The sequence below is a fragment of the Vigna unguiculata genome, chromosome 3, assembly GCF_004118075.2.
Source record: "Vigna unguiculata cultivar IT97K-499-35 chromosome 3, ASM411807v1, whole genome shotgun sequence".
NCBI classification, from domain to species: domain Eukaryota; kingdom Viridiplantae; phylum Streptophyta; class Magnoliopsida; order Fabales; family Fabaceae; genus Vigna; species Vigna unguiculata.
Window position 1 is genome coordinate 1,395,034 of NC_040281.1, and position 71,172 is coordinate 1,466,205.

The 71,172-nt window shown below is 31.2% G+C and overlaps 7 protein-coding genes and 1 long non-coding RNA gene across 13 annotated transcripts in view; 2 read left to right on the forward strand and 6 right to left on the reverse strand.

Moving 5' to 3' along the window:
* Positions 1–6,973: 6,973 nt before the first annotated feature.
* Positions 6,974–8,529, reverse strand: LOC114179109 (protein SODIUM POTASSIUM ROOT DEFECTIVE 2-like). The gene is made up of 3 exons (XM_028065327.1): positions 7,861–8,529; positions 7,679–7,754; positions 6,974–7,284 (listed from the first exon to the last, which is right to left on the reverse strand). The coding sequence occupies exons 1-3, from the start codon at positions 8,059–8,061 to the stop codon at positions 7,160–7,162; spliced, it is 402 nt and encodes a 133-aa protein (XP_027921128.1). The 5' UTR covers positions 8,062–8,529; the 3' UTR covers positions 6,974–7,159.
* Positions 8,530–13,174: 4,645 nt separating this feature from the next.
* LOC114175319 lies at positions 13,175–17,755 on the reverse strand. 2 transcript variants are annotated; one of them, XR_003602818.1, is made up of 2 exons: positions 15,036–17,755; positions 13,175–13,515 (listed from the first exon to the last, which is right to left on the reverse strand). It is a non-coding gene; the product is annotated as an uncharacterized LOC114175319 (long non-coding RNA). The 2 variants fall into 2 exon arrangements; XR_003602817.1 differs by having other exon boundaries at positions 13,175–14,117.
* A 3,364-nt stretch (positions 17,756–21,119) lies between these two features.
* On the forward strand, positions 21,120–27,904 carry LOC114178874 (probable ADP-ribosylation factor GTPase-activating protein AGD14). 2 transcript variants are annotated; one of them, XM_028065001.1, is made up of 15 exons: positions 21,120–21,409; positions 21,853–21,959; positions 23,023–23,084; positions 23,522–23,609; positions 23,708–23,769; positions 23,840–23,933; positions 24,361–24,783; positions 25,190–25,505; positions 25,586–25,812; positions 25,901–26,065; positions 26,173–26,277; positions 26,381–26,464; positions 26,829–26,994; positions 27,083–27,128; positions 27,433–27,904. In XM_028065001.1, the coding sequence occupies exons 2-15, from the start codon at positions 21,861–21,863 to the stop codon at positions 27,512–27,514; spliced, it is 2,019 nt and encodes a 672-aa protein (XP_027920802.1). In that variant the 5' UTR covers positions 21,120–21,409; positions 21,853–21,860; the 3' UTR covers positions 27,515–27,904. The 2 variants fall into 2 exon arrangements, with proteins under 2 accessions (XP_027920802.1, XP_027920804.1); XM_028065003.1 differs by having other exon boundaries at positions 21,124–21,409; positions 25,589–25,812.
* Positions 27,905–30,688: 2,784 nt separating this feature from the next.
* On the forward strand, positions 30,689–38,076 carry LOC114178460 (probable ADP-ribosylation factor GTPase-activating protein AGD14). Its single transcript, XM_028064380.1, has 15 exons — positions 30,689–30,950; positions 31,402–31,508; positions 32,623–32,684; positions 33,081–33,168; positions 33,266–33,327; positions 33,398–33,491; positions 34,216–34,644; positions 35,062–35,377; positions 35,457–35,707; positions 35,796–35,960; positions 36,355–36,459; positions 36,566–36,649; positions 36,984–37,146; positions 37,240–37,285; positions 37,569–38,076. The coding sequence occupies exons 2-15, from the start codon at positions 31,410–31,412 to the stop codon at positions 37,705–37,707; spliced, it is 2,103 nt and encodes a 700-aa protein (XP_027920181.1). The 5' UTR covers positions 30,689–30,950; positions 31,402–31,409; the 3' UTR covers positions 37,708–38,076.
* A 1,383-nt stretch (positions 38,077–39,459) lies between these two features.
* On the reverse strand, positions 39,460–44,567 carry LOC114176694 (probable serine incorporator). 4 transcript variants are annotated; one of them, XM_028061811.1, is made up of 14 exons: positions 44,286–44,561; positions 43,832–43,965; positions 42,843–43,126; positions 42,376–42,449; positions 41,982–42,141; positions 41,848–41,872; positions 41,665–41,754; positions 41,340–41,511; positions 41,193–41,266; positions 40,684–40,753; positions 40,455–40,526; positions 40,243–40,379; positions 40,063–40,140; positions 39,460–39,928 (listed from the first exon to the last, which is right to left on the reverse strand). In XM_028061811.1, exons 3-14 carry the CDS (start codon positions 43,033–43,035, stop codon positions 39,643–39,645), a joined length of 1,431 nt encoding a protein of 476 aa, XP_027917612.1. In that variant the 5' UTR covers positions 43,036–43,126; positions 43,832–43,965; positions 44,286–44,561; the 3' UTR covers positions 39,460–39,642. The 4 variants fall into 4 exon arrangements, 3 of the variants coding, with proteins under 3 accessions (XP_027917612.1, XP_027917613.1, XP_027917614.1); XM_028061813.1 differs by having other exon boundaries at positions 39,610–39,928; positions 40,067–40,140; positions 44,286–44,558; XR_003603039.1 differs by having other exon boundaries at positions 39,719–39,928; positions 40,067–40,140; positions 40,243–40,389.
* Positions 44,568–55,646: 11,079 nt separating this feature from the next.
* Positions 55,647–58,629, reverse strand: LOC114178271 (leucine-rich repeat extensin-like protein 4). The gene has a single exon (XM_028064085.1). It carries the CDS (start codon positions 58,480–58,482, stop codon positions 56,119–56,121), a length of 2,364 nt encoding a protein of 787 aa, XP_027919886.1. The 5' UTR covers positions 58,483–58,629; the 3' UTR covers positions 55,647–56,118.
* A 6,891-nt stretch (positions 58,630–65,520) lies between these two features.
* LOC114179619 (aldehyde dehydrogenase family 2 member C4-like) lies at positions 65,521–68,436 on the reverse strand. Its single transcript, XM_028066035.1, has 9 exons — positions 68,233–68,436; positions 67,804–67,946; positions 67,196–67,579; positions 66,869–66,958; positions 66,602–66,775; positions 66,382–66,519; positions 66,162–66,299; positions 65,994–66,055; positions 65,521–65,918 (listed from the first exon to the last, which is right to left on the reverse strand). The coding sequence occupies exons 1-9, from the start codon at positions 68,342–68,344 to the stop codon at positions 65,645–65,647; spliced, it is 1,515 nt and encodes a 504-aa protein (XP_027921836.1). The 5' UTR covers positions 68,345–68,436; the 3' UTR covers positions 65,521–65,644.
* A 1,861-nt stretch (positions 68,437–70,297) lies between these two features.
* Positions 70,298–71,172, reverse strand: part of LOC114179363 (aldehyde dehydrogenase family 2 member C4-like) — a 4,721-nt gene continuing 3,846 nt past the window's right edge. Inside the window, exons 7-9 of the mRNA XM_028065686.1 lie at positions 70,965–71,102; positions 70,819–70,880; positions 70,298–70,730 (exon numbers count right to left, since the gene is read on the reverse strand). Coding sequence (XP_027921487.1) covers positions 70,457–70,730; positions 70,819–70,880; positions 70,965–71,102 — 474 coding nt within the window. The 3' untranslated portion in view covers positions 70,298–70,456. The remainder of the gene's footprint in view (positions 70,731–70,818; positions 70,881–70,964; positions 71,103–71,172) is intronic.

The following is a 71,172-nucleotide window of genomic DNA, read 5'->3' on the forward strand; positions in this document are numbered from 1 at the left end:
ATATAAGTGTAATTTTAAATTATATTTTTAATTTTCTCTAATATATTTTTGATGACATTTTTTAAAAAATAAATCATTATTTTTTAAAATTATTTCGTAACTGTTATTTTTACGTGATTGTTCCATAAATTTTCAATCTCAAATCTAAGAACCCGCTAATCTTATATCACTAACTCTCTTCAATTAATTTGTAGGGATTAAATATAGGTTAAAATAGAATGAGATACTCTCTACTAACATCTAATCTTGAAAAATATTTTGAATATATATATTTTTTTGAAATTTGACATGTAAAAGAATTGAATATATAATTAAGTTGTTCTTTAAATAGTTGAAAATATTTATTTTCGTTATAACCAGAGAGATTATCTATTTGTACACCCTCATATATAATATGCTGAAAAATCGATTTGTTTCTCTTGTATAATTATATTACGTTTCCTGTGTATGTTATATTAATCGTAATATATTTTATTACAATCCATGCATTTATATTACATCTTAATATAAATCAATGTTATTTTACTGTAGTATAATTCTATAAATTCTTAATTTTAAATCATATATACAGTAACATAATTTTAAAGTACTGTAATTAGAGAATATATAGTTTTTTAGTTGCAAATGTTGGCTAAATAAAATATTATAAAGTATCAAAATAATTACACATGACATGGCAACTATTCTTCGATCAACCACAACTCTGAAAACAAAATAATAATTCAAAAAGCATCACAAGTATCATTTTCAAGTCACAATTACACGTTACATAGTTTACTATTTCTAAAGATAATTTTCTGCTATGGCATATTTATACTTTTGGTGTGAACTGCTTTGATTTAGTCTCAGGATTAAACGAATATGTTAATAAACGTTGATCAAAAGAACCTAAATTATTAATTCATAATTTACTTATTATAGAAAAAACAAAATTAACACCCTTAATTATTGTTTAATTATAATTTACATAAGATAAATAAATATAAATAAAAAATCTAAAATTGATAACAAGACATAAATACTATATCGGCAATATATTTTATGAAATGAAAAAAAGTTTTAACTTCGATAAGGATGATGAATCAGTTAGATTATATAGAAAATTTGCCTGAATACGTTAAAGAAAGTTAATATTAAATATTAAAACACAATAATTTTTAAAAAACAATAATAAATTTTGAAGGTCTTTTTATAGATTGTGAAGGACTTTGTTAATGATAAATATTTTATTAATTTTTAAAAATTTATCTATTGGTGTTGCATTAGTTTATTTATTTTTATCTATGTAATTACTTAATTTCTTTTTTATAATAAATATTTTTTTTTTCTATATACAATATATTTTTATCATAAATTTGATGTGATCTTTCATATTTTTTATTTTTTTAATAAAATCTTTATGTTTTTACAATAATGCTCAACATAAAATTATTTATCTATCTTCATGCATCTTTTTATATAAAACAATTTTTTAAATAAGTCTCATTAATTGAAATACGAGTTTGAACTATACATAAGAGTAATACGAGTACATGTGAACTTATTAAAGACACTGTCTAAACTTACAAAATATACATAAAGAATAAATGGAAGGACTTTATATTGGTTTATTTTATGAACGGTGAAAAGAGAGACGTTATTGACTTTTAAGAATATCTGGATAATATTTATAAAACACTTATACTACAATTAGAATAATAAGGATATGCTCAACTAATATAATTATTAAATAACCATGCAGAGTTAAGGCCTATGCACATTTCCCTCCAAAATTACATAACTAAGAAAGTTCATTCCTATTAAAAATGAAAAATATATTTAGTTAAGTGTATATCTTTTTTAGTAAAACAGAAACAAGTTGTCTAATAAATACTACTTTTATTCTGATAATAAATACATAATTACTATAATTACTATTTTTAATAGTAATGCGGCGACAACATTAGAAATAGAGTAACTGCATTTATAATTTATGGTCGGATCGGATATCTTTTAATTTAAATTTTGAACCCGACCATTTGAACCCATTTAAATCCGATTCTTTTTATCCAAATAACCTGAATCCGTATCAATCGATCCACATCCATTTTTTTTTTCGAGTATTGCGATTTGGGATGGTTTGAATTTTTCTACTCAAGTTTTTTTTTTAAGTAACATTGAAATGGATAAAAATATATTAATTGTGTCAAACAGTTAAATAACTAAAAAAATGAATTCTATTTAATTTTTACGAATTAAGAGACCAAATATATATTTATCTTTATTTTTAATTTGTTTTTGAATTTTATAAAACATTTTTTGAAGCATACATAATTTCTTTTTATATTTATTCAGAAAAATATTTTATATGTAGGAATTAAATATTTTATAGTTTAGTTTAATAACAAAATATAACATAAAGATAAAAAATATTAATTTTAAAAATATTTTTAAATAGGATATGGATTTATTTGAATATTATGAAAGACGTGGAATTGATATATTTGTTCATATATATATATATATAATATAACACTATAAATAATAAATAAATAAATTTAGTTGTTTTTTGTTTGGCACTTGTTTTGTTCCCAGCATCTCCAAATGAGTTTTGAAAAGAGTGAAGAAAAGAAAAAATATAATATTGTAGTAAAGAAAAGAAAGATGAAATGCATGTGAAAAGATGAGTTATTTTAGATTTGGATCTTGATAAGTGATTCATTGCTACTTTTCCTTTTGTTTGGTTTGGATTCAATTACTTTTGGCGCAGCCCTCCCAGTAGCGTTATTGGTTTCTGTGTCTGATTTGACAATTCTCTAACTTCATGCACAACCATTTCAAATATAAATTATTTATTTATTCAATTCAATAACCAAATTTTCTATTTTTCTTCATCAAAAAATAATATATATTTTTTTCTCAGTAAACAAAATATATATCGTATAATCTGATTACAACATATAATTGTTTGGACATTATTTGAGTTATAATTATGATACATCTTAAATAATATGCATAACATACATTAACAAAATATCATTATACAAATTATTATATGAACTATAGTATACGTAGTATTACTTTATTATATCTTCAGCTTATTATATGCTAACCATCGTGAAATCATCTATAACGTACATCAAAACAATCTTCACATCACTTTTGGCACCTTCTTTCTATGCTATCCTTTTCCATAAATTATATTTTTTCTTAAATAAGTTTGTATCGCTACTACTATATAAAGAAATAATATATCACCTTATATTGACCTATTCTTAATTTGTATATAGATTATACTCTTCCCTTTTATTTATAAAAACCGTTTTTTTTAAATATAAATAAATTTTTAATAAATCTTATTTCACTTGGTAGCATTTTCTAAAAAATAATATAACTTACAATGTTTGACCTTGCAATATTAATTTTTTACAAGAAAACATACACAAAATATGTAAATAATTTTTACACTCAATCAAAAAATATTTCTAATATGGGGGTTTCTCCCTGTACTTCCAAAGACTTCTACTGCACCCCCAAATATTAATTGCACGGTCCATTTTACCCTTCTGACTCACCTCTCTCTTAATTAGGTAAAAGTAATTAAAATATTTACTGAGGTAGGTTGAGACTTGGATTTGGTTCTTATGTTGCGTCTTGCGCCCTTCTCCCCCTCGACAAGTCACTTTCATTGTTGTTTTCAGAATCTCTATTGCTTTCACTGTGAACTGTGTTTGCACTTTCGCTGCTCAGGTTTATCGAAACGTTGTTCCGTTTTTCAATTCTTTAAGTTATATCTGCTTAAGGTATGTAAGTTATTGTTGGACGTCCATCATCCATCATTTTGAAATACTATATTATGCATGTTCAACTTTCATATATCAACCATTTTATACAATAAGCTTTGTATCTACGGAATACCGAATGCATTTTTTGTATATAGTGAATGCATGTTTGTGAATGGTTATGAATGAGTGATTTGTGTTTGAAGATGTTGATAGATAACGACATCGCAAAGAGAAAAAAAACTTAGAAAGCATAAACCCGGCTTTCGACATCCGATTATGCCGAATTTATAAATCCGGTTCAAAAATTAAACGGATTTTGGTATCCAGTTTTACACAAAACCAATTTGTACACATACACCAACGGATTTAGAAATCCGGTTAAAAATTTAAACGGATTTTGGCATCTGGTTTTCCATATACACATACATCGTTTTTGAAATCCGATTACGCAAAAACGGATTTACAAATCTGTTTCACAAATTACACAGATTTCAATATCCGATTAAATTTTTAAATTGTTTATATTTTTTGTGATTCATTATATATTTTATTTAATTTATATTTCTTTTTTCAACTTTTAAAAATAAAATCTTTTGTTAAATATTTTTAATAAAAATATAAAACAAATCAGTGGTAATGATAACTACGGTAATAAAATAAAATATAATATGTAAAATAAATAAAAAAACTGAACTGCCGAAATTGGAATGCCGGTATACAAATTTCAAACGAATTTCCATATCCGGTATATAATTTTACTTAATATAATTATATATAATATACACAATCTAAAATTAAATAATTAATATATAAATATAAAAAAATTGAAATTAAATTTCATAAATAAAATCAAATAAATAAATAAAAACATCAACAACTGACAAATAATAAATAACTAAAAATAACTTTAAAATAATTAAATATAATTAATCTAGATATTACAAAGACAAATATTTTAAATAAAAATTTATCATTATTAATTAAAAATTAACAAAATAAAAATAACTATAAAATATATAACTAAAAAGTATATGAAAATTAAAATTAAAAATAAAGTAATTAAATGAATAAAAAAGTTAACAAATAAAAAAATAAAAGTAAATACATAAAAGCTGAAGTTTAAAATTAGAGAAATAATAAATATTAATAAAATATATTCTAAAAACAATTAAACAATAACTAAATAATATTAATCAAATTTAAATTAAATTTTATATGTTAAATAAATAAATAAAGTAAACTACCGGAATTTGAATGCCGGTAACTTTAAAAAGAAATTTAGTTTAACAACGGGATAATTGTCGGTATATAATTTTATTTAATATAATTATATATAATATAAACAATCTAAAATTAAATAATTAATATATAAAATAAATTCTTATAATAAAATCAAATAAATAAATAAAAACATTAAAAGTTAACAAACTAATAAATAAGTAAAATTAACTTTAAAATAATTAAATATAACTAATCTAGATATTATAAAGACAAGTATATTAAATAAATATTTATCATTATTAATTAAAAATTAATAAAAGTAAAAATAATTATAAAATATGTAAGTAAAAATATATACGAAAAATTAAATTAAAAATAAAGTAATAAAATGAATAAAAAATTAAAAAATTAAAACAAAAATAATAAGAATAAATACATAAAAACTCAAGTTCAGAATTGAAAAAATAAGAAATATTAATAAAATATATTCTAAAAACAATTAAATAGTAACTTAATAATACTAATGTAAAATTAAATTAGATTAAAATTTATATGTAAAATAAATAAAAAAAGAAAACTAACGGAATTGAAATGCCGGTATACAAATATCAATTTTAAATAAAAAAATAGTTAACGTACCACATTTCTATTGCCAGTATATAATTTTACTTAATATAGAATTAAAATTAAATAATTAATATAAAATATAAAAAATTTGAAATTAAATCTTATAAATAAAATTATATAAATAAATAAAAACACTAAGAGATAACAAATAAATAAGTCAAAATTATTCGAAAATAATTAAATTTTATTAATCTACATATTATAAAGTAAAATATTTTAAATAAAAATTTATCATTATTAATTAAAAATTAACAAAGTAAAAATAACTACAAAATTTAAAATAATAAAATTTTATTTAACGTACTTATATAAAATATAAATAATCTAAAATTAAATAATTAATACATAAATTATAAAATAATAGAAACTAAAACTTATAAACAAATGAATAAAAAAATACGAAAATTTAAATTATCAGCGGATTACCAATGCCGGTTAAAAAGAAGCTGATTTTGGATTTCTTAACCGAGTTTTAACCGAGCTTCGATTGCCGGTAAAAAATTAAACGGAGCTTCGAATGCCGGTAGAAAATTAAACGGGTTTACAATGCCGGTCCACAAATAAAACGGAGTTTGAATTCCGTTTAATCACTCACCAGATTTCAAATGCCGGTGCACCATGGGTTACGAAAGTTGAAGTTTTTACCGAGTTTAGAAAGCCGAAGAATCTTTTTTAAGAGCAGAGAATTTTTTTAACTTTTTTTACCGTTCAACAGTAAAAGGTTCAGAAGATATTGTTGGAATTTTGAAATTTTTGGGGGTGTAGTAGAAGTCTTTGGAGGTGTAGGGAGAAGCCCCCTTCTAATATTTATGTAAGGGAAAACCAACTTTCTGTTCGGCCTTTTGGGTTCACAAGTTTGGGCTGACGTAAGGCCCAACTTGAATTTGATTAGAAAGGTGCTCTCCATTCGAACTAACGAAGTAATAATGACACGTCGGTTCTCAGTGCTTATATATATAATACTACATCAAGGTAGCAAAATTTAATTTTTTTTAAAATAAAATAATATCTTTATTATATTTAACATTTATCTGATTGTATTGATTATTCATTTAAAAATCGTGTTCTTACTTTCTGATGATTAATGTGGTTAATATCCATATGAATGCATTATAGAAATTCTGAGTGTTGATTACTCTAACTTTCTATCAAATTATCAATCACATTAATTTTTTTACTAATTTCCATTTGCATAATGTGTGATATGGGAAACAAATACGAGAAAGAAAAAAAAAATTAATAAAATGAATGAGAGAATTCACTATAAATTTTTTGGGTGAAAGTTGACAAAAGTGAAATTTTAGGACATGCAATAAACCTTAATAAAAAGAAAAAAATGTGCAATTTCAGAGGGAGGGAGAGGACATTCAAGCATTTCTTATTTTTCTTATTTTTTTTTCCTGCAAGAGAATTGCTGGAACATTACACGAGGTATTATTATGAATATTAATATATAATATTATTATATCTGTATATTATTAATAAGAAGAAAAATGAGTTTTGTAGAATCTGATGAGGGTAATGGTGTTTTTGTGCAGAATTTTTGGTCAGGGAGAATTCCAAAGCTCTGCATTTTTAACCTTGGAAACACTTTGCAACACTTCCAAAGGAAGAATGTCGCCACTTACAACTACCATTTTCGTTTCCAGATCTACCTTGTATGACCTCACTCCTGTTGCGAAGCATAAAAAAAAGGCCATTATCAGAAATCGGAATCAGAGTTTTGTTCAATGCACATAGAAGTAAAACAAGATCAAAGAATGATCAAGTTGACTTTTTTCAGAGATGGGTACCATTTTTCAATAAAATAAGTGTTGGCCATCTCATAATAATATCAAATAATACTCCTAAAAAAATGAATTTTAATTCTAACTCATCGTATGATAACATTTTTATGTAATTATATATGATTAGAAAATCATCTCATGTGAAATTTCCAACAAATAGGACTTTGATTGAAACTTTAATCAAATACACCCATCACAATCCAAGATTATAAACTCTCCTATATAAAACACTCATGAAATATGAACACTAATAATATGAAAAAATTGTTACGTGCTCACCTTCAAGCTTTGAGATGTGCTTCTCAACTTTCTTTGCACAGCCATGGCAATGCATGGACACTCTCAGTATCACTATCTGAGAATTGAGCAAAAGGAAGATATCAATTAGCCTCATCTCAACTTTCAATTTTTTTTGCCAAAGTGAATTCAATGCAAAATGTAAAAGAAAAGAGAAACCTCACCTTAGGTTTCAATTGAAAAGCCAAAGTCTGTTTTCCCTCAACTACATCCTTGAGTCTTAGTTTGAGATCGCTGCCACTTTCAATCAAAGGCTTGCTCTCAAACTCATCATCATCTTCAAATTCCATGGAATTAACACAGAAGCATGTGTTTGAACAAGAAGAAAGACAGAACTTGTCCAACACCCAACCAAGTTTACCCATTTCAACTTTTCACTATTATCACTCACACTCAAATCTGGACTCAAAACCCACCCTCAAGTCTCAACCAATAAAAAAGCTTATAGCTTGTTATAGAGGAGGAGAAAAACAAATGAGGCTAAGGTCAAATTTTATGGGGGAAACCAAAGTGCACAGGACCCAACGAATTTTATCCAAAATAATAATAGAAAACAGAGACTGTGCGATTGGAACCTGTCATGTGATGAACCACCAAACACTGACCAAACTAAAATCCACTAAAGACAGAAGATACCAACCACTCAGTGTCATAAAAGGAGAAACATGGTTTCATAAGCGTCTCATTCACTGTTTAGGCCATGGAAGAAACAAATGCGTGTCAAAAGAGGAGAGACATGATTCATAAGAAAAGAAACAGTGATGAAAGGAAGGGAAGTGGAAGTGACAAACTTTATATGAGAATGTGATGTGACTTAGCAGAAGCTGGAGGAAAAGAGTATGTATATATGTTATATATACACAATTATAGATCGATGTGGATAAGTGTTACATCCAAATTAATGAAGTATAAGCTTGGTAAAGAGGTCAAACATAAAGGAACAAAGTGGAGGCATATTTGGTAATACAACTGTTACGCAAATTGAACACTAAGGACAAGAAAACGCATGGCAAGACGGCATAACAGGGAATTCTTTTAAGTTTTGAGCATTATATAGAAACACTGTGCACAATGCTTGATTGACATCATTCTACACTGTAATAGCTTATATATTATATAAAGAATTGGAATAAATATGATTGATTGGGATGAGGCATGCATGCTTAATTAACATTCTAAACTATGTGAGTAGATGAGTTTTTAATTATATCGATGAGTGCAAAGGGTAAAAAATGATATAGAATAAGTGAGAGTGATGGAGTGAGACATGAATGAAGCTGAGCATGTTGACGTGTTTGTCTATACGTTGAATATAATAGTGCAAAATGGGACAGTGTACCTTGCATTATTGGAGACTATGAGCTGAGAGGGGTTTGTGAATTATTGTGTTAAATAAAGGGTACTTTATTTCTACAGGTTGGTCCATGTGACAGTGGATCCTTTCAAAAATGGAGCAGATTGAGGAATTTGACAAGGCTAAGAGAAAACACACTCTTATGGAGCGTGTGTCAGTCACATCACATGAGCTTAATTTCCTTCTTTAACAGTAAAGTAGAGTTATACAAATGTGTGGTGCTTTTTACATCATATGAAGTTAACACTTACCACTACTACTACACCCGGAAGTGTTTCATGGTTGTTTTAATTTAAAAATTGAAGTATGTATTTAAGTTTTATATGAAATAAAAATAATAAAATTGAGTAATATATAAGAAAATAATTTACAAATTTATTATTTTAAAATTTTAAACTAAAGATGATGTGAAATTTATTTTCATTGCGAAAATATTATGAATATTAGGAGTGTCAAAATGAATTCTGACTCATTGACTAATCTTCCAACACCAGATAATAAGATGGACTCAATTAGAATTTTCAACCTGTAAATTGCTTTTGTCCAATTGCGTCTTGACAAATTTGTAGGTCAATTGGTTTTTTATTCATTGATCATTTTTTTAATTAAAAATTTAAATTTAAATAATTAAAAAGATTAATTTTTTTATTAAATTTGTTCTAAAAATATAAATATATAATATTATTATAATTTAAATCATTAATTTTACTAACAAATTAAATTTTAATTATTAGTCATAATGAAATTAAAAAACAAAAAAGTGACAGGTCAACATGACCTATGATAAGATGGTTGAATTTCTAGTTCGATTTTTTGTGTTTACGGTTTAACTTAACTTGATTTGTTTTTCCAAACAAAAATGAATGAAAATAACTCCTTATTACCTCTAATATGTCACATAAAATAATTTAAATAGAGATGGAAACACAATCTAGTTATTGTCCTAATTATATGTTTATATGTTTGATACTCAAGTATGTGAAAATAAAAATAAGCTTACAAAGACAAATTCTTATTCTCGAAGAGAATGTTTCAAAAAATAACCCTCAGTTCCTTTTTAACCCCTCAACTAAGGAAAATAAAAAAAGTGTCTTCAAATATGAACTCTCATTTTTTTTAAACCTCAATTAGGAACTCATTTAAAGTTAGAACTAAAATAAATTTAAATACATTTTTTTCTTAATTCAACCTTTCAAGATGTTCTTTAAAAGTAAAATTGTGACAAAATTTAAAAAATAAACGATATTTCAAATACAATATCCCGCATGATAATAACATGTACCTAATTGGATGATTGAATCATAGAAATCCAACGTGGACTCATCAACATGCACGGTTATTTTCTTTCTCATGATATGAAATTTGAAACTGGAAAATATTGTAGTTTGTTTTCTCTAGGTAGTTTATCTTTCTTTATTCGGTGATTCCAAACACAGTTTACGATAGATGTGAAAGCAACTCTACAAATAATTATACGAGAAACATGTATCTTTTTCAAATATATTATATAGTTTGAACTATAGTGAAAACTTTAAATGTGTGCTTCTAAACCTTACCGAAGCGACTTCACCTAGTGCTGGCTCTATGCAAAGCAAACAGCCAGAGTTTTGTACGTGAAAGGAGCAGAGCAGGTTGTAGTCGTTAATTGCTTTTGGAAACTTGTTACCATATTAAATGCAAAACTTTCATTTGTTTTGTAAATTTTATCATTATAAATGAATAGATATGTGTATATGTATAAGTATATCTATGATGAGAAGATTGTAATAATTTTGTTAAAAATTAAATAAAGTGAGGTGTCGCTTAATATTATACTTTATAAAAATTATATATTATGATTCTTATTTTTTGAACTCTCATCTCTTATTTTCTAATATGATTTAGTATAAGAAAATATAATATACATTAATCAATGATTTATAAAAAATCACGTCATAAAATAAAATAAAAGATAGTTAAAAAATGAAAATTATAGATAAAAAAGTGATGTCGATCAAAATTTTTCTAATTGTTTCTTGCTGCTCTGAGACACCGACTGAACCTGTTTGTCACTACTTACGGTTCTCTTAAATTCGCACTTCCACCATTGTAGATTGTAGTGACATTCCACAAGCAAAATCCGTTCTTCACGCTACCAATGCTAATACCCTACACCGCATTAAGTATTCAAAATTCATTATAGGCGACTATCATCGAACAGAAAAAAAAAATGAGAGTTACAAAGAAATAAAATATCAAAAGATATATCATCCGAAATTCAAAATTCAATTAATTCATCTATCTCAATAATTATGCCTTTTTGTTTATCGAGCTTGTCTGGAATGGAATATTGTCTTGTGGACACAAAATCTAATTGTTCCATTTCCCAAATAATAGACGCGCCCTGTTAGGAAAAAAAAATAGTTTGATATAATATTTGGTGATATAATAATTCTGCATTAGTTTATTTTAAAATATTTTTTATGATTAGGTAACAAGTTTACTTCATTTATAAATAATATCAATTTCTAATTTCTTCATATTTAACTAGGTAAGAAATATTTCAAAAATAAACATATTTATGCTCTTAAAATCAAACGAATTTATTCATGTTTCAAATCTTCATACATATGGAAGTACCTAAAATACAAATATTTTGAAACAAGTAAACACGTTTCCTTTTATAGTTCGAAAAACATTTATTAATTTAATATTAATAAGCTGACCGTAGTAAACTATTAAGTGTATATGTATATATGGTGGCATGTCTTCAAAAATATTTTGGGTGTGAAAATTTTATTGATAAGTGTATTAAAATTTGAAGAAGATAGAGAAATTTAACTTTGATAATGGAGAAAAAAAAATAACATATATAGATACACATTAAAATAAGAAAATTGAAACGGGTATAATAGACAAATCACATAAAATTAAAAAAGAAAAGTAAATATCTTTCTTAGTTTGAATGAAAAACCTTAAACAACTATTATAAATAACATAGTAACTACTATTTTTTTTTGGTAGCTATGAATATGATTTTAAGCCATAGAGTCTTGTATATAGATTAAGTACTTTAAAAAGTATAGTAATTTTTTTCCAGACTGTACATTTTGAGCTATATTTTTTTATTCCCGTGCATTAAAAATGAAAAAAAAAAAACACCCGACGTACCATAAACAACTAGCGTCCAAAGTATTGCAGTAAGTACAGAATTTATCGTAAGAGATTAAGGGGGTAAGCTTTTTCATTTAATTTAACGGTGTGGTGATGTTCATTAGTAAAAGTGATTTAATTTATTTTTCATGCATACTAAACATGTAACTTCACAAATGACTGAAGTGATTCGAGATATACTTTATACTTTATTCTTCAAAGTTATGTTCAATAAAACCATTAAAACAAACGGGTGATTATTCATCATTTTCCTTCAAATGAATAGCTTTTCATTAAAGATAACTACTATGGACTAAACAAAAGAAAAATCTTAAAAACATCGGTATTTCTCTATGATGTAAAAATACGATATGAGTATTAAATACAACACATTTTTAATACATCAATATATTTATTTTAAAAATAATAAAATACGATACATGATATATATTTATTTTAAAAATAATAAAATACGATACATGACATATGAATATCAAAAAGTTTATAATAATTCTAAAAAACATAATAAATATCTAATTGTTATTGTCTGAATCCAAAATAAAAAAATATATATTAAAATTGTCAACATAAAAATATAAATTATTATCATTATAAAAGTACTACTATAAAAAAAACTTATAAATAATGATCCATTTTAATAACCAGAAATATGTTAAAGATTAATTTCCTAATTCCAAACCAATTTAGAGATAAATTATTTTGTTAATCAAAATCTTGATAACTAATGTTATTAACCAATTTAGAAATTTATTATTTTGATAGTCAACACCTTGGTAACTAATGTTAGTAACTAATCTAGAACCCAATTCATAATAAAAACTATTTTAATTATATCAATTATAATTTTTTGAAACTATTTTAGTTATCAATAATTTGTAATTTATAAGTTGATACCTAAATTAGTCACTATACACTGACTAATTATTTTTTGTCATTAAAATTATTCATTAGTCAAATATTTTCTTGTAATGCACTACAAATTTATAAATTAAATACTTCATTAATAAGTATCAATACAAATACGTGACCTAAGTTAAAGTATCCTTGCATCAATGTCCCCTTTATCAAATACCAAAAAATTTGACAGAGTGAAACGGAATTATTACTGCGTGAAGTTTTACCCTGCATCTACAACGAACCACAAAAAATAACGAAGATCATTTTACCGAAAAAGGCGGAAAAGTTTCTGAAGTACCAGCAACATACGTTAAATATAGCTTGTTTGTTTCCACACAACATTTGTATCTTTCAGATTTTGTACAAATAATCATCCTTCAGAGAGTACTGCATGAAATGGGGGCCAAAAATTGTACTGCATTATAAAAACATTTCAACCACCAAACATTAATCATTAGTCCGTTTAGAAGCGAATATTAAGTATGGAAAAATTATATCTGATAACCAATAGAACTGATTGGAAGTTGTATTATAATCATATCAATGAATAACAGATGAATTAAAGAAAATTATTACTTGATTATATGTTTAAATAGAATGGTCAATCAATATACCATTCTCCGTTTATCAGAAAGAAACTTTATCTCGGGGTAAATCAGATTGGTAATAACAGGTCCTAGAAATAGGATGAAAATTACAGAAGAAAACTGTGTCAGTTCCAAGGATTAGAGAGAACCCTGGCCTCACTACTAACTTCTGACAATCTGTCTTACTATGTTCCTCCCTCTCCTTTATACAATGTTATTCTACCCCTTTCCTTCTCTCTAATAATTTCAGTTCAAGATATTCGCACTAATTATCAGTCACCAAATAGTAACAGAAACTGACTCGTTAACTTCACTGTCAGTAACAAATGGTTCAGGTCCTACCCTCTATGTTCAATCCATTTGGAGGGTTGCTATTTGCTAACGATACTCCCCCACCAAGCTCAACCATCTTACAGTTTCTGTTTAGCTCCTGTCAACAGCTACAGTAAATCACTAAACTACTGATAACCATTACAGTCTAGTCATCCAATTGTGAATGACTATTTTAACAAAAGAAAATAAAAATCTTTGTTTAAATTAGTTCTTATTCAAATTCTTAAACTAACTTAAAATAATTTTTCTATGATAACAAGTCTAAAAAATGAGAGGCCTTATTTTTTAATGTTGTCCATTATATTTTTAGTTGACTATTCTAAAATTAGAGAAATTAGTTGATGACACTAGTATTAGTAGTATTAGGAGGAGGACTTGTGAAAGTATATCAGCTCAAGTGTCTTAGTTATACAAGATGTCGGTTCAGTCATCTAATTGATAAGCAATTATCTTAGTTAAACACTTAATAAGAAGGGTCTAGCAAGTGTTGGTGTTCTCAGTCAAATGTAAAAACGTGTCCGTGACACTTCAAATAGGAGATGTGTTCATGTTTCATAGATATTGGCTTCTTTAGCTGCATTGAAACAGTGTTGAATTTTGAATGTGATTTTTAAATTTGTAATATAAATTTACATTGCTCGCTCATCTTGTATATATAGTCAAGTAAACATTTATATTATGATGCTTTTAGCTTATATTATAGCAAGTTTCTTGGTAGAATTCCCAGAAATAATATCTTTTAAACTTATTACTTCAGTTTCATGGTAAATTTTTTGAAATAATCTATCATGAAATAAAAGCTTGTTAGATAAATGGTTGATTAAGATGTTTATTCAAATACACTCTATGTTCTCAATGAAATATTTCATTAGCTTCCGAGCTTATTTTTCCCCCAAACTTCACGAATCTTTCATCTCGTAATCCCTCACGGCCTAATGCTAATGTTCTTCTAGTATACAAATTAATATAATTTCTAGAGGTTAGTTTAATTAATAAGGCATGCCCAATAGTTTACCTGCTGACACTGGTTACTTTGTCATATAATTAATCAGACTTTTTAAAACCTCTATTGCTAGACTTAATTAATACTAAGAATCACTCCAAACCTTTGCAATCCCCTAACTAATTATAACAAAACATTAAATACAACTAACCGTATTTAAGTTACCTAACAAAATCTCCCTGTAAACTTAAATGTTTCTTTTGTCTTTCATCCTTCTTCCAAGCTTTGCCACGTGCACTCCACACCGTGCTTGCTCCTTTCATTAATAGTCTGATTCTTCTCTGTAGCTGACTGTAACTCACTTTCATTGTGGTTGACTTGTTACTTATTGGATTCTTTGCTATCTCAGTAACTGACCTGTTGTTACCCGAGTTTTTATCAATAGGTCGTGCTCCCATGTATTGTTCCACTCAAACACATAAGTGTTCTTGCAATGTTTCAAGTTCCAAGCGCCTTTTATGCAAAACTTGCTTCTTTCTCTCTAAGTTTGCTTGCAAAATTGCATTGCCGCTAACCTCCATTTTGATTCCATGTTGCAAGTCTCTTTTTGCAATCTCTAACCTTTGAATAACAAGCTCTTCTTCAAACTCCAAGCTATCAACACTCCATGCTGAGCTATTTAGACATCTCACTGAACTCTCTGAAATGTTCATTTGCTCCACTGAGCTCTCCATGTCCCTTTTCGGGCTATTTGAGATCTCCACACTCTTTACCAAGCTTTATAAGTTATCTAGGCACCCCATCAAGTTGTCTGGGCTATGTGCATGTCTTATCGACCTATCTACGCTACTTGACTCTCTTGTGATACTCAACCTTCTTACCAAATTCTCCACTTGCTTGTGCTCTACCCCACGTTACATCCCACCATGAACAAAACCGCTTCTTCAACTTCTTCGATGAGATTGATTGTCTCTTCTCTGTTATTTTCAGATCGACAATCTTTTGCGAAATGCCCAACCTTACCACAACTGAAACACTTACCCAATTTGCACCTCAAGTGACCTGGCAAGTTCTTCAACATAGAGCATTGACAAGTCCTTGGACTCTTCAATAGCATACTATATTCTTAAAGTTGTCAGTTAACGACCTTAAGATTTTTTTCACTACTCGGCTAGTTGGCAATTTTTCTCCGTTTCTACAGAGCTGGTTTGTCATTGTTTTAATCTGAGAGATGTACTCGGCTACTCCTTCAGTCTCCTCCATCCTCATGCTCTCCAACTCTCCCTTGAGAGTTTGAAGTCAAACCTGCTTCAAACGATCATTCCCTTATATGCCTTTTCCAGAATGTCTCACGCTTCTCTTGAAGATTTTGCACTTGCAATCTTTTCAAAGTCGAACTCATTCATAACTTGGTACAAGATGTATAAGGCTGTCTTGTCCTTCAAACACACTTCTTTCAATGCTTTCAACTGACATTCAAGCAATTTGTGGTGTTGACCAATTCTTCGAAACCATCTTCAACAAAATTGGTGCGGAAAAGGTCAACGGAGAGGAAGTCGGTCAAGCAACTTAGGCTTTGAGTGCTTCAAGTGTGGTATTTAATGTTTTGTTATAATTAGTTGGGCGATTGCAAAGGTTAAGAGTGATTCTTAATATTAATTAAGTCTGGTAATAGAGGTCATTAATTATGTTTCGGTAGTAGTTAGTGGTTGATTTGGTAATTGTTGTGGTTAATGCATATGGTTGAAGGCCCAAGACAAAGGGTTGTACTACTCAAAGTATTTGACATAATATTAGAGTGTATTTTCAGAAAGACTTATTGTCAACACAGCCAAAGATTTAGATAAAAATTGATGATATTAGTGTTTGTTTTTTCATTAATCTCCGCTGATACCCATATTAAGTGAGTGACGGATTCATGTTGAACGGCACTGGGAAGTGGGAAATAAGAAAAACAAACACACGCCTTGATTATCAGGACGTAAGGTCAATTGTTGACTGGATAGTGGTAAAGTAGTCTGAATTGTGAATATGATTTGACTTTATTCAACAACACAATAATGCGGTGGTAGAGGAATTCTTTTGTCATCGTCAAGATATGAATAAGTTGATTTGATAGGTTGCAGAAGAAGAAAAGAACAATACAAGCTGACAAAAATAATGTAAAAAGGATTAGAAATAGAGAATCATGGGCACTTTGGAACTATAAATTCTGTGATTGCTATGGCGAAGAACAAGTGAGAAAAAAGCATGGGCAAAGAAACTAAAAGGCGCAGAAGATAGCTCCTTTGTTCAGGAAGAGCTACCAGTGTTTGAGAATGAACGCTTCACAAACCCAAAATTGTAGTAACGGGTAAACAATACACCATAAAAGATTTTTAAAATTCTAACCCAGAAAACGGGACAAGAAAGTGGAAAAAGAATTACTTGGTATAAGCGGCAAGGCAACTTCGAAAGAGACCGAGCCACGAAAACCTCGTTGCTCATCAATGATAACTCCTACTTTGCGCTCATCAAGACCGTCCAATTAATCATCACTTACGTTTCTTTGATCATCAGAACTCCACCGATGGAATCCCGTCTTCATCGTAATCGCTCGCTTCCACCCTTCGTACGGTGCACCGCAGCGCTGAAACTCCGTCCCTGTGGCAAACCGTAAAAATTAATGAAAAATGAAAAAAAAAAGAGTCTGTAAAATGGTTCAGGGTTTATTAGTCTGGGTTCTTCGATTAGTGTCGGTGTTTCTGCCATTCAAAGAATTCGAAATTTTCTGTTCTCATCGGGTACTTTGGTACATATACCCATACCGTCAAAATATTTTGATATAAATTTATTTGATGTTAATTATTTTGTTTAATATTTTAGTTTATTAGATAATGTAAAAATGTAAATTTAATAAATTATTTGTTAATTTTTTACTTATTGTTATAAATTATTTCCGTATAAAAATTAATTAAATATTTTATTATTATTTGGTAATAAGTTATTAAATAATGAAAAAAGATAAAAAAAAACTAAGTTTGAAATGCATTTTAAAACAATAAATTGTACGTTGTACGTGTGATTAACTATTTTTACTTTTAATTTGGATAAAAAGTATTATATTTATTGATTTGTTTTGATAGTTGAAGTGACATTATAGAGAAAAAAATTAAAAGAAAGAAGAAGTTTTGAAAAAAATATTACTGTTAGAGAATACACTACGGTTGAAATTAGAGAAGTTTAATGGGTTAAAAAATGACAAAAAGTTCTTCTGAAATAACTTAACTTAGAGTAAATTAGTTTTTGAATGCGTTATTATTTTATAAACAACGTTTTAATTACCAAAGTTAATTAAAATCATTAAGTTAAATTTTTGTAAGCGAAATTAGTAATTAGTATTTAAATATATGAATTTGATATTATGTGTTAATATTTTTCAGTTATTTGTTATAATTTAATTATATATAATAAAATTTATTTCAAAAAATTAATAATTCATAGTAATAAGTAATATAATAAAGAAAAGATGTGACAATCTTTTGAATTTCAATTAATTATGCGAAAGGATGCATAATTTTCTATTCCTTGGACTAAACACCCTTTCAAATTAAAGTTTTAATATAAAACTTAAAATAAAATGAAGTAAAAGATATTGCATAATTATAACTTAAATAAAGTTTGCAAGTTTTGGTTGCGTTGTTGTTTTGTACGGACAGCCATAGTGGTACTGTAGTAAACGACAGGAAAGAAGCTTATAATTGTTTTGAATATTTGTATGCGACGAAGAGGGATATGGTATTATTGATTAAAATTCCTTTAGTTTTATTGTTCATCGCTGGAGAAAAGAAAGCTGAAATGAAAGCATATTATGCATTGAACATTACACATGGTCCCGGAAACACAATGGAAGAATCCGGCGATTCTTTTTGTTTGATTTTTCGTTGAGTTTCTTTTCAATTACTTTTTTTTTCTTCTTACTTTTAAGAGATATTCCCTAAAAATGGTTATTGAAATGGGTTCATCAGGTAAGTAATAATTTCAGTGGTTGCATCAGACATGCTTATAAATTTTTATAATAAAATTTAAATGAAAATAAAATAAATATAAATTTAATTTTTAATAATAATTAATTTAATCCAATAAAATATAAATATAAATTTAATTTTAATTTTAATTAAATTTAAATTAATAAAATATAGATTAATTTTTTTGTTAACGGATACCTATGAGTACGATATCTGTATTCAATTATGAATGATTGTTAAAATATATGTTATATGTAGGTATCAATTATCCGTTTCGAATTTTTTTTCTTAAATATCCGCATGCACAAGTATTTTTGTCATCTTAGTCGAATGATGTGGTTTATTAGGAAAGTGGTTTCGTTGATAGGTCAATTAGGGTGATCAATTAATGGTTTTATGATCCATATGGTGATAAGAAGATATGTTAGATATAAAATGATATGTTTTGCTTATATGAATTGATATGTATTAATGGAGTGACCACATTGTCTATATAAATATAAATATTTAATTTTGTAAAATATTTATATTTAATTAGTTTTAATCTTATAAAAATGGATTAAAAATATATTTTAATTATTAAAAAAATTTGGGATAAAATTGAATCAGAAACATATAAGTAGGGACTAGATTGAATGAATAAGACATATATGAGGGACTAGATTGAATCAATAAGACATATATGAAGACTAAATTGAAATAACACGTGACATTGTATTGTCATGTGATACTGAAAATACCGCGTTCACACCAAATAATTGACTGTGTAAATAAATATTAAAAATTTAAAAAAATTTAAAAGGTAAAAAAACTATAGACCGACACACCATTAATAACATTAATAATTTATATTTACAAATGATCTAATTAAATCACTTTTTAAAAAATTGGGCTATACTTGTCACTTTTTTTTAAAGTGATACCAAATTTACATCCTTGTATCAAAGTCGTTATTATCCCATTAATTAAACTTTCATTATAACATTTGAAAGTAACAGTAAAATATTACTTTCCACGTCACTGTTCACTGTGTAAAATTAAGAAGTTTTTTCGTGATGAACCTAATTCTTTCAACCAGTCTTGAGCTAGCGAGGTAAAAAGATTGATATACCAGAAGTTGATATTTTTAAGATCAGATTTTACCCATGGGTTGAATTTTACCTCATGGTGCACAATTTCATGTTCCAAAGCCAGATTTCCTATTATTTTTTTTAATAAGACACACCTAACTACTTAAAAATAACATTTAATTATCTTGATCTCTAAGTTGAAAAATAAATGAAGGTAGAGGCTTCACAAGAAATAACAGACAAGAAAAATTAAGGAATTATGTTTTCAAACAGAGAATAAAATCATTAAAAGCAGAAATAAACTTATGCATTATTTATTTTTAATTTAAGTATCAGTTAGTTTTAAATATATAGTAATGTCAAATATTTAGACTCCGATACTTATGATTCAACTAATGTTTGGAGTAAAATTATCTTCGGGGAAAAATAGTCTCCATCAAAAAATATGTTGTTAGGCAGAAAAGAAAATAATCTGGGATGCAACTATAGGAGCAATTTGGGCACACCATCACTTTGTTTATTCAAAGTCAAAACAAAATATTTTTCACAAAAGAAAGTAAATCTTCTAAACACACTTTTCTTTCTAATTTTAAAAGGTTGAACTCACAATCAAGCTATTTGATTTTTTCAGAGTACGCCTTCTCTTGAATTTCAAAATCAACTACACATGGGTCTAAAACTTTCTGAAACCCTTACTGGACGAGGATTGGAAGGAAGTTTCAAAACTTTAGTTGAATTTAGACAAGGAATATCACAAGCTGTATGTATACGAATTAGACACATAATTCGTATAATTTCGAACCTTTTCAGTCACCCACAAAAATATTCACACATAATATACATATTTTCAAAATCAATTTTACCATCAAATGAAATGTTTGTTGTAGATGAGGCCAGAAAAAAAATTATACATATTTTCGTTGTGTTATATTACTTGTGTTAATTATTTTATTTTCCTTTTAGTGTTTTTTCTATTTAAAAAAAAAGGAGTAATATAATAGTCAAGAATGCTATATATAGAATTTGGAGTCCTCATGTACGACCAAAGCTGGAGACTGTTCTAATAAATTAGAATCAGACCGTAAAATAAAATCATCCTCCGTATACAGCTGGAGGCTGTACTAAAAAAATTTGCGAAATATAATATTTTTTTTTTTCCGATCAATCCTTCCTTTCCTCTCTGTCCTCTCCCTTTCTTCTCTTTTCATGCTGTTACGCTAATCTCCCCCGACTCTGTACAAACCTGTAACTGATTTCTTAATTCAGAAAGATCTCTCTCTTGCTCGCTCGCTCTCTCTTTCTCCTTTGAGCGCTGTAAGGTGCTGAAGTTGAAGACTCATAACTGATTCTTCTTCTGCTGCAAAATCAGGTTACTACTTCTCATTTCCTTTTTCTCTCGTTAGCGTTCCTCTTTCTTCAACTGTTCAGGTTTTCAAACAGTTTTCACTTCACAAGGTTGCTCACTTGAACGCTTTGCTATTCTAGCCTAGTCCTCTACTACCAGATCTACTGTTTTCTCATTGTCGTTTCTTTTTGCGTCGTCTTTGCACTCTTCGCCGTTCCGTTGCTGCGAAAATTGTTGCCTAAGGAACGGAATGTTCTTGATTATTGTTTTCGTTTTAGTTCTGGAACATTCTAGCCGCGTTATGCGGAGCTAACGCGGATGATCGTCATTTTGGATGAAAACATGAAAAGTTTTTAGTCTGTTTTGCTTTGTAGCCTTTGGAGCAAGCAGAGTTTGCTTAATTGGATTTTGTTTATTTTCGTGAGTAATTGATGTTTATGTCGTATATGCTTTGATGTGTGCAACAGAAGTGAAGATGGCTAGTCGACCGAAGGAAGATGAGAAAAATGAACGAATAATTCGAGGTCTTCTCAAACTTACGCCGAACCGAAGATGTATTAACTGTAACAGTCTGGTAGGTTTTTTTCCTCCCTCTCTTGATAATTAAACTTGTTCTGAAATTACGAATTGAGTTATTGTTAGGTGCTCTTTGTGCTAGCGAGTTTTCCTACTATGTACACCACTGAATGTATACAACATCAGTTTAAAACATTGAAATTGTAGTCAAGGTGAGGGACATTGATACGTTTTACCTTCAATGTAATGTGAGTAATGACTTACTCTTCAAACACCTAAGATGTCTGTGTGTAATTTTGGTACGTTTGAAATTGGATGAGTGGCCCAAGGTCATTAATGTTAGGTTGACATGGGCTTTGTTATCGCGGGAAAGTCATTTTAAATAGATTGCTAGTTAATGGAAACAAAATGGTCTGACAGAAGGAATGCATTGCAGTAAGGAATTGTTGGTTTGTTTAACTGTTTGCAAATCACTGCACACTTGACAATATGTTGGAGAAATCATGGGAGTAAAATATTTTTCTTTTTGCTGGACAACAGTTAGCAGATATATGCATGCCGTGCAATTTCTAGTTGTATTTGAAAAATGCTGTAGTGGATGTCCCAAATTATTCTGGTGTATGGAATGCCAATAATACGAATGAGTCTTTCTCTTAACTTTCTACCGTCAATTATTAAAAATAACAGTTGACTTAGATGTTTTAATCGTTTAAAGTCAGCTTTTATTCGGGTAATATTGCTTTCATTTTATGATTTTCAATTATTAATCTAGGAACTTTCAAATATTTGTAAGCTTGTTTTGCCGCATGCCTTCATTCTAAGATCATGGTTGTAGCCCATTAAAATTGTTGGGATGATGGCAGTATGCAGTACCTATCTATATTCTCTGGTTTCGTGCAACAAAGGAGCCTTAGATGAATAGATAAACTTGGATATAAGATAGGATGCTTTTGTTGGGCATCTGAATTGTCTTTTTAGATTTTTAATTAAGAGCCAGTAATCTCTACCAACTTTTAGAGTGTTTTTTTTCTTGCATTTTTCTGAACCTATCTCGTTGAATTTGATGTTAGTATTTGAGAAAAGTTGGTTTCATTGAACCCTTTTTCTTTCTCCGTTGTTAGGGACCACAATATGTGTGCACGAATTTCTGGACGTTTGTATGCACTAACTGTAGCGGAATACAGTAAGTACTTGCAACCTTTTTTGCTTATAGTGTTGTCAAAATGCGTTGTCTTTAAAGATTGTTAAGTAGATATTGTTTAAGGTGCTTCGCAAACCCACAGTACTGATGACTAGTATTGGTCTGCACAATGGACTTGGGTTTTGCCATGTGCCTCTTGTTTACTGACTTTCTATATATTTTCCTCTTGATATTTCTTCTACTCCAGTGACAATGAAGCTGGAAATCTCTGTATATACATAATGTTTGTTCTTATTCTTTCTGTATATTGTTGTTTTTGATGGATAGTAGTTTTGTAAACTGTACACCTACAAAAGTATGATTTTTCATTGGCAGTTTTATCCAAACTGTAATTTGTTTAAATATTCTGTCGTAGAAGAGATAGGACAATGTTAGTTCAGTTTTCTTTCCTCACAAATGCCTTTTGTTTTAATTTCCAGCCGAGAATTTACACATCGGGTGAAATCAATTTCAATGGCCAAATTTACTGCACAAGAAGTTAGTGCACTTCAAGAAGGTGGAAATCAGGTGTGAATGTGTTTTTGTGATAAAACTTGCTTTTGATATCTTGAGTCTCTCATGTTACAATTTGTTATGTGGTTTTCCATTATATCTAATTTTTGCAGCGTGCAAAAGAAATTTATTTTAAAGAATGGGACCCACGACGTCATTCTTTTCCTGATAGCAGGTAAACATTTGCTTGTTAGCTCTTGTGGTAATTGCAGACTGCATTATTCTAATTTGCATTCTGGTGCCAGCCATGTTGATAGGCTCCGGCATTTCATCAAGCATGTTTATATCAATAGAAGATTCAGTGGTGAGAAGACCAATGATAAACCTCCAAGAGTAAAGGTGCTAAAGCATTTGTTTTCTTCTTTGGATTTATCATTTTAAGTAGATACAAAATAGTTTATCACGACTTGTGAGTTCGATTTGCCATAAGAAACACACATAAATGATATAAATTCAACACCAAATTTTAAAAGTAGTAGGAAACAGTATATATGTTCACACACATACGCATGTATGTCAGTTAAATTGGGTGCTCAATATCTGACAATATCGCTGCTACTTTCTCTCTCTCTCTCTCTAAATTAGCTTACAAGGTTAAAATTGGTTCCACCCTTTTGTAATAATAATGATAAACGGTCTCGTACTGCTGTGTTGAAGCCCTGTTAGGTCTGAAAATTTCTTTGTATGAGAAACATATGGACCCATGTTGTTAGTGTTCCATGTTCTGTCTGTACTTAATTGATTTAACTAGTACATTGTTATACAGGGTGACAAGGATGATTTCTATGAAAACAAGAAGACAGACATGTATCAGGGTGGACCGAAAAGCCCTCCATATGAGGACCATTACAGTGATAGGTCTAGTCCTGGTGGAAGAAGTCCTGGATATGATCAAGAAAATAGGCAATATGGTGATTACAAGATAAGTCCTGGTCGTCCTCCTATACTAAACGACTGGCATCGAGAAGAAAGGTTTGGCGATCGACGAAAATATGATGATCAGAGAATATCTGATGGAAATCATAAGGAAAGCCATTCTCCTGATCATACCAAGGATCCAGATTCTTCCAGCCCTCCTGTGGTCCGACCTGTTAGAGAAATCTTGGGAGAAAATGTAGTACCTCTTCGAATTAGTGAACCACCCAAAACAAACGGTGTACAGGCTGCTAATGGCTCAACATTTGCACAGGTAAAGTTATTGCTAATGATGATCTTTGTATGCTCCAAGGGTTTGTGTTGGGAGTTAGGACTGTTGGCATGGTTATAATAGTTAGTTAGTAGAAGGGGATAGAGGGGTTGTGAGGTAAATAAATAGCAGGAGGATGGAAAGGAATTTGATTTAGGTCAATATCTTTCTCTTTTTTTATATAAAAAAAGATGAGCAATGCTCTTTAAGCATCAAGAGAACATGGAAGTGACAATAAGCATGAACATGAACATATTCTTTTTTTGTTCTCTTATTATATATGCATGTGATGTGGTTCAATATTTACATTTTTTTACTATGAATTTTATGGGACGATCTCCCCTTTTAAGCTTGCCAAAATTGATTTTCTACAAAAATAAATTATCATAATTGATTATTGTAATTGCAGAGAACTGCATCTTCCAGTAGCTTAGCATCCAGCGATGTAACCCGGACAGAAGTTAAGCCTGAGACTATTAAGAGCCTTATTGATTTTGATGATGATCCTGAACCAGCTGTTACTCCAGCAATTACTCAAGCCCAACAAACTACTGTTGCTGAAGTTGGGATGCTTGCATATTCCAATGATAATAATTGGGCCTCTTTTGATTTTTCTCCTGAGGCAAATGCACCTCAGGGTCCTTCAAACGTAAATCCACTTGAATCTGTGCTGACACAATTGACAGTACCAGTATCTTTACCTTCTCAGGTTTCCCGAGCCCAAGGTGATCCCCAGTTGCAACATCTATTCCCGGGAAGTAAATGACAAGATTGTTAACAGTCTACAATTCTTCTTTTTTCCTAGCAGGACCTTTGACGGGATCAACTCTTACTGCTAGCAGCTTCTCAACATTCCCACCTACTAGTGCTTCAGTAACATCTTTTGAAGTGACAGCGACATCAACTTTCAATAATGCAGGACAGTGGGCTAGTTTGCAGTATCAGCAACAACAACCTTTGTTCACTGCTGCTGCAAGTCAACCTTCTATTCTACAAGCCACTCCACCAGTTGGTGCCGCTTTGAATAATCAGGTTCGTCTTATTGTATAATTGTCTCAAATGTTATGTCTATCAATTCAGATGTTGTATTTGTTTACCCTTTCTGGGAAATTTCTTGCAGCCCTGGACCGTACCATCTGTACCGTCACTACAAGGGCATCCAAGCACATCAATACCCCATGCATCACACCTTGTCCCAAAGCCTGCCAATGAGGCTATGTCCAGTGTTGTTTTACAACCTTCTGCAGTTGAAATGAAACCAAGTGGAAGAAATGAGCTTCCAGAGGTATTCTTTTCTTCACTTCATATTTTTTCTTCATGAAACATCTACATTCTGCAGTTGATTTTGTGTATCTACTGTTTATCTTAGTGAAATAGTTGTGATTTGTGCAGGATCTCTTCACGGTAAAATATCCATCCTTCCCTGCCCCAGTCCCAGGTTGGCAAACCGGTCTACCACCTAGTATGGGTATCCCAATTCAATACAATAATGCAGTGGTATTGTTAAAATTCAATTTATTAACTGTCAATTTTAAACTTTTTCTCCTGGCTAGTACAATAGTATGACGCATATATCATAAATCTCTTCCCATCGTTACAGCCCATGCCAAGTTTTCCACAAGCATCAAAGTCAATAAATCCATTCGACGCCAGTAACGAACCTACTCCAGTTCAAGTCCCAACAGTATGTCACTTTCGTTGATACACTAGTGCTTAATGTTCACAGTGATACAGTATATTCTATTGGTCCTATTTTGTGTAAGTCACATGTGAGTATTGTATTAAACCAATTATATTTAACATTGTTCATTTGGTATATTGACTCTTCTAGAGTACTTCACGTGGTTTGGATTTGTCCTCTATTGAGTTATTAACTAATGTTTTTTTATCATTAATTACGTTACTATCTGAAGTTTGCATCTCGCTTAGAGGTGCCTCATATGAATGTCTTGTCTTTATTTTCTTTCTCTCTGGTATTGCATTGAGTCAATTCAATAATTAATTACTCATGCGGGTGATGCATTTTGGTTGGTGTTCCTCGGTTGCAGTTTCCTTCCATGTCATCTCTGCAAGGTGCTCTGCCTAGTGTAACGCCTTCAGCTAAAATCCACCCTTCAAATATGGGTAATCCATCTCTTGCCTGGAATCCGTCATCATCATATGCATTAGTGCCGCCTCCTCAAGCACAAACTATTGCACCCGTAATGGGACCAGGTAATCCGATTACTATTTCCGCAATCAGCTACTCCATGTAAGGCAATTTTGCCCTTTATCTGTATCCTTAACAATGTTAAAATCTTAGGGGCATACATGGGACAACAAATGGTCACTAACATGCCAATGCCAAGGTAACTAATTATTCTCTAGTCTTTTTAAATTTACCTTTTGCGTGTGCTGTCGTTGGTTAGTTATTTTCTCATGGAAAAATCTTTTGGTCTAATCATTCGTAAAATGTCCCGTGTTGGAATACAAAAAATAGCCACTCATACTATAGCATAGCATCATGTTTCATAGGCTCCTGTTCCTTGACTGGGCTGCTATAAGTGTTAGCAGTGATTACTGAGAATTGAGTTTCATTTGTTACTTGTGAAGTAATATGTGCAAGGGATAATTTATTGGTGTTACCCTTAAGATTTATAACTGAATATGTAGGCATCAAGGATTTGGTAGGTTGGCGACTGAGGGAACTGTTACCGCAAACACCTTTCTGGCAGGAGGAAACCCTTTCGGATGATCTTAAGTTTTTGTCTGCTGGCACTCTTTAGGCCACGCACGAACTTGTTGCACCCTGTACAAACATGGTTGAAATTTCTGTCGTTTGTCAGTCAAAAGGAAACACTCGAGCATATTGAAGTTAGTCATTTTCGCCCGTGGGTTAGATAAAAAAAATTTGCACCGGGCCTTGTACATTGTTTATTGTTATAGGAAAGATACAAGCACACCTTTGTGGAAATACAAGTGCTTGCTATATCATTTTTCAGATTTTCTTGTATTATTTGGTAGTATCATAATTTTTGTAAGGTCGTTCTATTCGTTGAGGTACGCGAGATCTCCCTGTTAAATAATTTGTTAAATGAGTTCTAAGCCTATCTGTTTATTGAAATTCTTATGTGGTTGCTGTTAATTTTTTCCTTTACATTATACTGCTTAGGTTTTACATTATCCCTACAGTTTCATACGTAAATGTGACTTTTATTTATTAGAAATAAAAGTCAAATTTTATAGATTTTTATAAAATTCGGCTATAGTTAAAAAAGGGTCCCTTTAATTAAAACAAATTGAAAATATATAGATTTTTTACAATGTTATTCTACTACAAATGATCACATCAGATAATTTTATTTGATTTTTATAATAATTATTGTGATATTTTTAATAAGGCTAGCTAACTAATACATTAAGATTAAGAAAATTAGTTATATAAGTTGTATTTCATTTATTATTGATTGAAATTAAAAACTACTGAATTAAAAGTTTTTTTTTTCTGACAAGGGAAAACGTATTAATGCAGGAGAGATTCTACATTGGTTTTTATAACAAATATCAAGTCAAACATCTAACTTTCTTCTTGTAAAAAATAGCCAGAAGGAGTGTTTTAAATTCATGAACAATGATTACTTTGTAGTTCTAATTATAAATCTTGTATTCGTTATGTATAATAATTATACGAAATGCTATCAAAACGACGTCTAGAATAAATTTTTAATCACAACTAGTTGTAGCTAAAATTTGTTCAATAAGGATAGTTATTAACTTGCTTCTTGATAATAATTTCTTTAGTCCTTTGCTTTTAACATACTCACTCGAGGATTTTAATTTTTGAATCATGTCTTCATTCGGTTCGGATTTTACTATTTGTTTTAAAATGAAGAGAAGACCGGATCAACTTCAGTCATCCACTCAAATCATGAAAATTCGAATAGTCCTAGATCAATGCACGTTTCCTTCCAACTACTGTTTTCAAGATTCAATTTAGTTCTATATCAATTTCTACTAAAATTAGCCTTGATTGAAAAGCATTTTTTATTACAAAAGCAACCCTATAGTTTAGAAAATTAAAATGGATATATAAGAAGATTAAAATATATTTTTTCCTTTCACTTTCCTAAGAATCTTTTAAAAATAAAATTGTGATTTATTTTTATAAAGATTTTTTAAGGACAAAATTATAAAATTTTTAAAGACAAAATTGTGATAAAACATATGTTTTTAACAATTCGAATATATGTTGGTTAATAATAATTCTATCACCAGATCTAAGATAGAATTATTAGTGTCTTATATTTTTTACATCGCCAATAAACATAAAATGAGTAATCCATTATGAAACACAAATTTTTGTAAAGATTTATCAAACCTATCATTAATATTTAAAGATACTTTTATTGTTTTCAGACTCATATTTGAATAAGCAAATATTTCAGATGACATAGTAAAATATTTATATCATCATTATTCTCAACAACAAAAGAATCTGTACCAATAGAATAGAAAAGAAAAAAAAATACCATAATTGACAGTCTAAATTTATTTGTGAAGGCACTATAATAAATCTTACTTTCAGAGGTACAAGAGAATGTTAATTTTATAGGACTTGGACTAGTCCTCTCAATCACAATTAGGAAGAAATATGAATGTGAAGAAGGAGATGGATAGTTACTGAGAGCGACAAATTTAACGACTTAAACATTTTATTTTTATTTTTATTTTTAGTTTAGATTGTCTATTTCAGATCTCAATATAATCTACTTCTAGATTCCTTGAGTAGACCCATTTCACTAATTGAATCTGTTTTGATAACTCTGTTTAATCCACAATCATTATCTATATACTATTTTTTTATAGGTTCTACACCATTGAAACTTACCAGTATTTCTTTTAGATTTGTTCAAGACATGCTCTAGATTATCTCCTTTACATTAACACATGTATAGTTAACAATGTTCTTTACCCATCTCAGTCTCTAAGTTATGCCATTCCTTAAACTGAGTTAAATTTTTTTAGTCCAATTGCGTGTTACTCAATTTAATGGTGTAAGTTTTGTGTCATATTTTAAAAGGTAAAATCTTACATTGTTTAATTATTATTTTTAAGAGAATTTATACACCACCATGTTTTGTATACTTTAAAAGTGAATAATAAGGATTCGCACATAAAGTCGAGTACCTACTCCCATCATCAATCACCACAATCTATCTCTTTCAAATGTAAGGACTAATTTACAATCTTGAAAATAACTATTAACTACATTCATAAAGAGATTAAGTGTGTATCTACACCTGCCTATAAAAAGCGCAAATTGTTGCATTTTCACGTGTTCACTACATACAAATATTATATGCATTGAAATTATTTTCACCTATTTTCGTTGATAAACACCAAGACAAAATAATTGTTCAATTTGTTGTTAAAATCTTTAGACTCACGTTAAAGATACTAATTAACCTACTTTTAAATAAATATTCATATATCTAGTTTCTTATTAAGAAATTGCTTCTAAATTATGAATTAAACCATTTTTACACTAAATAAAAAAATATATACTAGGTTTGACGTCTAACATAACTTTATAACTAAAATACCAAGCATAAAATAACTTAATTTTAAAATCAATTTTACTCACATTTAGCAACATTAAGGATTTCTATGTATTCAATCGAAACAACGTTTGTATCACATGACGTTGAAAGAAAATCTCCTAAATCCACGACACATTGTTTTTGTTCTTTTCTTTTTTAAAAAAATAAAATAAAAATCATATTATATGTACTTGTAAAACGAGAGGAGTGTGATGGTCAAGCATGTAAAGGAATTTAGAGTCGCCAAGTATGACCAGGCTGAAGACTGTTCTAACAAATTAAAAACAAACCGTAAAATAAATTCAACCTCCGCACACAGCTGGAGGCTGTCTTAAAAAATAAAAAATAAACTTTAAAAAATATAACAAACTTTTTTTCCGATCAATTCTTCCTTTTTCCTCTCTGTTCTCTCGGCTTCTTCTCTTTTCATGCTGTTTCGCAAATCTCTCTCAGCTCTGTACAAACCTGTAACTGATTTCTCAATTCTGAAAGATCTCTCTCTTGCTCGCTCGCTCTCTCTTTCTCCTTTGAGCGCTGTAAGGTGCTGAAGTTCAATACTCGTAACTGATTCTTCTTCTGCTGCAAAATCAGGTTACTACTTCTCATTTCATTCATTTACTTTTTCTCTCCGCATCGTTTCTCTTTCTTCAACTTTTAGGGTTTTCAAACAGTTTTCACTTCACAAGGTTGCTCACTTGAACGCTTTGCTATTCTAGCCTAGTCCTCTACTATCAGATCTACTGTTTTTGCATTATCGTTTGTTTATGCGTCCTCTGTGCACTCTTCGCCGTTCTGTTGCTGAGAAAATTGTTGCCTAAGGAATGGAATGTTCTAGATTATAGTTGTCGTTTTTTTTTTCTGGAACTTTGTAGACGTTATGCGGAGCTAACGCAGATGATCGTGATTTTGGATGAAAGCATGAAAAGTGTTTTAGTTTGTTGCTTTGTGGCTTTTGGAGCAATCTGAATTTGTTTAGTTGGATTTTGTTTATTTTCGTGAGGGATTGATGTTTATGTTGTATATGCTGTGATGTGTGCAACAGAAGTGAAGATGGCTAGTCGACTGAAGGAAGATGAGAAAAATGAACGAATAATTCGAGGTCTTCTCAAACTTACGCCGAATCGGAGATGTATTAACTGTAACAGTTTGGTAAGATTTTTTTCCCTCGCTCTCTTGATAATTATTGCCGGATTGAGTTATTGTTAGGTGATCTTTGTGCTAGAATTTTCTTACTTTGTGTCGTGGAATGTATACTACAGCAATTTAAAACATTCAAAGTATAGTTAAGGTGAGGGACATTAATATGATCTACATTCAATGGTGACGTAATGATTTGTCTTACTCTTCAAACCCCTAAGAATTTCGGAGCGAAATTGGGCGAGTGGCCCAAGGTCATTGATTTTAGATTCACCTGAACTCTGTTATCACGGGAAAGACACTTTAAATAGATTGCTAGTTAATGGAAACAAAATGGAAATGCATTTGGGCAATGAGTTGTAGGTTCATTTGACTGTCTGCGTAACATTGCACACCTTAAGTTATGGTGGAGAAAACATGATAGCAAAAAACTTTTTGCTTTTTGCTGACCAACCGTTGGCAGATACATGCATGACACAATTTCTTATTGTATTTGAAAATGCTAGAGTGGGTGGCACAAATTGTATGATGTGTATGGCATGCCAACAATATGAAGTAGTGTTTCATTTGACTGTCGTACTGCAATTATTGAAAATTGTATTAGAGTTAGATATTGTAATCTTTTGAAGTGAGGCTTTATTCAGTAATAATATTTTCATTTTTGGATTTTTATTATTAATCAAGAAACTTCCAAATTATCTACAAGCTTGTTCTGCAGTATGCCTTCATTATTTTTTACTATAGACAAGATTTTGTAAAATGAGTCTATAATTATTATAAAGATGTTGTGGGGAAACAGTAGATGCGACCAGATTTTATCTAAGGTCATGGCTGTTACCCATTAAAGTTGTCGTGGATGATAGCGTATGCGTACCTATCAATAATCTCTGGATTCTAAGCAAAAAAGGAATCTCAAATGGTGATAAATCTGATTATAAGATAGATAGAATGTTTTTGTTGGGCTATCGTTTTTAGACCTTGATATATGAGACAGTTATCTCTATCAACTTTTATATTGTTGTTCTGATTGCATTCTTCTGGACCTTTCTTGAAAATTGTTGAATTTGATGTTAATGTTTGAGAAAAGGTGGTTTCATTGATACCTTTTTTCTTTCTCCATTGTTAGGGACCACAATATGTGTGCACAAATTTCTGGACGTTTGTATGCATTAACTGTAGCGGAATACAGTAAGTACTTACAACCTTTCTGATTTCAATGATATCATAATGATTTGGCTTTGAGGATTGTTTAATAGATACTCTTTGATGGACTCAAGTTTTCCATGTGCCTTTAGTTTACAGGCTTTCTATATGTTTTCCTCGTGATCTTTTCTACACCCCACTAGCAATGAAGCTGGAATGTCTGTATATATACTTGATTAATTTTTCTTGTTCTCTTTGTGTGTTGCTGTAATGCTGTTTTTGATGGATTGTAGTTCATAAATTATACACCTACAAAAGTCTGTTTTTTGTTTGGCAGATTGATACAAATTGTAATTTGTTTAAATATTCTGCCGTAGCAGAGATAGGACAATGTTGGTTCAGTTTCCTTTCTTCTCAACTGCTTTTTGTTTTAATTTCTAGCCGAGAATTTACACATCGGGTAAAATCAATTTCAATGGCCAAATTTACTGCACTAGAAGTTAGTGCACTTCAGGAAGGTGGAAATCAGGTATGAACTTTTTGTGCGCTGAAGCTTGCTCGAGATATCTTGAGCCTGTCATGATCAGATTTCTTAGGTTGTTTTTCATTATATCTAATATTTGCAGCGTGCAAAAGAAATCTATTTTAAAGAATGGGATCCACAACGTCATTCTTTGCCTGATAGCAGGTAAGCATGTTCTTGTTAGCTCTTTTGTTAATTGCAGACTGCATTATTCTGACTTGCATTCTGGTGCCAGCAATGTTGACAGGCTCCGGGATTTCATCAAGCATGTTTATGTGGATAGAAGATTCAGTGGTGAAAGGACCAATGATAAACCTCCAAGAGCCAAGGTACCAAAGTTTTTCTTTGGATTTACCATTTTAAGCAGATACAGGATAGTCTATCCCGAATTCAATTTTAACCCATGAGACATTGATACATGACTCAAGTTCAATAAGAATTTTAGAAGTAGTAGGAAACAATATATAAACACAGAGAACTGAAAACCAGAGCACTGACAAAAACAACGAAATTCTTGATTAAAAATAAGATAAAAATTATTGAATATTCTTTTAGGGGTTCATAGATTTATGAACTTGGTTATTAAACTAATGAATTGCACAAAAAAAAATCCCTTTTTTGAATAAAGAAACAAGCAAAACACAAAAATATAGAAAAAAAACACACAATTTATTTGTAATTGGTATCTGTTTTCAAAATAAAAATTGCAAGTTGACAAAACAAAAGCGAAAGGAGATGTTTGAATAAAAATAAATCCCTTTTTTAAAGTTCTTATATTTTTAGAGGATTGGACAACGTGAATGTTTATTATAGATAAAAAAAGGCAGCTATCTTCTCTCTCTCTTTTAAAATTTGCTGCGATGTTTATGATAGGTAGCACCTGTTTTTAGTAATAATGATGACTAGTCCAGTGCTGCTTTGTAGCCATATCGGAGCTGAAAATTTCTTTTTTTGAATCTGACACATTCAGACGCATGTTGTTTGGATAGTCTAGTCTGCCATGTTGGGTATGCATCTTTGCTTAATTGATTTAACTAGTACATTGTTATACAGGGTGACAAGGATGATTCCTATGAAAACAAGAGGACAGAGACGTATCAAGGAGGACCTAAAAGCCCTCCTTACGAGGATCGTTACAGTGACAGGTCTAGTCCTGGTGGAAGAAGTCCGGGATATGATCAAGAAAATAGGCAATATGGTGGTGATTACAAGATAAGTCCTGGTCGTCCTCCTATAATCAATGATTGGCGTCGAGAAGAAAGATTTGGAGATGGACGGAAATATGAAGATAATAAAATATCCGATGGAAATCATAAGTGGGAGGGCCATTCTCCTGATCGAACCAAGGATTCAGGTTCTTCCAGCCCACCCATTGTCCGACCTGTTAGAGAGATCTTGGGAGAAAATGTAGTACCTCTTCGAATAAGTGAACCGCCCAAAACAAACAAGGGTCTGGCTGCTAACGGCTCAACACTCACGCAGGTAGGTATTATTGACGGTGTTCCATCTGCTTCAACCATAGGTGTTTAGAGTTAGGGTAGTTAATTGGGGCATTTACAATAAATAGTTAGTAGACGGTGTTCCTTAGAGGGTTTTAATGAGGTAGGTAAATATAATAAAATGATGGAATTGAATTTGATTTAGATCAATATCTTCTTGTAAAATGAACAATGTTCTGTAAGCATCAAAAGAAATGGAAGTGACAATAAGCATGAACATCAACATATTCATTTATTGTTTCTCTTATCAATTTATGTGATGTGGTTCAGTATTTACTTCTTTTACTATGAATCTTCTGGGCTGATCTCCCCCTGTCCTCTCCCCCTTTTACCTTGTAAGTGTCCCAAAATTGGTTTTCTATGGAAAAAATATTATCATAATTGACTATTGTAATTACAGAGAACTGCATCTTCCAGTAGCTTAGCATCCAGCCATGGAACCCCAGTAGAAGTTAAGCCTGAGACTCTGAAGAGCCTTATTGATTTTGATGATGATCCTGAACCATCTGCTGCTCCAGCAATTCCTCAAGCCCATCAGACTGCTGTGGCTGAACTTGGGATGCCTGCTAATTCTAATAATAACAATTGGGCATCTTTTGATTTTGCTCCTGAGGCAAAAACACCGCATGGTCCTTCAAACGTTAATCCACTTGAATCTATGCTTACTCAATTGACAGGACCAGTATCTTTACCTTCTCAAGTTTCCCAAGCCCAAGGTGATCCTCATGTTGCAATGCCTATTCCTAGGAGGTTAATGACAAAATTGTTATTCAGTGACTCCTCTTTTCTCTGCAGGACCTGTGACGGGATCAACTCTATCATCTGCTACTGCTGTTGGAGGTACATTTGCTAGCAGCTTCTCAACATTCCCACCCAGTGATGCTTCTGTAACATCTTCCGGATTGATGACAGCATCAATTCTGAATAATGCTGGACAGTGGTCTAGTTTGCAGTATCAGCAACAGCAACCTTTGTTTGCCGCAGCTGCTAGTCAGCCTTCTATTCAACAAGCTACACCACCAGTCGGTGGAGCTTTGAATAATCAGGTTTGTCTTATTGTGTAATTGTCTCAAATATTCTGTCTATTAATTCAGATGTGGTATTTGTTCATCTTGTTCGAGAAACTTCTTGCAGCCCTGGACTATACCCTCGGTACCATCAGTACAAGGGCATCCAAACACATCAATGCCCCATGCGTCGCACCTTGTCCCAAAGTCTGCCAATGAAGCTAAATCCAGTGTTGTTTTACAATCGTCTACAGTAGATATGAAGCCAAGTGGAAGAAGTGAACTTCCGGAGGTATTCTTCACTTCATATTTTACTCCATGAATCTTGCGGAAAAGTGAGTAATGAAATTGATACAAAGAGGAATAATAAATAGGAAGAGGAATTTAGTTCTGTACACTAATCTAGGCCTGAAAAATAAGGAAGGATCTGCCTAAATGTCTGAGAAAAATCTCATTGAATATCAGGAAGGATTCTTTCCTATAAAGGTATCTAATCTAAAAGCAGAATGAAATGAAATCAGATCCTAATTACACCAAATAGAATTTATATGATTTTGAATTTTTGATTGATTTCTATAGATCAAATTAATAATTGTGATTTCTTTCCTTAGTTATCTACACATCTATGCCATGCATACTATTTTGTGTGTATATTATTTACCTTAGGGGAGTCGTGATTTCTGCAGGATCTATTCACAGTTAAATATTCATCCTTCCCTGCTCCAGTCCCAGGTTGGCAAATGGGTCTACCACCTAGCATGGGTATTTCAATTCCATACAATAATGCGGTGGTACTATTACTATCCAATTTATGAGTTGCAACTTTACCTTAAACTGTTTGTACTGGCTAGTACTATGGTATGATCATATCTCATAAATTTCTTCCTTCTGTTACAGCCCATTCCAAGTTTTCCACAAGCATCAAAATCAAAAAATCCATTTGATGTCCATAACGAACCTACTCCAGTTCAAGCCCCAACAGTATGTGACTTTCATTGATATACTAGTGAAAATTCCTAGTAATACAGTATACACTATTTATCCTATTTTCTGTAGAACATACGAGAGTATTGTAAGTGAGTTGGATTTATCCATTGTTGAGCTATTAACTCAATGTATATTTTCATCTTTACATTACTTTAGTCTGCATCTATTTGAGGTGCTCATGAATTCATTTACTATATTTTTCTCTAATCACCTGGCTTTGGAAATACTGGAAAATTGAAATTTGATATGCTGACTTTCTATTACGCTAAGTCACCAATTAATTGCTCATTTGGGTTGATGCTGTAAGACTGGTGTTCCTTGGTTGCAGTTTCCATCCATGTCATCTCTGCAAGGTGCTCTGCCGATACCTTCAGCTACAATGCACTCTTCAAACATGGGTAATCCATCTCTTGCCTGGAATCCGCCCTCATCGTCATATGTATCAGTGCCGCCTCCTCAAGCACAAACCCTTGCACCCGCAATGGGACCAGGTAATTCTATTACTATTTCCTCAATCAGCTACTTTATCCCAGGGCAATTGGCTCTTTATCTGTATCCTTACCTTAACCATGTTAAAATCTCAGGGGCATACATGGGACAACAAATGGCCTCTAACATGCCAATGCAAAGGTAACTAATTGTTCTTTAGTCTTTTGAATATTTACTGTTTTGCATGGGGTGCGGTAGTCATTTCTTTTCTCTTCGAAATATTTTTTGGGTCAAATAATTCGTAAAATGTTCCATGTTGGAAAAATTAAGTTAGCTATGGTGTCTTGAGTGTGCTGCTACAAGTATTGGTGTGAATACTGAGAACTGAGTTTAATGTTATTTGTGAAGTAATCTAGTCAAGAGACAGTTTATCGGCTGTGCCATTACTTTCCTTTCCACTTAAGATTTATAACTGAATATGTAGGCATCAAGGATTTGGGAATTTTACTGCTGAGGGAACTGCTTTTGGCTTCTCAAATTCAGATCAGCAGCTGAGTGGTAGTAGGTTGTCAGCTGCTGTTACCCCAAATAACTTCCAGGCAGGAGGAAACCCTTTCGGATGATCTCAAGTTTTTGTCTTCTTGCACTCTTTTTTAGTCATGCATCAATGTGTTGCACCCTGTACAAATATAGTTGAAGTTTCTATCGTTTGTCGATCAAAACGAAACGCATGGAGAGATTTATGGTCGGTCGCCACATGCCCGTGGTTCAAATTAAAATATTTGCACTTGGCCTTGTAAATTTGTTTTTTGTTACAGGAATGATGAAGGCAAGGACTGCCTCTGGAGATAAAGGTGCTCCTAATATTATTTTTCATATTTTCTTGTATTATTTTGTAATCACATAATTTTTGTAAGGTCGTTCTATTCGTTGAGGTACGTGAAATCAATCTCCCTGTTAAATAATTTTCAAATTTTAGTTCTATTCCTCTCCGTTTATTGAATTTTTTATACGTGATTGTGGTTGATTTTTTTCTTTTACATTATGTTGCTTAAGTATTACATTATCGCTGCAGTACATAATCTTAAATTTTATACTTGATAAAGGCACTTATTTAGTGAACTGGTCTATGTATAAAAAGTGACTTAAAATGAATGGGAAATAACATTTTTCAACTCTCGTCAAGCCGAAACATGAAAATTCAATTGGGTGGGATCGACAACACACCATCTTTTGGGTCCTTTTGAGTAGGTATTTTCTTCTTCCAGTCTTATACTTTCTTCAATGCATTTACTACAATACTTTTGCATATTAAATAAAACTTTTTTTAAATATGTCGAAAATCTTCTGGTTGCGTTTTGGAATAAGTTCCATAATAGTTCATTCAGTAATACAGTGATTAGTTGTTTTTAGAAGTTTATAATTGTTGTTTTGATAGATTAGGTAGTTTGGAACAATCTTTTTAAAATTGTATCTTAGATTACGTAATTAAGAACATTTTTAAATTACGCAATTTGAATTATGTAAATAACTTAAAATATGATTCTAAGTTGGGTAATTAAGACAATAGTTATAAATTATGTAATATAAAATATGATTTTGGATTTCAGTATTTAATTTTATGTCTTGTATTTTGTAATCTAAAATTATATTATAGATGACAAAATCCAAGATTCAAACTATATTTTAAATTATGAATTCATGTTTCAGAATTTTTAGTTTAGAAATATATTTTGAATTATTAAAAATTATTTAATTTAGAATATATTTTTGAATAAATGTGATATTATGATATGAATATATCGATTATTTTTTATAGGATTTGTATAACGGGTCGAAATTATAGGAATGTGACAGGAGTTCAAAAACACCATTTCTGTTTTTATCTGTGGTTATAATGTTGTGTTTTAATGTTGTTACACGGGTCTAATCCAATCACAAATACAAACACTTTAATATAAGCTCTACTTAAAATTTTCATTGAATTTTTTTTTTTATATTTTTTTCCTTAAAAATATTAGTGCTTATTTAAATTTAAATTTTAATCTTAATATGCCCTTCCAAATTGTTTTTTTTATGAATGACAACTTTTTATTTCTTTAAAATATTATTACTTAATTTAATTTGAATCTTAATCTACCCAGTCAAATTAATAATTTTAGATAAAATGTATTTGAAGTTCCCTACATGTCAATTTTTGGCTACTGATTTTTTTTCTTTTTAATTTCTACTACCAATATTTGTTTCTTCAATTTTTAGCGAATTTTATTACATCATAATAACAAAATTGTAGGTTTTTCATATTTGTTAATGATATTGGAAAGAAGTAATAAATTGTCAGTTGATTACTGATTGTGAGGGAAATATGTTTGATTAATCGAAGAATATTACTTAAGGTAGAAGAGTAACTGCTACAGTTACAGGGTGTAAGACAAAAAATAATAAAAAATATTTAAAAATTTTAATCCACGTGTCAGGCTTTGATTGATGTGCACCAAGCGAAACAGAAAATTGGGAGTGGTGATTTCAATCCCATACCTTGGAATATATTGAAGAAATCAAAGCAGCATATGTGCATTGGTGGCAGATCCATTGCTTCTGTATAATGCCCACTCAAAAAGAATGGTTTCTGCCAGAGAATTTCCTTGGTTTTGGAATTGCGGTTCTTTTTCCAATCTGAAAGCTGGAGGACTCCACTGCATGTACATCTGAGATATGGAACTATCCGAAGATCTTAATTCTAGAAGAAAAAAAATATCAAAACTATAATGGTTTGTTTCTGACGTTTTCAAGTAGAACCAATATGTCTGATATTCCATACGATTGGGGCTATCAGCATCCACACTGTCAAAAGACACAAGTATTTTTCATTGAGGATCAATTGTTCGAGAATAATACGAAAGAGTTATTGATAACACAATGTTTATGAGTTTGAGACTTCTATTATGTTTAGATAAAATTCAGATCTTGAAGCTTACTTACAGTATACGCAGACTGCCAACCATTCATTTACTATTTTTACCCAGGTGCTGGTCCAACCCACATCAATTGTCCATCTGCACAACAATAAAGGTATTACATCTTTTGAAATTGCTATAACATGTATGATGCAAGGTGAAATAATATGGAACAACTACTGGAGAAGAGGAGACCCATACTTTCTCATAGAGTGATGACTATTCCACCCAATCAATAGCATAGCAAAATACATTGCTCCGGTGGCAAAAACAAAATGGAAGAAGCCATAGCCATAAGGTACATCATCCTCTGCTGCTGGTGTATTGTCCTTCTTGAGCTGCAGGGATCTATCAGATATGCATTGAGAACATAATGTTAAAAAATCAAGGTAAACTAAAAGTTTGTAATTAACCTGGAAGCATTTGGAGTCTATGCCTGTTGAAAATGTCGCAATAACGATTGCTAGTACTGCAACAACAAAGCTCTGTGGACAATGACATAGGTCAACCAACCCATAATAAGTAATCGGGGTTATAGATTTAAAGAGATATTCTAATTTATTTGACTCTTCAAATTTCAATGAAGCAAGAATAGTTATATATTACTCTCCAAAAAACATAATAGAAGTAGAAACATATTACAATGATGCTTAGCCAGTCTGTTTTTGTGGCAGAGTCAGACTTCCTGATGCAGCTTCCTCCTGCAGGTTCACTGCATTCAAAAATATGCTAAAGCTCAAAGCCAGTAGAAATAAAAACAGGAAGTTAGAGGGATTGCATAGGAAAATGATATTTTAACAACTAAATTTTGACAATTTTCTCTTACAACCTGAGATGATGTCCTTTTAAGTGGTTTTAAAATATAATAAAATGAAAGAATAAAAAAATAGGAAGCCACTTAGAAGATGATATCTTAAGTTGTAAGAGAAAATTGTCAAAATTTACTTGTTAAAATATCATTTTCTGGATTACATAAGCTTAAATGAATAAAAATTAAAAAAAGACTTGGATATTAGACGTTTTATTTTACGAATCGTGTTACTTGCATGCCTTCTTTGGTAGATAACACTACTAAACAATAGAGACTAAATGCTTTGGACAGCACCATCGATACTAATCCAAAATTATCAAGCAAAGATTGGTAGGCTTGCCTTCTAATGGCGCACCAACAGAGGAAGACAACATAAAGTCCCATAAGCCCTGGAGTTAAAATGCCAGCATCAACCTATTGCAGATATAGTTAGAAAATCCACATCATATCTTGCATGATGAAGAGAATTGAGCTCGGAAAATCTTACTTTTGGGTGCAGAGACACACTTGTCATAAGTTGGAGAAGTACTAAGGTCCAACTAATGAAGAAAATGTTGAGGAGGCAAGATGGCTTTGGTGCATACCAAATGTACATCAAAATGATCCCCACCAAACAGACAACATATGCAGTCGTCGCAAACAACATCACATGAATTCGGCTGCATGATAGTTCATGATTAAGCACATAAATATTAAATCGTATCCCTCATATTATCTTAAATAAAACTTAAACGGATACAATTTTCTCAAGCCTATTGTTCGTGTTCAGGATGCATGCGTTTCTGTTGGTTCTTTAACTGATAAAATCTTACCATCTTGCTGCAAATTTTTCTGACTCACAGCAATCATTCAGCCATGTAATGAAGCTGATAATGCTTATTAGTTGGATAAGAAGGAAAACCCTGAAAAAGGAATACAGCAATATTTTGAATATTCATAGATGACTTTAGGAAAAATGGCAAGACTAAATTATTTGTAAGAGGTTAAAAATGTACCCTGCACCAAAGTGAGCCACCTCCCCTGCCAAAAGAATTGTATCAGAGGAATGACAAGCTTATAATAACTACGTTTTCATATTTCAGATAATGAATTAATTGTAAGAGGCTTGATGCAAATACAACTTACTAACCGTAAATTTGTATAAATTCAGAAGGGAGTAAAAATGGGATGATAGTGATGACGACCCAGAGAGCAATCTTGACTGACCACCATCCAGAGTGCCATGTATCTCTCACATCGTTCAGTTTAGACGTGCGAGCAGTTGAAAAAAACATTATCATAAAAAATATCTGAACTCGGTTAAGGTTCATTTTAAATAGTATTGGACTATTCCATTGGCCTAAGATAAAGTTACATAGTTATGACATAACTCTTTGTCGATTCATCATTTTCTAATTTACTTTTTCCACCTACCATAAACAAACATAAATCATTGATTAATCAAATTATTACTGATTTCCTTTCTACAAACCTTACTCAAAGCCTTTACCAACAATTTTCATATGTATAATTGGGAAGGATACAAAGCAACCTAAACTCACTCGTAAAACACCTTCAGCATCCAAACAGTCTTTTCCACCGTTGCATCCTTTTAATCCTGTAGGTTCAATATATTAGATTTTAAGCATCACATCAAAATAGTATTGCTTAAACGTAAACGGCTTTAAATGCTTATTCCACTTTTTGATCATAAAAAGTTGTATATTGAATATATTCCAAAGTACATTGTGCATTACTGAATATTTTTTCATCTCATCTCATTGATCGTTATAAAATAATGTATGCATTCAGACAATATGTCAGATTTGAAGGTTAATATAGTGAATCTTCAGGGAACCAATAGGCATTAGAAAGAAGAAAACAATCAATTTATAAAAAATAAATAGAAATTTTAAGCATAGGCGCTAGATCTGAAAGAAGCATTAGAAAACTAAATGTTACGGCGGTGGGATGTAAAAATTGATCAGTTTGAGGATTTAAGAAATCTTACTCTTCATTTCTGTTAAAGCACCACGACCATAGTCCCGGGCAGCCCATGCTAGAAGATTTGACAGAAGAAAAATCAACGCATAGGCATATCTTGCCATCCATGGGTTGGATGCATTTCTGAATTGACTGAACCACGAAGAATCCTTGGATATGATACGCCTCTCGTTACCACTGTTGCTTTCCCCAGCTTCCATCTCTTCTACACAAAATTGCTAAGCAGAACATGAATGGGACACAGAAGAAATGGGACTCATTCCTTTATCATCTTCTACTCCATTCCCTGTACTGCATTATTTTTCAGAAAAAGACTCATCTTCGTCATTGTAGCTCCATTACTATTTTAACTAATCCTTAAATGAAATAATAGAAGAACTTAAATCTTGCGGGGAGGTTTGGGCAGCTTTCTGGGTCAAATTTAACTTATGGTTTTGTTTTTTTCTCTTTGGTAGTCAACAGTGATAGTCATTTCATTTCAATTGTCCTTCCTGTCATTCCATTTTTCAGCCAACAATTACCAACCGATCCTCGTAAAATAAATTCTAACTCCGAATCGTACCTCAAATGTCTTTCACTATAATTCCTCGCCTCTTTCTAGCTATCAATAATCAATAATAAAGTGAACAACCGTAGTGATAACTCTCTCCACCCTGAAAATCGTACTCATGCTCCCACACTGAATTTATGGCCCGATTTAATTTCAAGTTCTTAATTACAATAATTACAAGGAATTGCATAAATCATGAACGTGAAGAGGATGCTATTGCGTAGAAACACATCAACCGTGAATTTACAAGTCGAAACGCATAAAACGGCATTATAAGAATATTCTCTAAAAAAACAAAAATACATATTAAAACACGCCAAAAAAAGAAAGAAAAAAACACTGGAAGTTCTGAGAAAACACAGTAAGTATTTAAAATCTTTAAAAAATGTCAGGATGAAAAATAAAAAATAAATAAATAAATAAAAATAAAAGAAGAAGGAAGGAACCTCAATTATCAGCGCTAGAAATTTTTTTCTTCCAATTATTTGAAGCAGTTGAGTGCACTGCAGTGATTCTTTTTTTTCCTTTACCTCGAAGTAAGCGTCTAAACTTTGCTCAATCTCGTTCCTAATTTTCTCGACTAACAAACACCAAAACCATCGATCACGCATTAGCATTCCCCATATCCCACACGGGAAGAGACATAAGATCGAAGAAAATGGACATCATGACATAAATGTGATCTAGCAAAAACACAGCCAGAAAAAGTAGCAAAAACAGAGCGAGAAACAGTGTTTTTTATTCTTGAGAGGCAACATTCACATTAGAATACAAATACAATAAACTATCGCGCGTCCTGAAAGAAGTAACTGAAGACTTTCAAGTTACAACTCGAACTGAGAAAGCGGAATCGTTTAATGCAAAAGCGAAGAATTAAAGAAAAGAAGAAATGCGAGTTACCTGAGAGGAAAGAACGAAGAGGACGCAGATCTAGTTAAAAGCGAACACTGAAACACTCTTTGTTGTAGAATCTCGGTTTCATTCGCTATTTCTGTTTTAGTTTCTGGTTTCTCTCTTTTGAGAGAGAATTAAAGAAGAAAACGAAAAATGAGAAAGGGATTATAGAGCGCTTGCTTTGGTTTGGTTTGCTTTTCTTGTTGTTCTTCTTTTGGTTATTAAATTAAAAATTGTTTAAAGAAGAGATGAGAGAGTTTGCTTTTGGTTTGGTAGTTTTTGTTTGCTTTTCGCAGCTTTTACCTTTTTTTCCCGCCGTTAAGCCTTCTCTTTCCTTCTTCAACGGATTACAGGTTGGTGTTCCTTTCAAGGATTCATTTTATTTTTTACTATATATTTCTAACTCACTCTTCTAAACTTATAATTTAATATTACATCACCAAACGCATTTCTCGAAACCCAATCTTGAAATAGGTTCGGTATATCAGATGAACAAAATAATATTATGTGTGTTGACTATTGGTTGAGTAAATAATTTTAAAACGAGAATAATGTAAATTATAAAGTTTAGTGAATATAAAAAGTGCTTAATATTTTAAATAAACAAGAAAAATTTACACAAGGGCTTAAATACCTGTTTCCTTTCTTCAGTTAGTTTAAAGTTAAATAAATATGAGGTGAATTTTTTTTCTTTTAATAGTAGTTTTTTTTAAATAAATATTACGAAGTTTATCAATCATTCATTATTATATGAAAAAAATTTATTAAAATAAACAAATAAATGAATACAAAGTATATTGAGAACACACAAAATTTAAAATAAAAAATTACGATTTACGAAATATTGAAAAACAATATCTATTAGTTTTCATTCCATTAACATTATAAGAGTGAGAAGTTGAAGACACGTTGAATCATGATGCAGTATTTTCCTTATGGAATCGAGTAGCATTGACGATTGTGGTATTCTTACCCCTTTATAGAGAATAGATAGTTGACAAAACTGCATACTATATACTCAAATAAGGTTTTTGTTTGGTCTAGTGCCTCTAGCCTTCTATAATAAAAGTTTGTTTATTTTTCGTCAAAAATATCAATTCTTCATTCAAATTTATTTTGTAGAAAATTTATTTATTTTTAATTTAAATAGAGAGACAAATTAAATGAGACTGATGTAGATTTTTTTTTTCTTAAATAACAAAGAGAAGAAAACAAATTTTCCTGTTGTTTTCGGGTTGAGCATGCAGCCGAATTCACGCTGAACTTTTTTTTTCTTTTCAATATCATTCTTTAAATATTGATTTTTATTAATTTGTAATTATAATTAGTACATAAGTAATTTAATAAATTTATTGTATTTAAAATGGTAAGTATTACATTACTAAACTATTGTCAATAATTTAATAATAAATATTAATTATCAAATAACATTAATTGTAGTAATTGTGTTTAGTAAATATGTAATAATTAATAATAATTTGAATAATAAAATTAAAAAATCATTAAACTAATAAAGATTGTGATTTTTTTAAAATATTTAATTAATAAAAAAAAATCTAATAATAGTTGTGTACTTAACGTTATAAAAATTAAATGAGAACTTTGGATCAAACAATCTTATGTTGAGAAGAAACAAAGAGATTTTAATGGAACCACTATTATTTCAGCACCGACGTGTTTGAGCTTTAGCTTTCAACACAAAACACAAATTGAAAGATCCAAATCTGGGAACCAGTATTTAAGTTAGTTTGACACCTTCGATTTAAAATAATAATAATAATGTCGAACCATTTAAATTGTGACTATTTAAATATAATTATAGTTTATAGGTGTGCAATTATTACAAACAAAAAGCACAAACGTAGGGGACGAAATGGGGTTGGTGGTTTGAAGATCATAATTCACAATCATGTCACAAATATATATCCAGGCATTAAGTGGGTGCAGGGGGGAGATTTTTTATATTTAGAGTATGGTTTCATGCTTAGAACCATGATTTTCAGTAATCACGACCTTTAAATAATTGTTGGCACCATTCATGTTTGAACGGTAGTTGAGATTGTTTCTTTAAGTTTTTCTTTGTTTGAAGAAATAATATATATATTTAATGTAATTTAGTTCTTATATTTTTTTAATCGGATTTTAATTTAAAAAAAAAAAAGATTACATTGATTTATTATTTTTGTGGTTGTTTCTGTTAAATTCACATCAACATGATTTGAAAATGGTATTTGTCGATTCATCGATTTCTAATTTACTGTTTTCACCTGGCATAAACAAATATAAATTATTAATTAAATTATGAAAAAGATATGTTTTGATCCTGAAATTTAATTTTGTAGGTTCAATATATTAGATTTTAAGTATCAGATCAAAATAGTGTTGCTTAAACGCAAACGTCTTTAAATGCTTATTCCACTTCGATCATAAAAAGTTGTGTACTTTAGGACTCATCGGCCAATCGGTTAAGTGGACCAAGGTCAAGTGGCTGCAGGCCGTCCGCTATAGGTGGACCTCATCTTGAACACTGATGTAATAATCTCTCTGGAGTCTCAGCTCCGAACACGCTAAATTGGCTACCCGTCAGACAGGCTAAACATTCCCCCCGCCTTCATTTCCAATTGAATTTTGTCTCCATGGAAACTCTCACCCGTAAGGACACCCGTCAGGCCGCACGATCGTCGGTCGGCGGCCATGCCAAAACCTAGATCAGTAAGTTAAAATTAAATTAAGATAAGACAAGTCATTAATCAAGTTTAAAAAACAATTGGATTGTGATTAAAAAATCTTAATTATAGGCCCACAAAAAAAATTATAAATAGAGGTCTGAGGTAGGTTGGTGTGGATCTTTAATTCACATTTATTATAGTAGTTACTATTATCTACTGATCGGCCTTAACTAAGTATCAGAGCCCTTTTAGACAGGTACGCCGCCGACCACTTGAGGGACCGAATGGTGGTGGAGGAGTAATATTACATTGGACGAGGGATTTGACGAGCTAATTAATGAGCGCAGATAAAAATATTAAAGGTAACTTGAGTGTTAATAGTAGGTGTTTGGTCCCTACATCCAAAACAAGTTGTATATCAAATGTATTCCTAAGTACATTGTGCATTATTGAATATTTTTCATCTCATTTCATTGATCGTTATAAAATAATGCAGGTTAACATGGTGAATCTTCAGGGAACTAATAGGCATTAGAAAGAAGAAAACAATAAATTTATAAAAAAATAAATAGAATTCAATAAATCCGAATCGTAGACATGGTTTAAAGTTACGAAAAAGAAAAGAAATAAAGTTTATATTGATTGATGATAAGATTTGAGCAAGACCGTCGACATCAGATAAAACGACCGATAGTGATGAAAAATAAACTAATCCTAGATGGTGAATAGCTTGTAGGGATTTAGTTAGTATTGTTGTTGTCCATTTTTAACCGTTTATTGATTGAGAAACAGGATTCGGCTTCCTCTCTTCTCCTTTCCATCATGGCTGCATACTTGGACCGGGATGACACCGGCCAACCCCTACAAATAAGTTTTTTTAATAAAAATAAAATAAATTTATTTCGAAACAAATACTAAATTTTTTGAGTCATACCTATATAATATGCCAACAGGTCAGACCAATTCTGAGGAAAAAAAAAATCATATGGACAACACTCTCAAGTTAAATTCTTATACCCCCTTCAACATATTTTAAGAATTTGTTTGAATTTAACGAATGTAACAAAGCAACTCTGTTTACACAATGTAGTCAACTATTTTAATTACCCATGTAAACCCAAATGTGAAGGAAAAATTCCAATTTTGTGTGATTATAGCAAGATGTTAATTTTTATTTTTATTTTGGGTTTTGGGTGTTTTTTCCATCCCTTTCATAAAAAGATGGATATGAATTTAAAAGGGAATGCCACTTTCTAACAAAAGAAGAAAGAAGAAGATAAAAAGACAAACCACTTAACCAACAATACATTTTTTTTCTGAATGTTTTGGCTTTGCCTTTTTCGTATTTTCACGTTCCTTTATTTCGATCAAATAAGAACAAGACAAATATTGATAAAATATCTTGAATATTCTTCAATCATGTCCGAAATTAACCTAAGTAATAAAGAAAGTTATAATTTACCATTAAAATAAACATTCTAGTTAACATATTTTATAAAATATAGACTCCTCAATTATTATCTACACACGTCGTTACTGTTATGGGAAATTTTCTTTTGTGATTATGACAGGTGACTGTGGTCAAAAGGAAATCTTTTTTTGACAAAGACATCTATTTAGATTAGGATAATATTGTTTTCGTGGATTAGGGCAATATAATGTCCCGTTTAATAGAATAAAATATTCACATTTCTGACGTTTACATTATCTTGTTTTAATAAGTATATCTTTAATTCATATTTTCTTAAAAATGTTGTTAAATTTTTGTGTGTGGTTTTGTTGTTTTTAGTTGTGTAGTCTTTTGTTTGGATTTTTTTAGTCTTTTATCTGGATAGTATTTTTTTTTTTTTTGTTATTTGTGTTATTGTTGGAGTTGTGTCTTCTGTTTTATGATGTTAGAAATTAACGTATAAGTTTAAATTATATATCGAATAAAAATATATAAAAATTGTAAATTTATAAATTTATTATTTAAAGATTTTGATATAAAGATAATTTTATTATTTTATACGAGTTAAATTCATATGTTATTAATATTCTATATTTTTTAGATTTTTTTCAGAAAACCTAGATCTATCACCTATCTGGTGTTCTTAGTCTTCCTCTCCTTTAAGTGTGATACATGATTTTTACTAAATGCAATTTTTTTTCATTTTTTTTAATCTTTTCGATATTTTTTAATTTAATTTTAAACTATAACAATGATCAATATATATATATATATATATATATATATATATATTATAGATTAGAAATTCTTCAAATTTTAAAGTAGAATCTACTCAATTATGCGTTTTTTTAATATTCTTATTTTATACGATTAATTTTAATATTTAAAAATATTAAATAAATAAAATATCTTACGTATCAAATCAATTTATTATAAATTTAAGAGTAAATTACTTTTTTAATCCTTGTATTTGTTAAAGAGTGTCAAATTGGTCATCCCGTCTTTCTTGTCTCAATTTGGTCTTTGTTATTAGTGTTAGTTTGACCCAACAATATTAAAATCAATGTCATGTATCAATATGTGATTTGTTTTGATTTTTTTTTTAACTTTTTTAATTTTTTTTATACATGTCACATCACAATTGTGATACGTGTCAACATGATTTCAACATATGTATATATATATACACACGTTCTATTTTCTTAAATAGTCTTTAAAATTAAAAAAACACAAGTAAAAGTGTAAATATTTATAAGTTGAGATCAATAAAAGAAATACAATTTTTCTTTACACATAATCGGTTTTGAAATCACTTAAACATCACATATTAAGTTTGGGGGACTAATATACTACAAATGTTCAAATACATCTCGACTACCTGCATCGAGATGTACTTGACCTTAGTGCACCTAACATAGCGACACCATATCAGTCACTTATTTGACATTGACAAATTAAGGTTAAGTTAAGACAAAGACCGAAGCGGATTATTAGATTGTTATACTAGTTAATCAAGGTAGTTAAGTCACATGGATTAGGTTCATCCACATAAAGGTGCATAAATATAAACAACACATGACATAAGATAAATTAATTATGTTTTCACTATTTTGCATTTAATATTATGTGACACACTTGGCTTGACTTATGCATTAGAGTATTTTCTCTAAGCACATTTCCTTTTTTTACTTTAAGAAGATGAGTACCTTAAACAATTTGATTTGAATGTGATGATAAATTATAGTCAGAGAATATCTTTGTAAGACATATTCAATCCTGTAATTACGGTAAATAGAAAAGTAAAAATATTTTCTTTAGCTAGTGTAAGTCCTACATTTGATTTAGAGTTGTTCATGTTTTGAGGTTGAAACACAGAGTTTTGAAGTTCACCCTTAGATAGAAGGCAAGGTTGGGCATTTCATGCCAAATGCATGTGCCTTCGTTCTAGGGTACATGTCAAGACACTTTTTTCTCTTCTTCGATTAATCGCTAAGAATTTGTCGTTGCATTCAGATGTTTCTTTGCAAAACAAAAAAAGCAGGCACTGAAGTCAAAAGTTTACTGTTCTTTAACCCTTTTTTACTGGCAAAATGGCATAATCATTGGAAGTCGCCGAAAAATGTAGCTGCGCTGTAGCTAAAACTAACAAATGTAAGATATTGGTTTTAGCTAAAGTTTGTTCAATCTAATAAAATAATGGAATAAACATTAAAAAAATCGATTTAGTGAAAGAATTTATTATATTGAAGCATGATTGGTGGTGAAGCAATCATGTAACACAATTAAACTTTAGAGGATATTTGTGCGTAGAATCTAATTGTAGAGAGTTATATTTTGAAGACTTTGCATTTCGTAAAAGAGTGTATTATATTCAATAATGTTCACTTGGCAGTTACAAATAACATGGAAGTAATCATACCACTTAATTTGTTTAAGGTTTTTGCTAAGTGTGACGAAAAATCAAATAAAGCTGCATTTGCTCCTAATATTACAAAAGTTTCAAAGTTAATGAATCGAATTTTGAATAAAAGAAGTTTTATTTTAATAAAATGCACGTTATGCAGATGGTTATAATGTACTCTAAATAATGTATACCTACGGAATGTGCGATGCTCAATTTAGAAGCCCTAAATCACCTGTTGCATAAAATGAAACGGGGTTTAAACTTTTAAATAATATTACTCTATAATTTAATTAGAAATCACCATTATCTTTATTATTGTTATTATTATTACAGGTGAAAAAAACATGCACTTACAAATATATATGTCTTTATTACTTTTATTTTGTGATAATAAAAAAATAAAAATTATTATTTTTAATTTTTATTAAAATAAAAAATGTTAAATTTATGAAAGCAGTTACAATAAAGAATAAAACAATTAATAAAATAATTTATATCAATAGATAAAATAATCTGTACATAAAAAATGGTTACTAAGTAATTAAGAAAAATAATTCTCTTTATTAATAGTTATAGATTATTATTATTATTATTATTATTATTATTATTATTATTATTTACGATTTTTTAATAAAATTGTGTCTGTCGTAAGACATGGTAATATATAAATTATGTTAAAGGTTTTCATGTAGAAATATGATTAGGGAAGTGTTAAAAGGGATAAGACTTATCAGAAATATTCAGTTACTGAGTGAAATTGCCACTCCACTGTGACATAACAGGCTCACCTATTATCCATCAAGCCCATTTTGATTCAGATCCAGTATTTGTTGATTCCTGCACCGCCACAATTACTAATTGCGTCATATACTAATATAAAAAATTAAAATATTTTTCATTACTGCATTACATCACCATTGCTGCTGATACCACTGTTATTATCACTTCTATCATTGTCATCACTCTAGAGGAAGAAGAAGAAGAAGAAGAGAGGGAAAACGCTACAGAGAAAGAAAAAGAGAGAGAAACGAACAAAAATTGTTATACAAAACTCGTTCCGAAAAGTATTTTATGTATTCTAAAATGTGGGGATGCATGAAGAATTTATCGGGGTGCAGGAAGTAAAAGCTTTGTCATTTTGGATGAAAAGTAACGGGCTTGACATCAACCCAATGGAAGATCCATTAATGACATGCCTTTAAAATGCTTTTTTTTTATTGTGGACCAAGAAGAGTTGCTATTTTTTTTTTCCCACAAGCACTGTGTTTTTTTTTTCTTCTTTCAAATCCATAGAATAAGACGAGAATACGACAGGATGATGGGATAGAAATAGCAATGACGGTGTAGTGACAAGGATAATCATCAAACGCATCCATATTTTTGTGGTTAATAATCGTTAAACACTTATTAATCACTTTTCGAGAATGTGCCGTCTTTTTCTATTTTTCATCTTTCTTTTATTACTTGCGCCAATGTGGTAAGAATTAAATGAGCTTTTCTATATTTTTTTCTATCTTTCTTTAGTGCTCGAAAAGAAAGAATGGACTAAAAAATGTTAGGTAAATTTAGTATGAATCCAGCGAGGATCATATAATAAGGTATTTATGGTATACAAGTAGTCCAAATAATTATGCACACATTAAATAGTTGTACTGTATCTTAAACTATATCTCTTGATTGATTCAACTACCAATCCACTTTTAAAAACATTCTCCATCTCCATTTCTCAATATATGATTCGACACTGATTCCTTAATCAATTAATATCCGAAGTTTCATCTCCAACTTAATCATGAAATCCCAATTACAAGTACCACTTTACCTGAAAATGTGATTACTCGTGAGAGGGATGGTAACTCCTAGAAACTTAAGGATGACTTTAGACCTTAAAAAGAAATTAGAATTTATTTATAAATTTTGATATATTTTAATTTTTAAATTTATAAATAAATGGATATAATCACTTTAATTCAATTATATTGATTTTTTTTTTGTATGTCAAATGCGTTTTTTTTTATGTCACATGCGTTCTTTTGTATGTCAAACAGTATATAAACACTAATATAAAATACGTTTGATACATAAAAAATTTCAATCTAATTGGGTTAAAAGGACTATATATATATATATATATATATATATATATATATATATATTACTTTCCAAATCTTGGCACCATGCTGGTTAAACTATCGTAAATGGCAACACTATAGTCTTTTGCATGTGACAAATTAGTGTCAGCCTTTATAACGAAAAACTTACATTTTTTTGTTAGGATAATAAAGACATTTAGATAAACTTTTTGTTTAAGGACATGAAGGGGATAGACGAATCAAAGCGACAAGGACTGAATTATCAGTAGATCGTGGCAGTAAGGTCACTCTATCACTTGCGATATCCTGTCGCGTATTTAAGTCGTTTGCAAAAGATTCTATCCGTCGTTTGATAGGAATTGTGCTTCAAAACGTCTCGCAAAGATGATTATATATATATATATATATATATATATATATATATATAATATTCATTTTTAAAGTTTACATACTAAAAATGTACTATGCACGAGGAAAGTTGATATTTAAACCTAACTCGTAATTATAAAACCTTTAGTTTGGTTGTAGAGGGTTAATTGAACGGTAGTTATGTGTGATCAGCAGAAGTAATTAATAGAGAAGTAGGAGAGGTAAGGGTAATTGGAACATCAATGTTTTGACCAGCACGATTGCATGTTGCATGTCTAAAGCCCTTACAAGCCATGTGAATATTTGTCTAGGGAGGGACCCCACATAATAAAGGTCACAGTCCCTTTGATGGTGGGATATGCCCTGCTTCCCTTGTATCTTTTCCAAATTTCCTCTAATCCAAGGGTACCTAGCAAGCGTATGCGAAAGGTCCATGCCTCCATGTTTTCCCCATCCCAACACAAAGGAACAATCAAAATGTTTAAAGCCAGAAAGGTGCATGGAACTTTCATATTGCTTGCTATGCTATATTTGTTATTCAGAAAATGACCCACACTACTCATCTCTCTGCATGCACACTATTTCCAGATTATTAAATGCGTTCACGGTTTCACCTATCATATGGTACATGCATTAATTACTGAATATAATAATGCAGGGTCCTCTTAAAAGGGGCTCCGGTCAATCCAATCTCAATGATTGATCTCATATCACCTTCTAACCTAACCATAAAATCTATGATCAAATTATTGGATTAAATAATTTTTCAGTGCTTTAAGAAATATATTTGGATAAATAATCTTTCTTGTTGGAGAGGCACAGTAAAAAAAAAGCGAATGAATTTAATTTCTATATATTAATGATGACAGTAAATGTTAATTAATGCAAAATTGTAATAGGTCTGGTTTTTAATATTTGCCTGAGTGATATACATAGAGAGCGCAGATACCGACAGAGGAAGCACGTTGTTCTCTTTTATTTGCAAACAATGTTCGTAGATTCCACTTCTGCTTTTCCCTAGTTTGAAGGAAACGTTGCTTTATTCTGTTCATTTTCGTGTCTCTGTTGCAAGTAAAAACAAAGGAACAAAGATATACTGCAACGCACGATGGAAAGAGGAAAAAGGTTCCCGTAGAAACTGGGAGCTAATTTTGTTCTCTGAATGAACTTCGCTTGCAAGAAGCAAACATTGATCCCAGTTTGGGTTTTCCATTTCATACACATTCCAAGCGTTTATACGAAGCCACATGCATGACTTTAATTCTATATACTTTACTGTTATGTATATATGTTTGTGAACTTTACCATTTTTTTTTTCGTAACTTACTATTTTGACTCAGGAAATAGACACAAAGGGACTATTGATGACCGACAAGGTTTCATTGGAGACCCCAATGCCTTGGATGAGAAAAAAGAGAGTTTTTGGTGGTTGTTGAGCTTACAGTTTTTGATGTTCACGATCCAATGCTGAAGATGAGGGTGTGCAAATTTGAATTCAAATCTCGAAACATGAAGGTTTGCACATGGAAGGTGTTCCCTTAACAATACTCCTATTCACTAATCAAACAAATTTAAGAAAGGATTTCTTTCATTAAATACATTGACCCTAGTCAGTGCTCTTAAATGGTTCTTGGGATTCACTATTTATTTGTCCCACCACCGTAATCTGAATTGGGACCCGTGCTCTCCGATGGTGGCCTCCATGGGCGATTGGGGACCATTCCTTAAGAACAATATGCTCCCATTCCCTACACCCCCTAAATTAAGTTCCATTGAACTTTACATGCAAAGAGGAATATCATGCTCTAGTTATAACATGTTAGGATTTACAGAATAGAGTTTTGTTGGGAAGATAGAACACCAATCAGACCTGAAGTCAATTACATGAGACATTGACATCATTCTCAACCCAAAACCTTAAGACAATGGATTTAAGGATCTTTATCCTTATATAATGCTCTACTTTCTCATTTATAACCAATGTGAGGCTTCCACTCACACTTGCATTCCTAAGTATAACACCGATGAAGTTGAAAGTGAAAGCTCTTGAACCATGCTAACATGTTAGACTGATTATCACTCTCAGTGGTGGATAGAGAAAGAAGCACAAAAGGTCATGGAGGAAAAAGGAATTTTATATCAAGCACCTATCATTAAGATGTTTGCTTATAAGCAGCATAATTTTTCATAACTTAATGGCATCATTATCATTATTCATTAATGCAGATTGATATTGACAGCGTAACTAAAAACATTCAAATCAATGATCTCATGACCGCAACAGATTTAAGACACTGATAAGAGAAAGCGAATTTAGAAAGTCCACTCAATTCGAAATGCTAACAAATAATATCAACCAGTTAGCAAGCAAAAGAAACAAAATTTATAAAAAAAATAAATAAAAGTAGTGTGATATAATAGAGACAATAACGATACACTGGTAACCATCAGCGGCAGCACATAGTGCAACTGCTACTGCATTTGCAGCCATAACTTATGCTCTCCCATTGATCCCTATACTTACATTTGCTCTGCAACCTACAATTTCTCTGCCATTCTTATTTCTCAACTGCAACATTCATAATAATTCAAGTCAATAAGGAGAGAGAATTAATTTCTCCTCTTCTTATAAACCCCATTCTGCTGCAACCTCTTCTCTGTTTCTATTGTCGATAAATATAAAGAACAAAAAGCTGTTTCGCTAGATCTTGTGGTTGTCTCGTAAGAAGTTTCCTTCATAAGCGACGAGAGTCGCATGACATTCGAGGGTATCACCACAGAAGAAACGGCCGCAATAATAATAAAAAAAAGCGTGACTCTTGTTGCCCGAAGAGGGAAAAAGTCCTCAAAAGAATCAATAAAAGGGTGGTGGTGGAGGCGATGCGTATGGGAGTCCAACGATGGGTGGCAATGGCCCTTCATATACAGGGGCAGGTGGTGGGTTTTGGTATACAACAGGTGGCGGGGGAGAAACTGCTGGTGGAGTTTCGCAAGGAGGCGGCGGCGGAGGCGAACTGTATTGAACCGGTGGAGTTGGAGGGGGAGAAGGGGATGGTGGCGGGTGATAAGGTGTGTGAGAAGGAGATGGTGGCGGGTGATAAGGTGATGGGTGAGAAGGGGATGGTGTTGGGTGATAAGGTGGATGGGATGGGGATGGTGGTGGGAGGTAAGGTGTGGGAGAAGGTGTTGATTGGGGAGGGGGTGGAAGAAGTGCTGTACAAGGTGGTGGAGGTGGAACATGAACAGGAGAAGGAGGTGGTGGGGGCGATAAATAAGGATAAGGATGAGGTAGAGGAGGTGGCGATGAGCCATAATTATGTGAAGGTGGTGGTGTCGAGAATGTAGGAGCCGGTGGTGACGGTGAACTTGGTGGCGGCGGAGAGTGGACACCGTTGGGTGGCGTTGGAGTAGGTAAAGGTGTCCCCGGAGAAGGTGGAGTGTATGATGGAGGCGGCAATTGCGAAGGTGGAGGAGGTTGTGGAAAGTAGCCAGGTGGAGCAGGGGAAGAATGTGGTGGTGGCAAATACACGGGAGAAGGAGGAGTGTGAATGGGTGGTAGTGGAGAAGGTGCCACTGGCCGTGGTGGAGAATGTCCCACCACCGGTGGTTCCGAAGGAGGTGTAGGTAGTGGCGAAGGTGTTGTAGGTGAAGGTAATGGGGAAGGTGCGGCAGGTGAAGGAGGCGAAGGTGTTGTAGGTGAAGGTAACGGCGAAGGAGTTACGGGTGAAGGTGTTCCAGGTGATGGAGGCGAAGGAGTTACAGGTGAGGGTGTTCCAGGAGATGGTGGTGATGGAGTTAAAGGTGAAGGTGTCCCAGGTGATGGAGGCGAAGGAGTTACTGGTGAAGATGTCCCAGGAGATGGAGGCGAAGGAGTTACTGGTGAGGGTGTCCCAGGTGATGGAGGCGAAGGAGTTACTGGTGAAGGTGTCCCAGGAGATGGTGGTGAAGGAGTTATAGGTGAAGGTGTCCCAGATGATGGTGGCGAAGGTGTCCCAGGAGATGGTGGTGAAGGAGTTGCAGGTGTTGTGGGGGAAGGAGGTGAAGGAACAAATGGCTTGCAGTTAAAGGAGTTACAGTCCACAGGCTTAGACAAGAAAGCCTGACATTGCGCCGGAGGCCTCTGAACGGGCCTCCCCGGCAAGCAGTTGATCCTATCGTCAAACGCCGGCAAGGCGAGACAGGCGGGAGGCTCGCCGGTGAAGAAGTTAAAGGAGTAGGTGAAGTTGAGAAGGTGAGGCAACATACATATACTGGAAGGAATTTGACCGGAGAGTAAGTTATGAGCCACGTTGAGCTGCTCCAAGCTGACGGCATTTCCAACGGCGCTTGGTAAGGGGCCGAGAAGTTGGTTAAAGCTGACGTCGAACACCGTGAGGTTCTTCAACAAGCCTATCTCGGAGGGCAAGCAGGATCGGAATGCGTTGTTCATGAGAATGATCTCGTTGAGGTTGGACATGTTGCCGAGGCTGTGGGGAATGCAGCCGTGGAATCTGTTGTTGGCGAGGACGATGACGGAGACGGGGGAGTTGCCGAAGTTGTCTGGAAGGTCAAAGACGAAACGGTTGTCGTTGATGAAAATGGCGTCGAGATCTTTGTCGAACAGTTCCCTGGGAACAGCCCCTTCGAATTCGTTGAACCGAAGATCCAAGAACTTGAGCGAAGGAAGGCGCAGAACCACCTCAGGGAACCTCCCCGCAAAGCGGTTGTTACTGAGATCCAGCTCGAAGAGGAGTAGCAACCTCTGGAAGGTGTGGGGCACAGTGCCGCAGAATCTGTTGGAGTTGATGTGGAAGAGTGCAAGATCTACGAGCAAACCGAGCTCCTCCGGTAAATAGCCGGCAATGTCGCCATGGTTGAGATCAATGCCGGCGACTGTACGGACGGAGGGGTCGTCGAGCGCGGGTGCACAGTATACCCCGGTGTAGCTACAAACGTCGGATCCTACCCAGTCGGTTGTCTGGTTACGGGGATCAGATAAAATGGCTTGCTTCCAAGCTTGCAGAGCTATGTAAGCGTTTCTGAGACGGTTATTTTCGAAAACAAGGGAGGGGTCAACGGTGACATTCTCCCCTCTGTCTCCGAACTCGTCTCTGTAGTAGAGAAGGTGGCGCGATTGGGTGAGCGTGACAGGGGAGGCATTGGCACATGTGCCCAGGAAAACGGCAACGAGGAGAAGGAGAAGTGTGAGATGAGAGGAGTGTGCTTGTTTCTTCTTCATCTCACATGAGGCAGTGCAGGGAGTGGTAGAAGAGAGGAAGAGGGTGGCAGAGAAGGGTTTCTTTGTTCCAGGGATTTTTGAACTCAGTGGCTGTTTTTTATGAGCAGAGAAGGTGTGAAAAATAATTCATCCAAGGGACAGCTATGCCACAGCTCAAACCACACTAGATTCTCTCTTCCCCGTTTTTTTTTTTTTTTTTTAATTATTGAGTTCTATTTTACACTCTCATTTTAAATAATAATAATATTATCGTTATTAATACCTGAAAACGCAGATAAATGTACAAGAGTTTATTGGTGGTGCGGTATTAAATCTATGGACACGTATTCTGCCAGCCACGATATTGAATTGATACTACCAATATTTTAAGTGATGCCCTGATTCTCTCTGTTCACGGTGCAGACAGTGATACTGGTGTTAACATTTAAAATATTAATAATTATCATATATTTTAACGTATTGTTTGTTAACTGTGGTTTTTTAAACGTAATTAACTTAAATCCAGTGAATTTATTTATTGAAGTATTTAAATTGTGAAATTTATGTATGGTTGTTGATATTGGGTGGCATAAGAAAGCGAATGGGTCTGTACAGAGTTCCTCTTCTACGTCCCCGCCAAACACTATAAATTCATTACCATTAATTACTTTCCACCACCTTCCTTCCAAACCTTCCTGCACATTACTCCTCACATTTTCTTTTATCTGCACCATGTATATGAATAAAATACCCACCTTTAAACTTTTTATTTAAAATTTTTTAATTTAAAAATAATATCATAGTTTCTTATACCAATTAATAATATCATAAAGATAGGTTATTAATAGTTAGTTGTCTTGTATGGAATAATAAGCAACATAGAGAAATAAGAGAAGATTTAATGACAGCTAAGCTAACAGGAGAAGCATGAGTGAATTTGTCCTTCACCAGTTCATTCATGCTCCTCTCCAGTGTCACTTTAGATTGAATCCCACTTTCTTGTTTCTCCTGCATCCATAACGTAACATGATGCGCGTCCACATCACACTACTGTGGACTCTCGCCTTTCCGATTGGGACCCACTCAAGATGGCGGAAGAAACCTGTCCCCTGCGCCACGCAAAACGACACCCGCTCAAACTGTCGTATTGGGACCCACGCGCTTCTCCGTTCCACCCTTTTCCGATCTCACCCCATAAACTTTACTCAAATATTTTACACTATTTTATATCAAAATTTAATTCCGCCTAATCTTTTTTCTAATGCCAAAACATAATTTATTGGATGGGATGGGTAATAAACTTAAATTTCAAATTTTTATTTCATTGAATTTGCCTTTTGAATAGCCTTCTAAAATTCATGTTAACGAAAATTATCTGTCAAGTTCTCGTTTCAAAAACACAATACATATGATATATAACAAAAATAATAGGATATAATTAAAGTTTAAAATATGTGAGATAACACTACAACAATATATAATTAACGTGATAATAAATCTCAACTGAGAATTAAGATGTGTAGAATTCATAATGACTCCCACGATAGAATTCCAATAACATATATTTCAACACTTAGAATAACTTGTAGGAAGTATTTAGCACGTGTATTAATTATGTTTATTTTTGTTGAAGTTGTGTTAAAAAAATGTCTAAAATGTTTAAAGTGGTGTTTGAGTTAAAAAAAATTACTCTTTAATAGTGACACAATTAAGGAGTATTGTACATGTATCTAAGACATGCTCCAAATATGTCGTTTTTAAAAAGGTGTGATACTTAAATGTCAACACCTCCTAACTTGTAACTACGCTAATTTTGTCTAATAACTATATATATACACCAAAACCAAAATCATTTTATTTAATAAGTACGTTCATTTATATTGTAAAAGAATAGTGATTTGTGATTTATTAACCATATATAATTTTAGATGGTATGATTAAAGTTTTTTTTCCCATTGTCGCCTCTCTGCGCACACGAGTTAAAAAAAAATAAAATTAACATTCTATTCCGCACAAGTTTAAAAAATCAAGTCAATGAAGTAATGATCATAATCTTAAATAACAATCGTTAAATAACAAATTTAAAATGTACAATTTATTAAAAGGTAAATTAATTACTGAAAATTTATTTTTATGGTATACATTGTTTGTTGATATTTATGTATTGTTTGAATTGAAAGTATGTTTATAACTGGAATGTATTTTTAAAAATGATATTTAAACATTTGTTTGAAAAATAAATGGGTAGGATCGGGAGTTTTTTGAACTCCTAGGGAGAGATAAAGTTACGTTTAAATGTGGGGAACAAGAAGAGAAAAATCCAGCCACCGTCATCTCATAATTATGCTATTTCTTTTATAGGTTACCCTACTTATATGTCATGTTTGTTTACCATCATTTTATGGAAAAAATGCACTTATTATGTTAACCCATTCTCCTACTTTTTTAGTTTATAACTACACATCTACTTTCCCATTATTTTTAGTAATAACAATATTAATTTGATTCTTATTTTTGAAATATCATCTTTACAATAATACAGTAATCTTTTAATACTTTAAATTAAAAAAAGTATAATTAAAATCATTGAATGTCTATATTTGATTTTTTTATTTATTTTGGGGTCTATTAGAAGTCAAATTTATATAAATGAGTTCTTTATTCTTTTTTTCGAAAATGGATCAAGTCGTCATGGTGGAGGACGACATTGGAGGTGAAGTCGTCTTCCCCCGACCGACCGATTTCTTTATTTTTTTTAAAGTTAATGTCGTCATCTAACATGACGTCTTTTCTTTGGAAAAAGTGAAATCGTCCTCACACATGACGACTTCACTTTTTCAATTTTTTTTTCTTTTCTTTTTAAAAAATCAATAACTTCACTTTTCAATATTTTTGCTTTTCTTTTTAAAAATTAATAACTGAAAAATTTTAAAAAGAATAACGAAACTAAAAAATTAAAAAAATTAAAAACTGAAAAATAAAAAAAAAATGAAAACCGAAAACATTTGAGAAAGAAGGAAAAATAATGAAAAACTTGTTAAATCAGAAAAAAAAAGTGAGATATTTAAAAAAAAATAATGAAAAGTGAAAATTTTGAAAAGAAAAATTAAAAATAATTAAAAGTGATTTGAAAAAAAAAAGTGAAAAGTGAAGTCGTCGTACTAGAGGACGACTTCACTTCTCGATTTAAACAAAGTCATTATGTCTAACGACGACATTACTTAAAAAAAAAACATAAACAAAAACAAAACTGGTAGGAAAATGACGACTTCATCCTGAATGTCATCCTCTCCCGACCCAATTTAAAAAAAAATCAACGTACCCTATTTTATAATTTTATGATCAAAGAGACCCTGAAATACAAAAATTGCCTCTATATTTACTAAATAAAATATAGTTATTATTTTAGTTTCAATATTAGTTATTAACTAGTTTGTGATTTTGCATCTACTCTTATATTTCTTTTCTCTTATATAATATATTTTATCTCTTATAGTATTTCGTTTAAGGATAAATATACTTTTAGTTTTTAAATTTTAATAAAAATAATAATTTGTTTTAATCTTCAATTTTGACGTAGTTTAATCCTTAATTTCTTAAAAGTATCATGTACAAGTAATTAAATTATTTTACATTTTTTTAATGTATTAAACGATGTTTTAGATTTATATTTGAATTGTTTACTATTTTTGAAACGTTCCATTTCAAATATCAATTTAGAATTTTGTTTAACACGTAAAAAAAAAGTTATTGATTTAAACAAATTATATCCGTTTATTTTTAAAGTTTAAAATTAAAATATATCAAAATTTGAGATAAAAAAATAATTTCACTTTTACATTCAAACATGGGACTACATACATATTTAATCATTTAATTATTTTTGATATTTTTAGCATAGCACATATATCACAACAAACAAAAATATTGATTTCTCAAATGACTTGTTATAGCTGTTGTCAAAATATATATTTCCTTTTAACAAAATTTTATATATTTCCTAATTTTTGAATTGACAGTATATTTGTATTTCTCAATTTTTAGTAAATTCATACATATTCATCTCTTTTATATTTTCAATAAACTTAGATTCATTTTTCTTATTTTATTTAAATATTCTATATCGATTAATATATAAATAAAAATTATGAAAAATGAAAATTAAATTTTTATACATAAGAAGTTATTTTTTACAAATAAATGTTATATTAGAAGTACGAGAGATGTAAATGTTATATAAGAATCATATGGAATGTGAGTGTTATTTATTTCATTTAAAAAAATTTAATATAAGTGTTATATAATATACTTTTAAGAAGGTAAATATAGTTTTTCTTAATTATATGAGAGAAGAAGTGTTCAGAAAGAATCGAGTTTATATTGTTTGAAAAAAGAAAAAGGAGAGAGAACTGTATAATCAGCCTTATACACACAAAAACTTATTCTAGAAGTTCAAAATTTTGTAAAAGAGAAAAGAAGTTCGTGGCCATCCATTAAAAAGAAAAAGAAAATGGTAGATTTGGTAAAGCAATAAAAGAAAATATGAACTCTCACAAAAATTCCCATTTTAGACATAAAATTTATGTTGCTTAAAAGAAAGAAAAGCATTGTGAATTAATGTTGGTAAAGACACGCGTTTTAATACACACCATCAACGACTTAAAATTATTCAATCAAAACACATCAACTTCACTTTCTCCAAATGAAGTTGGCATTTTGGTTTATTAGAGATGGAGTGTGTTTGTAACATGCAATGCATCTCCATTTCAGGATTTCGGAATATACCCTAATAATACAACTAAGTCTACCATCAAATTTAGCGCAATTAATAATAATTAAAGTTCAACTGAACATGAGAACCACTACTTTATAAAACCTTAAACCCATAAAAAAAAATAATAGTTTGACATCTTTAGAAGAATAAAAACCGCTTTACAACTTAATTTGATGACATAATAATATATATTTATCAGTATTTTAAAATAAAAGTTAAAAAAATATAATTAAAATGTTGAATTTTCTCTTACAAGTTGTATGAAGAAAAAGAAAAGAAAGAGAACACGAAAAACGCGTAAACCCCCATAACGAAGGAAAGACACCCCATGGAAAAAGGTATTGTAAGATACACGTAGAAAACATAATTGACGATGGTTAATTATTTTTAAATATTAATACGTGTTTGGCAGAACACTTTTTCTTTGGTTAGTTTTCTGATCTCAGGTCTTCGACAACCTTTTTGATAGCTGAAATAATGTCAAATAAAAAGTAACCAAATGATTGCCTATGATTGGGACTTCCTTGGATGATGAGTGCAAAAAAATAAAATAAAATTAAGGTGTTAATACTACGAATTATGACAATTTTAGCTTAATTTAATTTCACCGGCAATTTTGTTAACAATGTTTTTTGAGGTACGAATTGCATCCATCAATAATTTTAAATTTGTTAATATTATATATGAATTTGCATTACATATAATAAAATTGAACTCATTTTTCAAGAGATGTTGAATTTATCATTTAATACCAAACTCTAATAAACAAAGAAAGATTAAGTTAATGACATAGAATGGGCGCTGAACATTCCTAGACTCCTAGACTAAGAATGTTTGAAAACTCGACTTAAGAAACAAAGGCATAATAATAAATTATACAATAGAAATTCATAAGCAAATTGTCAACTAGGAAGTGGATAATATAATCACTCTTTCTTACTTAGGTTACTTTACTATTTAAAAAAGTTTTAAAATAAATTTGTATAGTTTTAAATTCTTAGCCGAGATTAAGAATATTTTTTTTTTAAGTTGAAAGTTTAGCGATGGAGTCTTACTTTATGGATTCAATAACAAAGAATTTATAAATTAAAGATTCATTGAAAAAAAGATACTCAAATAATTTAGGGGTAAGGATTTAAAAAAGAGAAAACATGAGATATTTTTATCTTTAAATTATGAGACTCATACACTGTTTATACAAAAAGACAAAATATTAAGGCATTAAAATTATGTTAGCGTATTTTTTTATTTTATTTTAAAACTATTAAATTAGAGAATATTTGTGTTAATCGCTTTTATCATAATAAAAACAGTCCATTTGTGGTATCTAATAAGAGTAGGTAGTTTCATCCTACCCCTTATAACTTTCTTCCTTGATTTTTATAGGTTTATTATTATTTTTTGAATCATATAATTCTAAAATATTTTTTTATTTTAAAAAATATATTATACAACTTAAAAGTTATAAATAAATTTTAAAATAATCCAAAAGTGATGGAATGAGAATTTTTCATATAAGGGTGTAGAAAGAAAGTTATACAGATACATGAAGAAATTGCCATAACAACATTTATGTTTTCGGCCCACAAGTATCGGGTAGCCTGGTAGGCCCATCAATATCACGGATCCGTTTTTTTTTTTTAAATTAGATTTTCTATACTTATGATTAATCAATGTTACTTTATGATTCATGTAAAAACATCTGATCGTTTTTAATTAAAAAGTAAATTGAAACTACATTTTCTTTAAAAGATTCTTAGTGTGTTTCCGTAGCCACGTTACAGATTTGGATCTGTGAATATTTCATCTCAATGGCAAGAAATAACATTGACGTATTTAATAAAGTTAAAACAACACCATATAATGCAAAAACTCTTAATAATAATTTAATTCATATTTTTATAGATTACTTTCTGTGTTCAAATTTTAAAATTATTCGCATTCTTCCATTATTTTCACTCAGTTTTAAACAGGTGTTACAGCTTAAAAATAAATAAATGTGTATTTTATAAAATAAATTGCTATGATCAACAATGGCTACGAACTCCTGCTAAAACAAAAATACAAGTGAAAGCAATTATAATCATGAAAGCTAAACTTTTTGTTGAATTTGTAAATTCTTCCAACAGTCTTAGCCTTTTCAGATAATTAACTTATTTCATCCAAAATAAAATTATAATTAAACTCTGACTTCAATGAAAGTGTCAAATGGTGATTTTATTATTTTGGAAAAACAAGATATTAAAGTAGAATAAGAATGTGATAATGAAAGAAGCATTCATAAATAGTTCAAAATAGAAGAAACAAATTATTTCGAAATGGCATTACATAAAATTAAAGCATAATTTATTTGGAAAAAAGAAAGAGACACACATATGGGGTTAATTTAAGTGGAAGGTGTTAAATTATTCAAAGCCAAGGCGAATTGTGAATAGGTGTAACAACAGATTTAATTTGCAAGTATTTGTGAAGGGCCTCCAAGCCCAAATCTCTTCCAAATCCACTCATCTTGTACCCTCCAAAAGGAACATCACTTCCCACAGTGAAATAGCAGTTGATCCAAACAATGCCTGCACGAATCGATCTTGACACTGTGTTTGATGTATCCAAACTGTTTGTTATAATGCCTGCTGCTAAACCGTACTTCGTATTGTTCGCACTTTTAATTGCTTCCTCTATTGTCCTGTTTTTACGCCATGCTCAAATTCAATGCTCATCAACAAATCAAAAAACATCATATAACTAAATTCCAACTTACTTAAATTTCATCAATGCCAATACAGGGCCAAATATTTCCTCTTGTGCTATAACCATGTCCTCCTAAACAAGTTTTTTTATGACAAAAATTGTTAGTTATGAAACTAAGTAGTTGAGACAGCCACACACAATGGTACTTACTTTGGTGGGATTAGAATTTAGAAATCACCTTTACATCGGAGAAAATTGTGGGTTCAATGTAGTAACCTTTGTTGCCCACTCTGTTACCTCCGGTCAAAAGGGTTGCACCCTCTCTCTTTCCGTGCTCAATATAGGAAAGTATTTTCTCCAGTTGGTTCTTGTTAGTCTAGAAAACGAGTTAAGATGAATTTCACCAAAAGTAGGATCGAAAAGTGAGAACAAAGAGAAACTGAATGCATGTTTATTACTTGAGGCCCTTGCTGCGATTTTGGATCAAAAGGATCTCCAACGACCCAAGCTTTTGCCTTCTCCACCAACTTCTTTTCAAATTCATCATAGATCCCTTCCTGGACATACACACGAGAACTAGCCACACAAACTTCTCCCTGAAAACCATAACCGAGAAACATGGCTTATTCAGTTATATAAGAAGGATCAAAATTTTGTAACTAAAAAAGAAAAACTGACCTTGTTAGACATGATGCCAATGAGTGCAAGCTCCACTGCTTGGTCTATATCAGCATCATCGAAAATAATGAGAGGAGACTTGCCTCCTAATTCAAGTGAAACTGGTTTTAAATTGCTCCTTGCTGCAGCTTGCATCACTTCGCGCCCTACTTCAACTGAACCAGTAAAACTGACCTAAAGGTACACAACACAAAATTTAATTAGCAGTAAAATTAGTTACGAAATTGATAGATGTAAATATTTGACATGTTGCTTATATATTATCACCGCATCAATTCCCATGTGCGAGCTTATTGCTGCACCAGCAGTTGAACCAAATCCGGGTACTACATTCAGCACTCCATCTGGGATTCCAGCCTTCACAAAAGACACAAACAGTTAGATTAATTTTGTGCCGAATAAAACCTAAAATAAACTTGTTCTGTTCAGGAAATGGACAATGTGAACTGATCTATTTTGATTCGCAAAAAGCAAACTAGTGGATACCAATAGAACATATCTGACGAAAATGAGTATCATCCGACTAATTAAATGAGTATTATTCGACTAATTAAATTTTGATAGACGGAGAAATGAAAGTATGTTGATACGTACGAGCTTAGCAAGATGAGCATAGAACAAAGCAGAGAGAGGTGTTTGTTCAGCAGGCTTGAGGACCATGGTGCAGCCTGCAGCTAAGGAAGGGCTAACCTTGATGAAAAACGAGTGACTAGGTGCATTCCAGGGAATTATGTGTCCCACAACACCAATTGGTTCCATCAGTGTATATGCATGGAAATTCCCGTTCACTTTTAGTACTTGCCCATGAATTTTATCAGCAGCTCCTGCATAGTAACGTAGAGCATTCGCTGCTGAAGGAATTTCTGCAAACTTGTTGAAAAAGTACAACTTTCCACCATCCACGCTATCTAATGCTGCAACTTCTTCTATGTTTTCGTCAATTAGGTCCGCCCATTTCATCATTATTTTTGCCCTCTCCTGTTCTACCGAATCAATGTTAATATTAAACACTCCCATATTTTTACTCTCAATTCTTTATTTCTTTACGTGATTCGGTATAAGTTATTGAACTTTTTTATAAAAAAAATATAATTATATATTAATCAATAACTCACTAAATATTATCATATTATCATTATTCAAATATTAATTAACATGGTTGAAGAGAATCACATGTGATAGAAGGGAAAAGAATGACGTACAGAGGCAGCCATGCGAGGCCATGGACCTCGGTCAAACGCTTCACGTGCTGCTTCAACTGCAACATCAATGTCTTCTCTGTCTCCCTCACTCACTCTTGCAATTACCTCTTCTGTTCTCGGATCTATAGTCTCAAATGTCCTCCCTTTTTTTGTTTAAATTTAAATAATCACAAACCACTTTGTTAATAATGATAGTGATTTACAGTGTTAGAAATAAACACGACTTATCCTTTATTTATGAATCTAATTTTAATCGTTAAAACGGTGGACTTTAACTATAATTTAACCCCACATGATCAGGTTTGTATTCACTAATATACTCGGTAAACTGGTCTTATATCTCCGACTCATCTTCTTGCGTTATTAGACATTAAAAAGTGATTAATAGTGGATGAAATAATAGACTTAGTAAACAATAAACTGAAGAACCTGATATGGAATCAAGAAAATGTCCATTGATGAAGAGTTTAGTAAACTTGATGGTGGGCATCTTGAGGAAGGAGTTGTTGTGGGTGTGATTGGAGTCAGAGGGAGCACTCATCTTTGCAAGCGTCTGGTATGAGAGGTTCCTTTTACAGTGGAATTTATGATTATGATTTTGTGCCTATATAAAGGCAACATTCTTCACCTAACCTAGGGATGGCAAAAATATCCATGCCCGCAGATATCCGCGGATAAAATCCGTGACGGATAGTTATTACCCGCGGGTATTTATTACCCGCGGGTAGCGGGTAACGGGTATTTTAATACCCGGTTATAAACGAGTCGGGTACGGGTATCATACTATCCGTACCCGCGGGTATCCGTTACCCGCAAAAAATTAAAATTAATATTTAATTTATATTTTATTAAGTTAAATTTAATTAAAATTAGAAGTAACAGTATATTTTATTATGTCAAATTTAATCATAATTATAATTATAATTATAATTTAATTTAATTTATATTTTATTTTTATAATTTTATATTTAAAAATTTATAAAATTCATATTTTTTTAAATATTTGCGGGTATCGGATATCCATGGGTACCCGCGGGTTTTAAAAATATCCACAAGTACTTTTTAAGCGGATACCCGCCGAGTAAACGAACGAGTAACGGGTGGATTTTTTTTCAGCGAGTCGGGTACGGGTATCATACTATCCGTACCCGACCCGACCCGTAGCCATCCCTAACCTAACCTCACTTCATTTTCTGTTCATTTAAAGAATGCAAATAATTAACATAGTGCGTCTCTTACCCCTGATTGATTCTACATATGGAATGGAAAAGCCAAAAATCACGATATCTTTTCATGAAGATGTCGTGGTCTAATAACGCAAAATGATTTTTTAACGAAATTTTATCGACAAACTTTTCACCATGTACATGACAACATCTTAAATCTTAATGAATGAAAAAAAATTTGATATAATTTGAAAAGAAAAAAGTTTATTACATATTAAAAAATAAATTTTGTCAAACGTCCTCTAAAAAATAATAAGAAAGTGCGAAAAATAAAACAATACACACTTAAATTGAAAAATAAATACATCATAACCATATATTCAGAAAACATGATCAATTATTTTTTAATCATAATTTTAAAAAAATTAATTAAGTTAATTTTAATATCAAGTAAAATAATGTATTTTAGCAGACTATTATTTTAATATACAACAATTTTATAGATTCAAATTTTATCATAACTTATTATTTTATGTAAAACTTATTTTAACCTTGAGTTCTATTTTTATAAATTTATTTCGTTACGTTAAATTATTTTTTAAATATGTGAAGAAAAAATTATTCTAAAGAAAATTATTGGTTTAAAAAAATCATTTATGAAGAAGCATGGTTGTTTTTCAGGCTATAGTCATTGCAAAAATTATTGGACGACTTTTTAATTATTTTTGATAGATTCGGATTGCGCTTTTAAGATTTTTTGCCACTTTTACTTCAATAGAAAAAGTTTTTATATTTGTAGGTCGGTGGAGCGTAGTGGAATACGTTCAATCATTGAAATTTAAAACTATTTTTTATTACACTAAATTACGTATATAACAATAATGTAATATAAGGTATGTGTAATTACGTCTAACTAGCATCATTACTCACTTAAAATTTAAATGGAAAAATTATATTTTCTGAAAAAAAAAAAGAAAATGACGAAAAGTGGGGTAATATGAAATGCATTATCAATTGATCGGCATATATAGATATATTGGTTTCCATTATTTATTTGGTTTATATGAAATGAGAAAAAGCTAGAAGTTTTTTTCTCCTTTATCTTTTTTAGTAACAACTTCCCAACTAATAAAAGAGAGTATTACCGACAAGTGTGTGTGGGGAAACTCCTCTTATGTAGTTTTATTCGGTATGAACAGTTTAATTAGCTTCTAGAAGCAACTTTAACAAACCATTTTGACATTAAGGAAGTTTGATTATGAATTGCACCAGATGAGAAAGGCTTTTTTCATCCTGCACCCTCATAATTTCTTGGTGCACCCCTATAGTTTTCAAAATAACTATTTTATCCTTTATAAAATTGACTTTCACATCAATTGTTTCGGAAACAATTTCCATCTAAAAACAACCAAAACGAAGGAAAAGGCCAACTTCTGACAATAACATTGTTGAACAAGTGAAATTAATGATCCATGTGATAGATAAATTCAAAGCCAAGGAGAATTGTAAAGAGGAGTTACAACAGATTTAACTTGCAAGTATTTGTGAAGGGCTTCTAATCCATGATCTTTTCCAAATCCACTCATCTTGTACCCTCCAAAGGGAACATCATCACCAAAGGCAAAGTAACAATTGATCCAAACAGTACCAGCACGAATCGACCTTGAAACTGTATTTGCTGTATCCAAATTCTTGGTCACTATGCCTGCTGCTAAGCCATACTTAGTATTATTCGCACTTTTAATTGCTTCATCAATGGTCCTGTTGTTCACATTTAACATAATAAATATGAGAATAACAACCATAATTAATAATAAACATGAAAAAATTAGCATCAAAGCAAACTTACTTAAACTTCTTCAACGCCAACACAGGACCAAAGATTTCATCTTGTGCTATAAGCATATCCTCCTAAACAGTATTTTCAAAAAGGAAACATGATGGTTAGTTATCTCTAATTATGCTGAAGATGACATTTTCATAACTAGAATTCACCTTTATATCAGAGAAAATTGTTGGCTCAATGAAGTAGCCCTTGTTGCCCACTGTTTTACCACCGGTTAAAAGGGTTGCTCCTTCTCTCTTTCCATGCTCAATATATGAAAGAATCTTCTCAAACTGTTCCTTGTCAACCTAACATATACAAAAATGTTAGTTGATTGATGAACATCATTTATGTTTTTGTACCTTACAACTAGTTGTG

Bases quoted from the DNA above. Each gene is read 5' to 3' on its own strand.
- LOC114179619 (XM_028066035.1), bottom strand. From the start codon at position 68,344: ATGAGTGCTCCCTCTGACTCCAATCACACCCACAACAACTCCTTCCTC. The intron at 66,520-66,601 runs GTCAGTTTTTCT...TATGGTTTTCAG, and splicing joins TTGGCATCATGTCTAACAAG to GGAGAAGTTTGTGTGGCTAG. The intron at 66,056-66,161 runs GTGATTTCTAAA...AAACTTGTTTAG, and splicing joins CAATTTTCTCCGATGTAAAG to GAGGACATGGTTATAGCACA.
- LOC114178874 (XM_028065001.1), top strand. From the start codon at position 21,861: ATGGCTAGTCGACCGAAGGAAGATGAGAAAAATGAACGAATAATTCGA. The intron at 26,278-26,380 runs GTATTGTTAAAA...CCATCGTTACAG, and splicing joins TTCAATACAATAATGCAGTG to CCCATGCCAAGTTTTCCACA. The intron at 26,465-26,828 runs GTATGTCACTTT...CCTCGGTTGCAG, and splicing joins CTCCAGTTCAAGTCCCAACA to TTTCCTTCCATGTCATCTCT.
- LOC114179109 (XM_028065327.1), bottom strand. From the start codon at position 8,061: ATGGGTAAACTTGGTTGGGTGTTGGACAAGTTCTGTCTTTCTTCTTGT. The intron at 7,755-7,860 runs GTGAGGTTTCTC...CTCAATTCTCAG, and splicing joins CTTTTCAATTGAAACCTAAG to ATAGTGATACTGAGAGTGTC. The intron at 7,285-7,678 runs GTGAGCACGTAA...GCTTCGCAACAG, and splicing joins GCACATCTCAAAGCTTGAAG to GAGTGAGGTCATACAAGGTA.
- LOC114178460 (XM_028064380.1), top strand. From the start codon at position 31,410: ATGGCTAGTCGACTGAAGGAAGATGAGAAAAATGAACGAATAATTCGA. The intron at 33,169-33,265 runs GTATGAACTTTT...TAATATTTGCAG, and splicing joins TTCAGGAAGGTGGAAATCAG to CGTGCAAAAGAAATCTATTT. The intron at 36,650-36,983 runs GTATGTGACTTT...CCTTGGTTGCAG, and splicing joins CTCCAGTTCAAGCCCCAACA to TTTCCATCCATGTCATCTCT.
- LOC114178271 (XM_028064085.1), bottom strand. From the start codon at position 58,482: ATGAAGAAGAAACAAGCACACTCCTCTCATCTCACACTTCTCCTTCTC.
- LOC114176694 (XM_028061812.1), bottom strand. From the start codon at position 43,035: ATGGAAGCTGGGGAAAGCAACAGTGGTAACGAGAGGCGTATCATATCC. The intron at 41,512-41,664 runs GTAAGATTTTAT...ACTATCATGCAG, and splicing joins GAAAAATTTGCAGCAAGATG to CCGAATTCATGTGATGTTGT. The intron at 40,141-40,242 runs GTATGGGTCTCC...ATTGTTGTGCAG, and splicing joins AGTCATCACTCTATGAGAAA to ATGGACAATTGATGTGGGTT.